The following is a 72,089-nucleotide window of genomic DNA, read 5'->3' as shown; positions in this document are numbered from 1 at the left end:
CCCTCAGACCATCCTGGTGGGGGATGGAGGTGTAGAGGGATTGGATGTCCATGGTGAAGAGGAGGCAGTTGGGGCCAGGGATTTGGAAATTGTTGATGTGATGTAAGGTGTCAGAGGAATCACGGATGCAGGTGGGAAGAGACTGGACTAGGGGAGAGAGAATGGAGTCAAGATAGCAAGAAATGAGTTCCGTGGGGCAGGAACAGGCTGACACAATCGGTCTGCCTGGACAGTCCTGTTTGTGGATTTTGGGTAGGAGGTAGAAGCGGGCTGTCCGAGGTTGGGGGACTATCAGGTTGGAAGCTGTGGAAGGAAGATCTCCAGAGGAGATGAGGTCAGTAGCAGTCCTGGAAACAATGGCTCTACCTTGCAGAGGCTGAGCATCAGCTCACTGACACTTCCTCTTACCTCCCCCTGGACCATGACCCCACCACTGAACATCAGGCCATTATTTCCAGGACTGTTGAACTCTGAAATACTCCACTAACAGCCGCATGTGTTCAAGCAGAAGCTAGTTAAGCATATGAGGGAGAGGGGAATAGAAGGTTATGCTGATAAAGTTAGATAACGAAGGGTGGGAGAAGGCTCACATGAAGCATATGGAACTGGAATATATTCTATGTAATTCTATGTAATGTTGAGATAGTTGAGACGCTCATGGCCAATGAGTTGCGTGTGCTTGAACCTGTGAGGGCCTGGCTGCAGACTGCTGCCACTTGGCTATTGCTGGGATAATCTGCTCCAGCTGCCTTGCTGGAATCTAGTTGAGGGTGTCATCCTGAGAGACCAACAGGAATCCCTTGCATAGCACCACTGCCATTCCTGTGGGGCTGGGTTTCATCACTTCCACTGACCTTCGGAAGAGTGGACAGCAGAAGCTCAGTCACTTCTTGAAAGCCCCTATCTATTCAGTCCACCAATCTGTCCGAGATGGACAGCTGTCTTTTCAGTGGAACCCAGCAGCTGTTTGACCTTAAGTTAAAGTTGCAAAGACGGGGGACTCCTGTGACTCCAGTTATGAGAGACTGACTACAGCATGTGCCCACCTGTTAAATCCCCTTCCTTCTGTGTCCACTGTTGGAAAAACTCTCACGTAAGACATATACAATGGCACTTTTAAATTTTTAATCATCTAGTTCTGGGACCCCCATTCACCATACCATGTTTCAGCTACCAATCTGCTCAATCATCCCCTCATCTGCACATTTGATGCCCTTGCTCCATTAAAACAATTATTTTCTCTCATCCTGGTCATTCCCCTGGTACAAACTTCATCTATGTTCCCTCAAGCAAAGGTATGTACTTTTGAACAGATATGGAAGACAAATGTTTTAACTTGTTTGATCTCGCTAGATCACATAAATTGCTGGAATTCAAAGGTAACTTTTATCTTCTCTCCTCTATACAAAAACCCCTCTCCACTGCCCTCTCCATCCTTATCCCCAACAACAAATACAAGGAGCTCACAGACTCCTTCATCACTAAGATTCAGACCATCTGATCAACTGCTTCTACTGCTTCCTTCTCTTTCCCTAGCCCACAATCTTCCCCTTTGGCTCCCACTTGTCGGTTTCTCTGCTGTCTTCTCTCACACCCTCTTCAACTTGTCATAGAGTCAGAGAGGTCTACATCACAGATAAAGACCCTTCAGCTCATCGAGTCTGTGCTGGTCAAACAAGTACCTAACTATTCTAATCCCAATTTCCAGCACTAGGGCCATAGCCTTGTATACCATGGCATCGCAAGTGCACATCCAAATACTTCTTAAATGTTATGAGGTTTCTGCCTCTATCACCCTTTCAGGCAGTGAGTTCCAGGTTCTCTGGGTGAAAAAATTCTTCCTCACGTCCCCTCTAAACCTCCTGCCCCTTACCTTCAATCTATGCGCCCTGGTCATTGATCCGTCCACTAAGTGGAAAAGTTCCTTCCTGTCTACCATATTTATGCCCCTCATAATTTTATACACCTCAATCATGTCCCCCCCTCAAAATCCTCTACTCCAGGGAAAATAACCCCAGTCTATCCAATTTCTCCTCAAAACTAAAGGTCTCCAGCCTAGGCAACATCCTGGTAAATCTCCTCTATAAGACCTACTTCATTACCCCTTGACCGTATTCCCATTAAACTGTTCAGCACTAACTTGGCTTACTGACCCCCATGATAGCTAATAATGTTAACAATTCTCTCTCCTCAGGTACAGCCCCCACCCCTGCCCTTCATATCTGCTACCATCATGCCTCTCTTTGAAAGAAGCATCCTTGGCTGCTCAGTTGTTGGAAAATACTGTCCCATCTCCAACCTCCCTTTGCTCTTGAAAAGAGTCATAAAAAGTCATTGGCAACCAGGATTAAGGAAAATCCCAAGGCCTTTTATACATATGTAAAAAGCAAGAGGGTAGCCAGGGAAAGGGTAGGCCCACTCAGGGACAGAGGTGGGAATCTGTGTGTGGAGCCAGAAGAAATGGGAGAGATACTAAATGTGTACTTCTCATCAGCATTCACCAAAGAGAAGGACTTAGTGGTCAATTTGTCTAGGGAAGAGTGTGTAGATAACCTGGATCATGTTGAGATCAAAAAAGAGGAGGTGTTAGGCATCTTGAAGAATATTAAGGTGCATAAGTCCCCAGGGCCAGATGGGATTTACCCCAGAGTACTGAGGGAGGCAAGGGAGGAGATTGCTGGGGCCTTGACAGAAATCTTTGTATCCTCTGGGTGAGATCCCAGAAGACTGGACAATGGCCAATGTTGTTCCATTGCTTAAGAAGGGTAGCAGGGATAATCCAGGAAATTACAGGCCAGTGAGCCTTACGTCAGTGTTAAGGAAATTATTGGAGAAGATTCTTCGTGACAGGACTTACTACCATTTGGAAGCAAATGGGTGTATTAGTGAGAGGCAGAACAAGAACAAAAATAACTGGAAAAACTCAGCAGGAGTTAGTGAGAGGCAGCATGGCTTTGTGAAGGGGAAGTCGTGTCTCACTAACTTGATTGAGTTTTTCGAGGAAGTGGCAAAGATGATCGATGATGGAAGGGCAGTGGATGTTATCTACATGAATTTCAGTTATGCATTTGACAAGGTCCTTCATGGCAGACTGGTACAGAAGGTAAATTTGCATGGGATCAGAGGTGAGCTGGCAAAATGGATACAAAATTGGCTTGGTCATAGAAGACAGAGTGTGGCAGTGGAAGGGTGCTTTTCTGAATGGACAGCTGTGATTAGTGGTGTTCCGCAGGGATCAGTGCTGGGACCTTTGCTGTTTGTAGTATACGTAAATGATTTTGAGGTAAATATAACTGGGCTAATTAGTAAGTTTGCAGATGACACTAAGGTTGAAGGAGTTGCAGATAGTGAAGAGGATTGTCAAAGGATACAACGGGATATAGATCGGTCAGAGACTTGGGCGGAGAAATGGCAGGTGGAGTTTAATCTGGACAAACGTGAGATAATGCATTTTGGAAGGTCAAATACAGGTAGGAATTATACAGTAAATGGTAGAACCCTTAAGTGCATCGACAGGCAGAGGGATCTGGGTGTACAGGTCCACAGGTCACTAAAAGTAGCAATGCAGGTGGAAAAGGTAGTCAGGAAGACATTTGGTATAGAAGAAAAGAGTTGACGTTTCGAGTCCTCATGACCCTTCGACAGAACTTGAGTTCGAGTCCAAGAAAGAGTTGAAATATAAGCTGGTTTAAGGTGTGTGTGTGGGGGGCGGAGAGATAGAGAGACAGAGAGGTGGAGGGGGGGGTGTGGTTGTAGGGACAAACAAGCAATGATAGAAGCAGATCATCAAAAGATGTCAACGACAATAGTACAATAGATCACATAGGTGTTAAAGTTAAAGTTGGTGATATTATCTAAACGAATGTGCTAATTAAGAATGGATGGTAGGGCACTCAAGGTATAGCTCTAGTAGGTTTTTTTTTATAATGGAAATAGTTCCAAAAAAAATAAAAAAATAGTCTTCTTCATAAATAGTTTGTTGTGATGCTATCTGTTTGCGTTGCTCCTTCATTTCTTGCATAGAGCATTATGGCACATCCACAATTCATGCTGAGATCTTTATGATTTAAAGATGTAATTGTGGCAGCAAAGCACATAACAGAAGCACTGCAAAACGTGATCAAATTTGTAGGCTTAATATATAATATCCAGTATTCCATTCTTCCATTGCATGGAAGAGAGTGATTGCAGAAATGGATAGAGTCCAGAAACAGATGCGGCAATCATGCTGAGTTATATAGCTTTGTTAAACAGGGAGCTGCCTACCAGTGGAAGTTATCCACCAATCAGCTGAAAGTAGCTGATTCAATAAGCATTAGTTACTGCAGCAGGAAGCAAAACTAGCTAATGACTCATCAGAGGCTCTGTATAAGCGTAGAGGTTTTTCAAACTGCACAGAGTAAGGGGACACATGGAGAGCAGACAATGCTGGGGTGAGACATAGACAGAGTGTGTAGTTGGGAATTTAGTTTATGTGGGAATTTGATGCAGAGGAACAAAGAAGCATTCATTCTTCTACCTATTTTTCAGCTGCCAGTAGCCTGTAACTGCTAACAGTCTCTTTCATTTGTCTCCAACTGGGGATGCAATTTTCTATTAGTTTATCTGTATAAATTATTAACTAATTGACTAATTAAGTAAATAATGTTAGATAGAAATGTAGGACTGGTGGTGTGCTATGACTGTAGAACGTGGGAATCTGTGGAATGCACTGCAATCCCGACAACCATATCTACAGTAAGTGTCTGCAGCTTAGGCAACTTCGAATCAGAATTGCTGAGCTGGAGTGTGACTTGCAGACATTGCAGGGCATCAGAGAGATTTTATTCAAGGAGGCAGTCATACCCTTTAGGCTAGGCAGAGCTTTAGAGTTGGTCAATAATCAGGGACAAGAGACTGTGATTACGAGTCAGACAGGTAGTGGGGAACCAACATGCAGTGATAAAGGAGCCTCAGCCCCAACTTTGTCCAGCAGATACAAGGTGATTGCTACCTTTTGGAAAGTGATGTGTCCTGTTGTGATGGGTCACAGAATCACAGCATCACACAGTGCAGAAGAGGACCTTTAGCCATCGAGTCTGCACCAACATGTGAGAAACCTTGCCTTGAATGTTATGATGTGCCAAGTGCTCATCCAGGTACTTTTTAAAGTATGTGAGGCAACCCACTTCCACCACCCTCCCAGGCAGTGCATTCCAGACCGTCACCGCCCTCTGGGTTAAAAAAGCTTTTCCTCACATCCTCACACTTTCTGTACTCCACTAATGCCTCTGTTGATTTGCTCCCCTTGTACCTGCTAAAAGCCTCTCTCTTCCTTCTCATCGTATCCTGAATATCTCTGGTCATCCATGGTTCTCTGGGCTTCTTATTCCTTCCTTTCACCCTAGTGGGAACATGTTGAGCCCTAGTAATTGACTCTTCCACCCTGGGAAAAAGCTTCTGACTATCTACTCTGTCCATGCAACTCATAATTTTGTAAACTTCTATCAAGTCGCCCCTCAATCTCCGTTGTTCTAGTGAGAACAATCTGAGTTTCTCCAACCTCCCCTCATAGCTAATAACCTCCAGACCAGACAGCATCCTGGTAAACCTCCTCTGCACCGTTTCCAATGCCTCCATATCCTTCTGGTAATGTGGCGACCAGAATTGCACGCAATATTCCAAGTGTGGACTAACCAAGGTTCTATACAGCTGTAGCATGATTTCCCAGATTTTATACTCAATACCTCTGCCGATGAAGGCAAGCATGCCATATGCCTTCCTGACTACCTTATCCACCTGCGTTGCCACTTTCAGTGACCTGTGGACCTGTACATCCAGATCCCTCTGCCTGTTAAGGGTTCTGCTGACTTGCCTTGTAGATGGTGGACAGGCTTTGGGGAGTCAGGAGGTGAGTTACTCACTATAGGATTCCTAACCTCTGACCTGCTCTTGTAGTTACAGTATTTACATAGCTAGCCCAGCTCAGTTTCTGGTCAATGGTAACCCCCAGGATATTGATAGTAGGGGATTCAGCTATGGTAATGCCATTGAATGTCATGAGGCGATGGTTAGATTCTCTCTTGTTGGAGATAGTCATGGCCTCGCACTTGTGTGGCGCAAATGTTACTGGCCACTTGTCAGCCCAAGCCTGGATACTGTCCAGGTCTTGCTGCATTTGGACATGGACTGCTTTTGCACCTGAGAAGTCGTGAATGGTGCTGAACACTGTGCAATCACCAATGAACATCCCCAATTCTGACATTATGATGAAAGGAAGGTCATTGATGAAGCAGTTGAAGATGGTTGGGCCTAGGACACAACCTTGAGGAATTCCTGCAGTGATATATGGAACTGAGATGACAGCTGATGGCCCACAGCGCCTTACGAATGCCCAGTCTTGAGTTGCTAGACCTGTTTGAAATCTATTCCACTTAGCACGGTGGTAGTGCCACCCAACACGATGAAGGGTATCCTCAATGTGAAGGCGGGTCTTTGTCTCCATAGGGACTTATGGTGGTCACTCCTACTGATACTGTCATGGGCAGATTGGTGAGGATGAGGTCAAATATGTTTTTCCCTCTTACTGGTTCCCTACCAACCTGCCACAGACCCAGTCTAGCAGCTATGCCCTTAATGACTCAGCCAGCTTGGTCAGTGGTGGTGCTACCAAACCACTCTTGATGATGTATCTTGAAGTCCCCCATCCAGAGTACATTCTGGTCCCTTGCCATTCTCAGTGCTTCCTCCAAGAGAGGTTCAACATGGTACTGATTCATTAGCTGAGTGTGTGTGGTACATGGTAATCAGCAGGAGGTTTCCTTGTCCATGTTTGACCTGATGCCATGAGACTTCATAAGGGCCAGAGTAGATGTTGAGGACTCCCAGGACTACTCCCTCCCGACTGTATACCACTGCGCCACTACCTCTGCGGGTCTGCCTTGCCGGTGGAACAGGACATACCCAGGGATGGTGATGTGATGTCTGGGGCATGAGCTGTAAGGTATGATTCCATGAGTATGACTATGTCAGGCTGTTGCTTGACTAGTCTGTGAGATGGCTCTCCCAATTTTGGCACAAGTCCCCAGGCATTAGTAAGGAAGACTGTGCAGGGTCAGCACGGCTGGGTTTGCTGTTGTCATTTCTAATGCCTAGGTCAATGCCGGGTGATCCATCCGGTTTCATTCCTTTCTATTGACATTTTGGTGGTTTCATACAATTGTGTGGCTTGGTAGTCCAATTCAGAGGACATTTAAGAGTCAACTACATTACTACAGATCTGGAGTCACATGTAGGCCTAGCTGAGGATGGCAAATTTCCTTCCCTAAAGGATTAGTGAACCAGATGGGTTTTTATGACAATCGACAATGGTTTCTTGGTCATCATTAGACTTTTAATTCCAGATTATTATTGAACCTGGGTCCCCAGAGCATTACCCTGGGTATCTGGATTACAAGTCCAGTGACAATACCACTACGCCACCAGCTCTAACCACTCCCCCTGGCAATGAGTTTCACAGTGGCATTTTCACACCTGGAGTACTGGGTGCAGTTTTGGTCTCCATATCTAAGGATATACCTGCCTTAGACGGAGCACAGAAAAGATTCACTAAATTGATCCCTAGAATGAGAGGATTGCCCTGAGGAGACATTAGGTAGAAGAGACCTACAGATCCGGGAATTTAGAAAAATGTGGGGTGATCTAATTGAAACGTAAAATTTTTAAGGGGCTTGACAGGGTTCAGTCATTCATTCATCTGTTGTCACCATAGTTGTTGGTGTCGTTTTGCTTCTTCCCTGGGTTTCTCAAAGTTTCCCTCAGTCTATGTCTCAATGTTATCCACTCATCTGATTTTTCTTCTTCCTTCTGTTTTTTACCCTCAATTTCTCCTTCAGTTGTTGCTAGGACAAGGCTATCGAGTCTTCATTTCCAATGTCTGTATTTTATTCTCTTTTTCCCTCTAACTGTACTTAGTAACTCTTTTGATTCCTGAACTTCTACTCTTGATCTAACCCACTCATTTGTCTTTCTGTCCATCCATTTGTTTGGGGCAGCCTCCACTATACCAACATATCAAAAACTGTTATCCTCTTCTCACCTCCTTTCTTCAGTGTCCAGCTCTTGCATCCATAGAGTGCAACACTCCATACCAGTGACTGCATTAGATGTTTTTTCAGCTTCATGCTGATGCTTTTGGACTTCCAGATGCTACTTCATTCACCGGTCATGCCTCTTGCCATAGCTAACCTAACCTGGATTTCACTCTTGGATGTAACTTTAGTGTTTATCATCAAGCCAAGGTATTTGAATTTGTCTCTACCTCAGTTCTTCCAATCTTGACTTTTCCATTGCCATTTAGAACCACGTTCTTTGCCTCATTTATACTTCATCCAAAAGACTCACTGTGTCTTTTGATTAGGCCTGCCATAATCTCGAGCTCTTCCTTTGATCTGGCTATGTGTGTGGTGTCATCTACATACATGAGATTCCATATGCTATGACCTCCTATGATGCAGCCACATCTGATCTTCCTACAACATCCTCATTATCTGCTCTCCCACACAATCGAACAGCATGGGTGACAGAAGATACCGCGGCCTGATTCCATCCTCAAACTGGAATTGGCTAGAATGTCCATCACCTGATAATGCCTGAAACATTTCTGTCTAGCTCTTGTATTAGCCACACAAGATGTTTGGGTGCACCAATGTCTAGAAATAACTTCCATAGAGCATCATGCTGGACAGTGTTGAAAGCTTCGGCATAGTCTATCATCATGAGTCAAAGCTGGGCTTCTTACTTATTTTCACATTTTTTCATGAGATTTCTGAGCCAACACATAATATTGATTGCATCGTTTCCATGAATGAAGCCAAACTGCTCCTCTGCCACTGTACATACAGGGGATGACTCTTTGCCTGATAACATCATGTAGTACTTTAGATACATGACTAATGAGACTTGCATATGATGTTTTGGACAGTCCTATGTCCCTGTCATCTTGGGCATGAAGGTGGATAAATCACCTGGACCAGATGGATTACACCCCAGAGTTCTGAAGGAGATAGCTGAAGAGATAGTGAAGGCATTAGTGGTGATCTTTCAGGAATCACTGGAGTCAGGGAGAGTCCCAGAGGACTAGAAACTCACTAATGTAACCCCCCGTTTAAGAAGGGAGTGAGGCAAAAAATGGGAAATTACAGGCTGTTTAGCCTGACCTCGGTCGTTGGTAAGAATTTAGAGTCCATTAGTAAGGATGAGATTTCAGAATACTTGGAAGTGCATGGTAAAATCGGGCAAAGTCAGCATGGTTTCATCAAGGGGAGGTCATGCCTGACAAATCTGTTAGAATTCTTTGAGGAGGTAACGAGTAGGTTAGACAAAGGAGCGCCGATGGATGTTATCTACTTGGACTTCCAGAAGGCCTTTGACAAGGTGCCGCACAGGAAGCTGCTCAGTAAGATAAGAGCCCATGGTGTTAGAGGCAAGGTACTAGCATGGATAGAAGATTGGCTGTCTGGCAGGAGGCAGAGAGTGGGGATAAGGGGGTCCTTCTCAGGGTGGCAGCCAGTGACTAGTGGAGTTCCACAGGGGTCAGTGTTGGGACCACAACTTTTCACATTATACGTTAATGATCTAGATGAAGGAACTGAGGGCATCCTGGCTACGTTTGCAGATGATACAAAGATAGGTGGAAGGACTGGTAGTAATGAGGAGGCAGGGAGACTGCAGAAGGATTTGGACAGGTTAGGAGAATGGGCAAAGAAGTGGCAGATGGAATACAACGTGGGGAAGTGTGAGGTCATGCACTTTGGTAGGAAGAATAGAGGCATAGACTATTTTCTAATTGGGGAGAGAATTCAGAAATCTGGAGTGCAAAGGGACTTGGAAGTCCTAGTCCAGGATTCTCTTAAGGTTAACTTGAAGGTTGACGCAGTAGTTAGGCAGGCAAATGCAGTATTGGCTTTTATTTCGAGAGGACTAGAATATAAAAGCAGGGATGTGCTGTTGAGGCTTTATAAGGCTCTGGTCAGACCACATTTAGAATATTGTGAGCAATTTTGAACCCCGTATCTCAGGAAGGATGTGCTGGCCCTGGAGAGGGTCCAGAGGACGTTCACGAGAATGATCCCAGGAATGAAAGGCTTAATGTATGAGGAACGTTTGAGGACTCTGGGTCTATACTCGATGGAATTTAGAAGAATGAGGGGGGATCTGATTGAAACTTACAGAATACTGAAAGGTCTGGATAGAGTGGACGTGGGGAAGATGTTTCCATTAGTAGGAGAGACTAGGACCCGAGGGCACAGCCTCAGAGTAAAGGGAAGACCTTTTAGAACAGAGATGAGGAGAAACTTCTTTAGCCAGAGAGTGATGAATCTATGGAATTCATTGCCACAGAAGGCTGTGGAGGCCAGGTCATTGAGTGTATTTAAGACGGAGAAAGATAGGTTCTTGATTGGTAAGGGGATCAAAGGTTACAGGGAGAAGTTGGGAGAATGGGTTTGAGAAAGTTATCAACCATGATTGAATGGTGGAGCAGACTCGATGGGCTGAATGGCCTAATTTCTGCTCCTATGTCTTATGGTCTTATGGCATTGTGACCACCTCAGATATAGTCCACTCTAAGGCCATTCAACCCTTGACAGAGGCAGAGAACCTAGAACCTGGGGTCGCAGTCTGAGAAATAGGTGTTGGCCATTTCGGACTGGGATGAGGAAAAGTTTCTTCACTCAAAGTTGGGAATTGGGAATCTTTGAAATTCTCCATACCAGAGAGATAAAGATGTTCAATCATTAAGTATATTCAAGACAGAATAGATTATTGATAGATTATTGGGTACTAAGGGAATTTAGGGATATGGGGATAGTACAGGGAGGTGGAGTGATAAAAGATCAGCTAAGATCCTATGGAATGGTGGACCATGCTTGAAGGGCCAAGTGGTCTGCCCCAGTTCTTATTTCTAATGTTCTTATGTTCAGTATGAGAAATCGCAAGAACACAATGTCAATGACAAGCCGATTCCCGAAACCACATTGCAGCACAGGTAACCAAGGATACTGTAGCCATGGAGAATGAGATCCACATTTCTAAAAATAGGAAGGCTGTGTAATTCTGCTTGTGACAATTATAAAAACAAAATATAATTTTTGCATTTGGAAAAAATATTGCAACTTAATTCATTGGACCTATCAAATTAAAACTTTGGAAATACTGGATCAATTATTATTTTCCTAAGCAGTAACTCCTACATGTACCTAATAGATTTAAGTTTAGGAACACAGTGAAAAAGAAATTATATGTTAATGAAATTTTCATTGCTTAATTTAAATAATTAGATTATTTAACATTAACTTGTTCTGAAAATTGAAATACACATTTACAGAGGATATATAAATATATTTCTACTCAATAAAATTGGGAGGCTTTAAGAAGCTCTCAGTAAATTCATTTTAGGCAGTCCTGTCACATCCATTCATGAATGGTGGTGGAGGACTAAACAACTAAGAGGAGACTCCATGAATAACCCATTCTCAATGATGGCAGAGCCAAGCACAAGAATGCAAAAGACAAGGTTGAGGCCATTGGCACATATCTTGAGCCAAAAGTGTTGGGATGATCCATCTCAACCTTCTCCTGAGATTCCCACCAACACAGATCCTAGTATTCAGCCAATTAGATGAACTCTAATGTCAAGAAACAGAGTATTAGTTACAGCAAAGGTTATGGAGCCTGGCAATGGTTCATTGTAGTAGTGAAGACTCATCTCCCAGAACTAGCTGTGCCCTTAGCCAAGCTATTCCAATATAGCTACAACACAGGTATCTCCTCAACAATGTGGAAATTTACCCAGGTATGTCCCATCCACAAAGAACAGGAAAAATTCAATATGACTAATTTTTACCCCATCAGTGTACTCTCAAAATCATCAGCAAAGTGACAGAAAGTATCATCAACTGTGCTAACAAGTGGCACTTACTCAGAAAATGCTTGCTCATCAATGTTCATTTTAGGTTCCACCAGGACCACACAGTTCTGGACCTCATTCCAACCTTGTTCAAAACATGGACAAAGTGCAGAAGAGGTGGGGTGACAGTAACTGTCCTTGACATCAAGACAGTATTTGACTGAGGATGGCATCAAGGAATCCTAGCAAAATTGAAGTCAATGGGAATTGGGGGAAACTCTCCATTAGTTGGAGTCATATCCAGCAAAAAAGAAAATTATTCTGGTTGTTGGAAGCCAAACATCCTCCAGGACATTCAAGAGTTCATCAGAGTAGTATCCTAGACTCAAACATGTTTAATTGCTTCATCAGTGACCTTCCTTCCATTGTAAGATCAGAAGTTGGGATGTTTGCTGATGATTGCATATACTGCTCAGTACCATTTTCAACTCCTCTGATACTGACGCGATCCCAATTTAAACAGGATGAGGTGAATTCCAATTTGTTATGAAAGACAATTTGAATGCTTGGCTGGATGAAGCTTTCTTCATAGACTTGGATATTAAAAACACGTGCAGGCACTGAAGAAAATGGAGATCAGGAGTTAGAACCTGAACAAATTGATTCAGAGTCGGTTTTAAAAAGTGAAAACATTGATGACAATTTAGTGTCTAGCTTTAAAGGAAAACAAAGGAAATTACTGAGCCTGGAAAGTAAGAAATTATATGACAGGGGATTTATCTTTGGATTCCAATTCACAGCCACTGGTACCCAGAAGCCAAATGGCTCACCAGCAATCAGCAATGTTGTTCTTGACAAAATTAACTGGACCAAACAAATTTAAAACATTGGGGCCCATCAAAAATACTATCCCAAGGTACAGATTGTGTACAATTCAATACAGATTTTAAAAAGCAACATGAAGAATGTAAAACTGCGATATGTCTTTTAACCAAAGACGTGGAAACACCCTGCAGACGATGGAAAATTAAAAAGGACATCTTTTGCAGAGATTGAAAAAGGGAGAATTGAACACTAGTAAAAGAAACTCTCCTTTGTAAGAGAGTTGGAAATCGAAGAACTCACACAAGCTATACTTTGAATCCAAATTGTCACATTTGGTTGGTTTTGTTATGGATTAAACCTTATGATGTTGCTAATGTGAGATAGTTAATGGTGAAACATGACAAAAGAAGGGGAATTTTACCTGTAATAAGTTTATTGTAAAAAAGCATTTGTAATATTCTAATTTGTTGCATTTTGATAATGTTATGGAAAAAAATCATTACTACGTTAATGTTTTTATTTTTAGGGGAGGTGTCATGAATGCTGAACTTTACAAGATAGTTATGTTTTGAAATCTAGTTTTAATACAAAATAAAGCATAGAATTCTGGATGAACAGCTCTGATCGGATCTGGTTTCCACGGGGAGAGAAATTCAAACAGAAACTCATTGAAGTGTCAGGTGCCAGTTTTCACAGTATCATATAGAAGAAGGACAGCTACTGTTTGAGACACAGAGAAACAGGGAAGCAGGTGGATTGTTTTGTGCTACTGATTAAGCAGGATACTGTTGAGAATTTGGATTCTGTTCAGAATAAAGGACAAGACTCTTGAAGGTTTTGTGAAAGGGGAGCAACTAAGGTGTGTCTTGATAGGATAATTGGATCCAGAAAACTCAGATGGGAAGTGAAACAATTATCGAATGAGACAGGAAGTCTCAAACTGGCATGGTGGGGAGAAGTGATCCTGTTAGGTTGCTAGGAGTGACAATGGGGCAGTCCTGAAATGCTACAAATCTGTCAGAAGAGCAGTGCATGGTGAAAGAATTTTGTAAGACATATTTCAGATGTGTTAGTTAATGCAAAAGTACCTTTCCTTTAGTTTGAGATATTAGTAGCCTGTTAAGTAATGTTGATCTAGGTTGATTTTAGTTTGCTTGTTACATTGAAAGCCTTAAAACGTATAATCTTGCCCTTCGGTTTTTCTGTCAGTTGTGAGGAAATTTAGATCTTTTTTAAACCTATTAGTCTCTACAGGGATGCTAACACCAACTCCAAAAAAAGAGATTCTAAGCATCTCCCCCTGATATTCAATGGTATTACCATTGTTAAATCCCTCCAGCATTTTTGGAATTACCTTTGTTGAGAAACTGAGCTGGACTAGTCACAGAAATACTGTGGCTACAAGAGCAGGTCAGAGGCTAAGAATTCTGCAGCGAGTAACTCACCTCCTGACTCCTCAATGCCTATCCACTATCTGCAAGACACATGTCAGGAGGGTGGTGGAATACTCTCCACTTGCCTGGGCCAGTGCAGCTCCAACAACAATCAAAAAGCTCAACACCATCCAGGACAAAGAAGCCCACTTGATTGCCACCCCATCCACTACCTTAAACATTCATTCCCTCCAGCATTGGCACATGGTGGCAGCAGTGTGTACCATCTACAAGATTCACTGCAGCAACTCACCAAAAATTCTTTGACAGCATCTTCCACAGCTGCATCATTTATTACCTGGAACGGCCAGGGCAGCAGATGCAAGGAAGCACTGTCACTTTCAAGTTTCCCTCCAAGTCACACCCTGATTTGGAAATATATCCCTGTTTTTTCACTGTTGCTGGATGAAAATCCTGAAACTCCCTCCCTAACAGCACTGTAAGTTCACCTATGCCGCACAGGCTGCAATGGTCCAAGAAGGCTGCTCACCACCAGCTTCTCAACAGTAAATAGGGTGAACAGCAAATGCCGGTGATGCTCTCATCCCATGAATAGATCAACAAAAACATAAGTAAATGGTTAAACAACTAATTAGAGAAGAAGCGCTCAATATGTGGGACTCTACTTAAATGCATCCCTCCCATAATTACAGGAGAGGTTCAGGATGGGGTGGAGGTTAAGTCATCAAATACTCAGGATGTGAACCTAACCCTCCAGCTACATATTACACCTATCAGAAGGGGGTGGCTATGAAACAGCTGACTGTGAGGAGAATCATAATCCCAAAATCCAGCAGTTTTGGGTTGGGCGCGATGTTAAAATGTTAGAAATATGAATCCCAACTGCAACCTGCCTCAAACTGCCCACTTATAGAGCAGAATTTTCCCAGAGTTGTACTAAGTGCAGTAGCGGGTGGATGAAATGGAGTCCTACCCACCGATGAAAATGGCAGTATCTATCTCATCCCGAGCCCATCTCATTACTTATTCACTCCCGCAAAACATGCCATTTCCATGGCAGGTGGGCTCTCATTCGCCTGCTCACCATTACCCTGCTGTTGCATCACGCCAGCCGTCATCTTTAAAAGGCAACTGCCAGCCAAGCGCTCATCACCTACCACTGCCCGGGAGACATGGCTAGCAAAGAAGGAAAGACTGCAGCCCCCCTCTTCTATGAAGGGTCCCTCAAGCGACTGCTAGATACTGCCGGAGGCCCACCGGGATGTGCTCTACCCCAACACTGGCCGCAGGATGGGCAACGAAGTCATCAACCCAGCTTGGGAGGTGGTGGCAGTGGTGGTCAGTGCAAACACCCTGCAGAAGACGACAGCCACCCAGTGCCACAAAAGGAGGAATGATCTCCTCCGTTCCGCCAAGGTAAGTCACTCTTCATCACTCCCAACTCATACAATCACAAGCCCATCACACACCCACAGGGCCCACGCTCACCATCAGTGCAAGGGTCATCACCATTCACTCTCTCACACACACACCGTCATTGTCCCCATCCTATCCATGGGACTACTCACCTACACAGACCAGGCACATTTATCATCTGGCCTGGCAGGTGTCCTGATACACTCTCCCCATCTTTATCCATGCAGGACAAACGGGCTCACAACAGGAGGTCCCTGACAGGTGGAAGGATGCAGGAGATGAAAGTTCTGACAGAGTTCAAAAACAGAGCCATCCAGCTGGCCGGTGATGACTGGGACCAGTCCTGTGCTGAAGGTGAGGTCGGTGCTGCTGTACCAAGCGAGGACCCAGCAGTGCAACATCCATCAGACAGCCATGCCATGTGTGATGTGTCCTCTTTCACAGACCACTGCCACGAACTAGTTATCTCCCCTTGCTTTGCATATCTGCCAAACAGCCGACTGAGTCCTTCAATCAAGCCCCAAAGAAACCTCTGAAGAGGAATCAGAAGGCACCCTCCCTGAAATCCTGTCACAGCGCTCACCCACACCCTCCATCAGTGCAGAGACACACACTTCGGTGGGACCTATCTTGAGAGTAGCCTCGGGATCACAAACTGACGGGCACACCACACTTTCTGATCCACAGCAGGGAGAGGCAGGGACTTCCCAGATCCCCAGCACTCAGAGGACTGCTGGAGACCAGAACATTGCTGAATCTGAGTCAGATGATGAGCCTCTGGGCTTGGTCATGTCACCTTTGCTGGAGCTGCAAAGGCAAGCTCGGAAACAACAGGAAGGGATGTCCCCTGCACTCCTCAGATTGCAAATCATGATGGAGGCATCCATCCATCTTCAGGCTGAGGTCATAACACTGGTATTGCCACGCACTGGGGTCAACACTGGCAGGATGGCAGCTGCCATGGAGACCTTGGTCTAGGACATCAATCCTGCACTGCTGCGTGAGCTTAACTCCATTGCTGATGCCATAGTTGGCCTCCAACAGTATGTATGCGAGAGGGGTGCTGGGCAACTCGATCTCACTCCAGCTGCCCCTTCCACTCACAGAGTTAGCCAGGGGCCCTCAGGCACCCTTAGCGAGGAGGATCAGCAGGTGCACACCCTGGACCATCCACCCAGGTGACTATGGGAGTGACCGACCCCTCCGAATCCCCTCTTCCTGTGACCTCCACAGATCCAGTTTCACAGGCTGAGGGGGGTGCCACTGCCACACAGCAGGACCCTGAAAGCAGGCCGGGGCCCACCAAGTCTTCGTCCCCCAGAGGAGACCCACCAAATTCATCACAGACAAGGCATCACAGTCAGCAGGCTGCCTCCACCTCTACTGTGGATGTCCAGGGAGCTACAAGACATAGTGGCAGGGTTAGGAAAGTTAGGTAAAATTGTTGCACAGCCTGGCCACGGGTGTTGATCACTTGTACATACTGTTCACTATTGTCCATAAACTCCTAAGAATGTCTCCCTGCCTATGGCTCCTTGTTCTGATGAGCAGTGTTCTTGTCATTCAGATGTGAAACCTTTCTGCACAAGACAAAAGGCAGGTGTCTCAGTCCAGGACCTCTTCCCTGTGTTTTTTGCAGTCTTCAGACCACAGTGATGGTCTGGCCTCACACTTCATGGAAACATTACTGATGCCTGCACCTCGGCGGTGCTAGTCATTACTGCCAGAATGTAGTGAGCAGGGCCACGGAGTTCTCTCATTCTGTGTGTGTGCTCTCCGCACCTTTAAGGTGGGGCTGGCCCCCATCACACCAGCATCTGCAACCAGCAATGCTGTGCACCAGCTCCTGAAGGGCTGAGGTGCTGAAGGCAGACACAGCATCAGTTGCTTCTAAAGTTTCATGGCTGCGTCTCTGAGATGGCCCTGATCACAGAGTGCAAGCAAGCTGCCCTTGGCCAGACAGGAGACAGACATTCTCAGGGGCTATGTGAAGATCTATGGTGTCTCCTCACTGCATATTGTCATCATCCTCCACAAATGTGGCAGCTATGAGGGCCTCCCAAGTGCACTTGCCTCATCTAGCCAGTGCGAGAGCCTCATCCCCGTTATTGTCACCACCGAGGACCCCTCACCCTCATCCTCCTCATCCAAGGAGAACTCCAGCTCCTCCATCACCTCCTCAGCCAGCTCCTCTCCCCATTGGAGTGCCAGGTTGTAAAGGGTGCAGCAGATGATGACAATACATGACACCCTCTACGGACTATATCGCAGGACTCCACCAAGCTGGCCCAGGCACCAGAACCCTATTTTCAGCATCCCAATGGTCTGCTCCACTAAGTTGCGAGCTGCTGCATAAGCTTCATTATTGTATCGCTCTGCTGCAGTCCGAGGCTGCCACACAGGTATCATCAGGCCGGCCTCTGCAGGTAGCCCTTGTCCTCAAGGAGCCAACCCTGCAGACTCTGTGGACACTGGAAGACTGTAGGAATCTGCAAGTGACTCAGGATGTAGGCATAGTGCACACTCCCTGGAAACTGTGCTCGTACCAGCAGGATGCATTTCTTGTGGTCCTGTACCACCTGCACGTTCAGTGAGTGGAAGCCCTTGTGGTTGATGAAGTCCACCAAGGGTAGCAATGGAGACCTGAGCACCACAAGAGTGCACTCAATCACACCCTGCACCTGTGGGAATCCCAAGATCAGGGTGAATCCAATGGCCTTTGCATCCTGGCTGTCCCAGTCCCAGGCAAAATGCAAAAAGTTGTGTGCCATGGAGAAGATGGCATCCGTAACCTCATGGATGCATTTGTAGGTGGTGGATTGTGAAAGCCCTGTGGCTTATTGTAGAGCCCTGAAAGAAGCCACTGGTATAGAAATTGAGTGCCACGGTCACTTTCACAGCCACTGGCAGTGGATGCCCTCCATGTCCCCTGTCAATCCTGCAGTAAGTGGCAGATGTAAGCCACCAGGTCCACTAGAAATGCGCAGTCATCAGCAACACATGTTCTCAGTCATCTGCAGCAATGGCATGCGGCATCTATAGAGCCTGTGTGTCACTAGGCACTGACCAGCCATGGCTCACTGTCGCTCCTGGGCAGTGTGCGCAGAAGCCCCTCCTTCATGAGGTTGCTGCTTCTGCCTTGTGCAGCCAGGAGCCTCAGGTGCTCTCTCCTCTGTCTTCTACTGTCGCAAGAGGAGTCAGGAGTTGAAGAGAAGTGCGAGAGGAGCCGGGAGTTGAAGAGAAGCACGCGAGGAATCAGGAATTGAAAAGGAGCACGAAAGGAGTTGGAAGTTGAAAAGGAGTGCAAGAAAAGCTGGGAGTTGAAAAGGAGCTGGGAGAGCAGAGGTGACTGACGGAGTTCAGTGAGGAGGGAACGAGGTGATCCTTTGAATACTGTGAGTACCTTCGGGTAAGTACTTACTACTTTTATCGCTGATAGTTTTTAAGGTCCTATTTTCCTATTTTGTGGTTCATTGTTTGTAAGGGCTACATTCTGTAACAATGAGGAGCCGGGAAGAGGGGCCCTAGAGTAATTGATATTATTTGATATTAACTATCTTCCAAAAGGTTTAATTTAATTTAAAGGGATAAATCATGGCAGGAGTGCTCAAAGCCGTGATGTGCTTCCCCTGCTCTATGTGGGAAGTCGGGAACATTTCCAATGCCCAGGGCCAGCATGTATACAGGAAGTGTCTCCAGCTGCAGATCCTGGAAGCCCGGGTTTCAAAGCTGGAGCAGCATCTGGGGACACTTTGGAGCATCTGTGAGGCAGAGAGTATTGTGGATAGCATGTATAGAGAGGTGGTCACACCGCAGACTAAGAGTCCACAGGCAGGAGGGAATGGATGACCACCAGACAGAGCAAGAGGAGCAGGCAGTGCAGGAATTTCCTGTGGCTATTCCCATGCAAAACAGATATACCACTTTGGAGACTGTTGGGGGGTGTGGCCTCTCAGGGGAAAGCAGCAACAGCCAAATTTGTTTCACCATGGTTGACTCTGCTGCACAGGGGAAGAGTAAAAAGTGTGGGAATGCAATAGTTATAGGGGATTCATTTGTAAGGGGAATAGATAGGCGTTCCTGTGGCCGCAAATGAGACTCCAGGATGTTATGTTGCCTCCCTGGTGCTAGGGTCAATGGTGTCTCAGAGCGGCTACAGGACATTCTGAATGAGGAGGGTGAACAGCCAGTGGCCATGGTACACATCGGTACAAATAACATAGGTAAAAAAAGGGATGAGGTCCTAAAAGCATAATATAGGAAGTTAGGAAGTAAGTTGAAAAGTAGGAGCTCAAAGGTAGCGATCTCAGGATTACTACCAGTGCCCCATGCCAGAGTAGAAATAGCAGGATATATCAGATGAATATGTAGCTGAAGTGATGGTGTGAAGGGGAGGGAACATTGGGACCGGTTCTGGGGGAGGTGGGACCAGTACAAACTGGACGGGTTACACCTGGGCAGGACTGATGTCCTAGGGGGAATATTTGCTAGAGTGGTTGGGAAGGGTTTAAACTAAAATGGCAGGGGGATGGGAACCTATGCAAGAAGTCAGAGGAAGGGGAATCAAGGACAAGAACAAAAGACAGAAAGAGGAATAAGAAAAGTGATAGGCAGAGAAATCAAGGGCAAAAATCAAACAGGGCCTCAGTGAAAAATAATGGGAACAGGACAAGTAACGTTAAAAAGACAAGCTTTAAGTCCTTGTGCCTTAGCGTGAGGAGCATTCACAATAAAGTGGATGAATTAACCGCACAATAGATGTAAACAGGTATGATATAGTCTGGATTACGGAGACATGGCTGCAGGGTGACCAGAGATGGGAACTGAACATCCGGGGGTATTCAGTGTTTAGGAAGGACAGACAAAAAGGAAAAGGTGGTGGAGCTAAAGAGGAAATTAACGCAATAATGAGGAAAGATATCAGCTCCGATGGAGCTCCGATGTGGAGTCTGTATGGGTAGAGCTGAGAAACACTAAGGAGCAAAAAATGTTAGTGGTGATGTTGGGAATGGCATTACACAGGAAATTAGAGATGCATGCAATAAAGGAACATTTGTAATTATGGGTGACTTTAATCTGCATATAGATTGGGCAAATCAAATTCTTAATACCATAGGAGGAATTCCTGCAATGTATACGGGATGGTTTTTCTGGACCAAAACGTTGAGGAACCAACTAGAGAACAAGCCATCCTAGACGGGATATTGTGTCATGAGAAAGGAATAATTGGCAATCTCGTTGTACCCTTGGGGATGAGCGACCATAATATGATAGAATTCTTCATCAAGTTGGAGAGTGACGTGGTTAATTCTGAGACTAGGGTCCTGAATCTTAATTAAGGAAACTATGATGATATGAGGCACAAGTTGGCAATGATGGATTGGGAGATGTTACTGAAAGGGATGGAGGTAGATAGGCAAAGGTAAACATTCAAAGAGTGCATAGGTGAACTGCAACAATTATTTATTCCTGCAGGAAGGGTAGACAAACCATGGCTAACAAGGAAAATTAGAGATCGTATTAGATCCCAGGAAGAGGCATACAAATTGGCCAGAAAAAAACAACAGACCTGAGGATTGGGAGCAGTTTAGAATTCAACAAAGGAGGAACAGGGGATTGATTAAGAAATGGAAAATAGAGTACGAGAGTAAGCTTGCGGGGAACATAAAAACTGACTGTAAAATTATCCATAGGTATGTGAAGAGAAAAAGATTGGTGAAGACAAATGTAGGTCCCTTACAGTCAGAAACAGGGGAATTTATAATGGCGAACAGAGAAATGGCTAAACAACTAAACACATATTTTGGTTCTGTCTTCACAAAGGAGGCACAAATAACATACCAGAAATGTTGGGGAACACAGGGTTCAGTGAGAGGGAGGAACTGAAAGAAATTAGTATTAGTAGGGAAATGGTGTTGAAGAAATTGATGGGATTGAAGGCCAGTAAATCCCCAAGGCCTGATAATCTATATCCCAGAGTACTTAAGGAAGTGGCCCAAGAAATAGTGGATGCATTGGTGGTCATCTTCTGAGATTCTATAGACTCTGGAACAGTTCCTACAGATTGGAGGGTAGCGAATGTAACCCCATTATTTAAAAAGGGAGACAGAGAGAAAACAGGGAATTATAGATCAGTCAGCCTGATGTCAGAAGTGGGGAAAATTCTAGAGCTCATTATAAAAGATTTAACAGCTGAGCACTTGGAAAACAGTGGCAGAATTGGACAGAATCAACATGGATTTATGAAAGGGAAATCATGCTTGACAAATCTACTGGAATTTTTCGAGGATGTAAGTAGTAGAGTTGTTGAGGGGGAGCCAGTGGATGTGGTTTATTTGGACTTTCAGAAAGCTTTTGACAAAGTCCCACATAAGAGATTATCATGTAAAATTAAAGCACATGGGATTGGGGGTAGTATATTGAGATGGGTTGAAAACTGGTTGGCAGACAGAAAACAAAGAGTAGGAATAAACGGGTCTTTTTTCAAATGGCAGGCAGTGACTAGTGGGGTACCGCAGGGATCGGTGCTGGGACCCAAGCTATTCACAATATATATTAATGATTTAGATGAGGGAACTAAATGTAATATCTCCAAATTTGCAGATGACACAAGCTGGGTGGGAGGATGAGCTGTGAAGAGGATGCAGCGATGCTTCAGTGTGATTTGGACAAGCTGAGTGAGTGGGCAAATGCATGGCAGATGCAGTATAATGTGGATAAATGTGAAGTTTTCCACTTTGGTAGCAAAAACAGGAAGGCAGATTATTATCTGAATGGCTATAAATTGAGAGAGGGGAACATGTAACGAGACCTGGATGTCCTCGTACACCAGTAGCTGAAGGTAAGCATGCAGGTGCAGCAGGTATTAAAGAAGGCAAATGGTATGTTAGCCTTCATCGCAAGAGGATTCAAGCAGGGATGTCTTGCTGAAATTGTACAGGGCCTTGGTGAGACCACACTTGGAATATTGTATGCAGTTTTGGTCTCCTTATCTGAGGAAGGATGTACTTGCTATAGAGGGAGTGCAGCAAAGGTTTACCAGACTGATTCCTGGGATGGCGGGACTGACATATGAGGAGAGATTGAGTCAGTTTGCATTATATTCCCTGTGTTCAGAAGAATGAGGGGGGGTCTCATAGAAACCTATAAAATTCTAACAGGACTAGACAGGATAGATGCAGGAAGGATGTTCCCGATGGTGGGGGAGTCCAGAACCAGGGGTCACAGTCTGAGGATACGGGATAGACCATTTAGGACTGAGATGAGGAGAACTTTCTTCACCCAGAGAATGGTGAACCTGTGGAATTCATTACCACAGAAAGTAGTTGAGGCCAAAACTTTGTATGCTTTCAAGAAGGAGTTAGATTTAGCTCTTGGGGTGAAAGGGATCAAAGGTTATGGGGAGAAAGCGGGAGCAGGCTACTGAGTTGGATAATCAGCCATGATCATAATGAATGGCGGATCAGGCTCGAAGGGCCGAATGGCCTTCTCCTCTCCTATTTACTATGTATGTTTCTATGTATGTCTATGTAGACTATCAGGCATACAGCTAGGTTACCAGGATCCATGATCCTGATGTGGTCCTGCTGCAGCATGAATGAGAGAGAGAGAGACGTGAGTATCATGGCTGTACTTAGCACCTTTCCTGGCCTGTGTGATCACCCGTTAATACTTCCCGGAGAGTGCTGGTCACCCCTCGGATGGCCAGAGATGAGTGCGCTGCATGGTTGCTCTGTCAACCTGAGACATGTGGGGCACTGGTCCAAACCGGGATGCTGAGATTGCAAGGGGTTCTGTGAGTACCTCCAGCAGTGACTGCTACGCAGCCAGTGTTGGCAAGGAGATTGTACAACATGTATAGTCCAACTGCTCTGCAGTCCACTAAAGTGGTGGCAGACTCGAAGTCTGTGCTTGGGTTGGGGGGGTTGTGAGGCGGTGGGGGAGGTAAGATATGGAGTGCTTGGTGGCCCTTTGGTGTCTCTGTGTTGCTTGCATGGACGGGCAGGCTAGGAGCCAAACTCAATCATATCACTGTGGTTGTGCCTGATCTATCTCAGTGCAGAGGCATGATCAGTTTATACGGGTGTCCCTGATGCATGGACACTTCCCTCACTTACCCCGACCCCCATCTCGATTGCTTGTGTACAGGATGCAGCGCCAGGGAGCACTTGAACCCCCCACTGACAACAGTCGCTTTTGAGACTGGTCAACGCTTGCCCCTGGACACCCCCCTTCAGCAGTTGCCTCTGAGGCCGGCCAGCACTTGCCCCCGGACACCACCCCCACCGCCCTAAGCAGTCAACTCCGCGGCCAGGCATCAGTTGCCCCCGCCCCCAGGCACCCCTGACGCCTGTAAACAACGGGCGAGCTATGGTGAATGCTGCTGCTCACTCACTTCAGTTCCCCCAAAGTGAAGCCCACCAAGTGCACGTTGCCTGCATGCTGTTGTGAAACACGTCGACATGCTTTCCCATTGGCATGGACAGACGATACAGCAGGGTTCCAAAAGCCTGGGATGGCCTTTTAATTAAATGCTAATGTATTACAATTGGGTCCCCGCCAACTGATGGCAGGAAATGCGGCCCGCTGTCAGCGGGCAGAGTAGAAGATCACGACCTGCCTTCACGCCATCATGAAGTGGGTCCTGCCATATTTTCCGTGCACATCACCTATCACACACGCTGCCAGTGGGCTCGGAAAATTCTGTTCGTAGTTTTAATATACCATATATACTCTTGTAAAAGTCAAGTTTCTAAGGCTAAATTTTTAGCCAAAAAATAGGGTGTCAACTTTTACATGAGTAATAGTTTCGAGAGATTGAAATCCACCCTCTCCAGTGGCCTCGCTCTCACAGTGTTGCCAGACCAGTGACTATTCCCACTGACCCTGCCACCTAAAAGCAGCGCAAAAGAAGCCAAAAAGTATTTTTATTACTGAAATTTTACTTGTAAATAAATAATAACTTCCATGGAGACAGACATTAATTTGAGTACATTAAATTCATCATATTTATCAAATTCATCTAGAGCAAAAGCCATGTATACAAATTTATACAATTTCATTCAGCTTTTTTCACAGTACAGAAAACAATACTGGTTAGTATAGAACATGCACCAAACATGTATTAAAATCTATAAAATTCACCCTCTTCCTTGTCTTCAGAACCAAATAGAGTGTTCCAATCTGCTTCTTGAATAGCATCATCATGTCCAGTGGATCATTAAATTCATCATCATCAGCAATCATGTCATCATCATCCATATTATTCCACAAATAATCATCTTCTGTGCCATTGACTGTTTAAGGTGATGGATAGGGTGCCAATCAAGCAGGCTGCTTCATCCAAATGCATTGGATATCCCACATTTCTTGAATGATTTGACGACAATCTCCATTCTGAATTAATTGCAGGCCTTTATAACCTATAACAGGATTGCTAACATCGGAGCCTGTATGCTGCCACCCTTGGTGAATGTCTTCTCTCCTCCGATCATCCAGTCATTCCATTTTTTCTCATGTTATCCTCAAGGGGCTTGATTAGAGAGACATCCAATGGTTGAACAAGGCTGGTTGGACTAGCGAGAATCACTGCAATATCACTGTTTTGTGATCTAACTTCAGCAACAACATCATTGACAAGATGTGACCTGAACATGTACCAGATGAGAAGATTTTTTTCTTTATGTTAATCATACTGGTCGGAAACTCCAAACTTTCCTCACCATATGGTCAAGCCACCTTCATCCATCCATCCTTTATCATGAATGTAGGTAACCATTTCTTTTGGGAATTGCTGTTTTGGGAGGGTTTCTCTCTTGAATGTCACCATTGGCTTAAGCTTTGGCCTGTCAGACATACACAGCAGCATAACAGTGAATCTATTCTTTTCATGGTCTTCACTAAGACTGCTGAAATGCAATAAGCCTGTCATTACATTCTAGTGAGAGAAGCCTTGAAATCTTGGTCTCCTGTCTCAGCACAAAATTGTTTCTCTTTATAAACCTGGTACACCACCTAGGGCTGGCTATGAAATCTACTATGCCTAATTTTCTTGCTTATTCTAGGATGAAGATTTGGATTGATCCTTAAGAGAGACTGAGAGTCCATTCTGGCAATATTCATTGATGTATTTTGCAACTTTGTTTTCCAGCTGTGGCCTCGTGCTAGGCATTCTTGTTTGTCCATTTATTCTTAGGCATCTGCCTAAGCTGTATAGACAGTTTCCTCCAACATCTAAAGATCTTCTCCAATATCTTGAATTCTTTAGCTTCTGCACAATTATTTGCCTGCTCTGCAATTTTAATGATTTTAAGTTTGAACTGAGTTGTGTATCTGCCGTTCCTTCTTGATACCATGTTGCCATATTAGAAGGCGGGATTTGTGGGAATGCAGGATGCACCAGTGAGGTGATAGCCTTGATCTTATGTTGACGTGTGCAGACATGAGGAGCTGAACAGTCACCTTCAATGGCATGTTTTTCTAAAATTCCATCAATTAGTATGTTTGCACTAGGGCGAGTTTGACTTTAGTGGTAAGCAGGTGGTAAGTGCAAAGAGTTTGGATCTTTTGGCTAAACATCCGGGGTCAACTAATACACAAGATATATGAAAAATGAATAATTTATTGGCCAAAATTCAGCTGTTGTCTTGACTCTAGATCAACCATTACTCAAGTATATATGGTAAGAAGGGTAGGGAATAGGCAGCCAGTCCACTTGCAGGATTTAGATTGGCTTACAATTTAGCTATTCTCATGATACTGCATGCCTCATATTTAACAACCATTTTAAATCTTAACCCTGGCTGACTATATTTTCTGGGCCTCCTGGAACCCACTGGTTAAATAGAGCGCTGGTTCAAAGAGGTAAGTGCTTTTCCACTTACCTGCTGGATCCAGTTTACCTGATTCACCACTCCCACCCCACACAATTGGATATCCCCTCCCCCTGACCCTTTTGGGTCTCTTCCTTGAGACCACTGATGTCCCCCACCTAAACCACTCAATTGCCCCTCACCTAGTCTCCAATCTGTCTCTGGCATCTGATTACTCCACCACCACACTACTGTTCTAAATGTTGCCTGGCTTCATACCCTGACCAAACCTCACTACAGCTTCTCCAATCTTCCCCAGCTCCAGAGTCCAATCTTCATCCAAGCACCCTCTCCCATCCCCCTGCCCCAGCCTCCTCTATCTTCTCCAACTCCAAACTCGCTGACTATCCACCCTCCTTTGGCCTCCTTGATCACCCTGCTCCTCTCTGCTCTTGCCTTTAGCTTGGTGCTTGTAGTATAAAGGTCTGGCACATAGAGGGTTAATGTGGGACTGAGTGCAGTACTACCCACACACTGATGTAACAAGGCACATGGGTCAGTGTGGTGTTGAGCAGAGACAGGTTAAGACTTGAGCATGGAAATAGCTCCTACCTTTGCTGTATATGTGTAAATAGCTCTACTTGTTAATAAAGACTTACAGCTAACTTACTGAAGAATATGAAGACTTCTTTAAGAGATACTGTTCTATAACCAACGCCCTCCCAACTGCCAGACACCCAATTGCTCAAAAACAAACCAAACTCTTAAGCTGGCTGACTGCAGCTAAGAAAGGGACAAAATTGTCAATCATGTCCTGTCATTACATTCGTCAGAACCTTTGGGAACCCAGTCTTTGAGGTTCCCAACCCCAAACCAGCAGCCTCTTGCTCTCTCGCCATCTACGAGTTAATATCCAGCCCTGGGGCTCAGTCAAATTCATTCCCATTGGCACTGCTGCAGTTTCAGTTCCTGAATGTGTTGTCCCAAGTCTGATTAAGAGGCACATAAATATGCTTTCCCATCAAGTGTTCCAACAACATGCATAATATTTTCATGGCAGCTGCTGCAAGTATTAAGAATTTAAACCTGCATCTGTGTTGAGGAAGCAGTTTCTAAATTCTGCAGAAATGGGAATAGCTTACTTTGACCTACATTAACTTTTCTCTACTATGACAGTTAAAGCTAAAGTAAATGTTTTGCTAATTAGATTACAGAAAATAGCCTTCTGAATGAAAATGTTTAGAAGTTGTATTTCAGCGGTGAAAGGTGGCCTTTTTACCATATCCTGGCAAGCAAAATTATTCTTGTTGAAATTTCTCTTTGATCTGTCTCAGAAGCATGTGTGATGTTACACAGGAGATTTGCAAACATATATCACATGTCAGCCAAGCTTACCTTTTCCTTCATTATTTTATGCCACCTTCTGTCAGACGCGCTGCATTGCTGTTCTGTGTGTCAGCTGCCCTAGAGGTGAAACCGGGCAATATTTCTGGCTTTCAGTTTATGCCGAAGCAACTCTACTAAGGAAATTCAAATATTGTTAAACTCCAGGTGTTGATTTGGTTTACAGACATCGGGGTCACGGTTCATGATTAACCCAGGCCTATCCACTGCAATAGATTTATGCTGCCTGCAGTTTTACATGATTTCTGCATGCAGCCAGCTACCTACACCATGCAGCTCGTGTACTGGGATTACAAGAAATAGTGGGTGTTTTTTGAAAAGTGAATCTGTGCTGTGATACTTTGTGGGGTGATTGAACACCCAAGAGAGCTTGCACCACATTTTCTGACAATACTCTGGGCATCTTGGTGCATAGAGATCCTGTATCCACAGAGAGGCAAGAACCCTCGAGACGTAATCTCAGATGTAGTAGGAGGAAGCAGCAGTGAGGGTTTAAATCCCTCAAAAGGTAGTTGGAAAATAGCCAGATGTCTGCAACACTCACGCTCAACCTGTTTAGATCCCAACCCCTCCTATCTCCAAAGAAAAGCTTTTGTTTGCTCTGAAGATTCAATTTTTTTTATAAAAGGCACTCTAATTAGGATGAGGAAAGACTCTGGGCATGAAATTCAGATCCGTAGTGCAACCAGAGATGTTACTTTGCAAGTCAAAGGCTCTCTGAACAGGGTGCACAGCAATTCCAACTGCTTTTGCCATGGCCTGTGCATTACCCCATGAAGGGCACTTGTGGGGGCAAACCTGCATGCACCAGAAGACTTTGAACTGGTGCTATTATGATGTCACTCAGCCTTACTGGCTAATCTGATTCTCCATTTGCAAACTTGGACCACACAGTTCTATTACACATATTCATGTATCACTCACCAAAGAACATATGACTTCAAGAGGAGCCCAGCACTAGTGTTAATTAAAGAGCCAGAAAACTACTTTCAGGTGAGATAATTTTGCTTAGGCTAAGTTTGTGGAAGTTCTGTTCTTGTTTTTGAGGAGCTGGTGCTTAAAATCAGGGAGGACACAAGAATTGCTGCCTGAATTTTAGGTATGGTTGCAGTACCTCTTGATCATGGATACAGAAAGGAAATTTTGCAAAGAGGGAGGATAGGAGGGCTCTGCACAGAAGGTCGTACCCACCAAGGGATTTTCATTAGCACTTCTACTTCTATATGACTCAGCAGTAGTGCCTCAGGTAACTCAGACTGAACCAGATCTCTGAAGTGTATCACCTCCTACAACCTGATCTGGAGCATCACACCAAAGTGGGAATGCTCCAGGTCAGTGGCCATGAAGGTCATTATCACCTTAAATTTTCATGCATCTTGGTCCTTACAGGCAGATACGGGAGTCCTCTCCAACATAACCCGGTATGCCGGTTTGTCGGGGCACCTGGGACATACTCCAGATGAGGACAGTATATCAACAGAAAAGCGAAATACTACAATACTGGAAATCTGAAATAAAACAGAAAATGCTGGAAATACTCAGCAGTTCAGGCACACCTGTGAAGATTTAGAGTTAACATTTCAGGTTGATGACCTTTCATTAGAACTGGGAAATGTTAGAAATAGGTTTTAATTAGGGCAAATAGAGGACGGTGGAAAAAGAACAAAAGGGAAGGTCTGCGTTAAAGCATAATGTGGGAAACATTAAACGACAAAACGGTTGGTGCAGCAGAGCCAAAAGGAATAGTAATGGGAGTAACAAAACAAAAGATTTGCCCAGAAGAGGTGTGAATGACAACAAAATAAACATCTGCTGCCTGAAAGTACAACCAACAGAAAAATAAGATTAAAACTGACACATGCAAAGAATAGAAAATAAAATGGGGACAGAGATTATGGTCAGAAATTGTTAAACTCAATGTTGAGTCCCGAAGGTTGTAAATGTCATATCAAATGATGAGGTTCTGTTCCTCGAGATTGTATTGCGTTTTATTGGAACATTGCTCGAGACCGAGCATAAGAGCGAGGTGGAGAATTAACATGACAGTCCATCAGATGCCCAGGGTCATGCTTGCAGAAGTGATCCACAAAGTGGCCACACAATCTGCATTTGGCCTCCTTAATGTAGAGCAGGTCACATTGTGAGCAGCGTATACGGTATACTAAATTGAAAGAAGTACAGGTAAATTGCTATTTCACCTGATAAGAGTGTTGGGGGGTCTTGGATGGTGAGGAGAGAGGAGGTGAAACGGCAGGTGTTGCAGCTCCTGCAGGTGCAGTGGGAAGAGGGGTGGTTGTTGCGGGTCACTGAGTAGTGGACCAAGGTTTTGAGGGGGAAATGGTCCATCTGGAATGCTGAAAGTGCAGGGCAGAGGAAAGGTGTGGCAGAGGTAGTAGAAATGGTGGAGGATGATCTGTATTTGAATGTTGAGGCTGGTGGGCTGGATGATGAGGACAAGGGTAATGTTATCATGGTTTCCAGGAGAGAGGAAGAGGTGAAAGCAGAGGTGAAGGAAATGGGTCAGACATAGTTGAGGGCCCTGAAACTATGGAGAGTATCTTGTTGTTTTGTTCAGAAGAGACAAGCAGGATGAAAGTGCACATGGCTTTGCCAAGATTGCAGGATTTCCAATGGTGCAAGACAGCATTGACTGCACACACGTTGCTATGTAAGGCCCCATAACAAGAAGTAGAGGGACAGAAACTACAAGAGTTTCCACTCTATAAATGCATAGTTGGTGTGCAACCATGTCAACAGTATCATTTCAGTGAATGCCCATTATCCTGGCAACAGCCAAGATGCATTCACCTTGTGCCGGTTGATCCTACCCACCATTTTCTGATTTCCTCGAAGAACCCAAGAACTGGCTGCTCAGGGACAAGGACTAGCCCATTTGTGTGTGTCTGATGACGCACTCACCCTATGCCTTGCCATCCTACCAACAGAACAGAGTGCACACACAATGAAAGGCACAGAGCCACATGAAATATCATCAAACAGGCAATCAGCCTGCTGAATCATTAGATTCACTGTTTTGACTGCTCAGGAGGAGGCCTCCATTACAGGCCAGAGTGCGTGTCAAAGCTCACAATGGTCCGCTGCCTTCTCCACAACATCGTCATTAGGAGGGCGCAGCTTTAGCCAGGAAACCGGAGGCTGTCTCAGGAGCAGGAGGAGTAGCAGGAGCATGAGGACATATCCTTGACCCCTTCTAACTGGATGGGCAGTCAGAGAGTGCATTATCAGACTCTGTTTTCATTAAAACTGCTTCTGCTGACCACTAAGATATTGGGTAGCTTCCTCCTGTATTTGAGTGGAAACTGGAACAACAGTTGAGTCTGCTGGGGCTAACATGAGATTGGCCACCACTTCTACAGTGAAAAGGATGGGTTCCAAGCTCTGCGTGATGCTCTGTGCCACATTGGAGCCAGACTTCTCCATGCTCCTTGACAGTGGCAGCAGGCTCTCTGGCACATCTATCAATTCACCCAGCACTTTGGTGTGCATGCTCATCAGTGTTCTCCTGGATGCTTTTTCACTGAGGTCCTCATCTGAGTCTCTGTAGCAGAACTCATCTGTGACCTGACTTCCAGGGAGCTGGTATATGAGCTATCCTTTCCCACTAGCCTGGCTGCAGCCCACTCATGCCCAATGACTCACCATTTGCAGATCCCAATTCTATACTATCCTCTAAGGTAGGTGCAGTGCCAGTTTCTAAGGTGGTGACAGGTTTGAGATCATTTGATGGCCTTTCCTCATTACTGGTTTGAGGCTGCTCTCCCTCTTTCTACTGTGTGTGCTACAGCTGGGTACTTGAAAGCATAAAAGCAGCAGGGGAGAATTGGGGTGAGGGAGCATAGGTGTTGAGGAGGAACGCAGAAGGTCCATGGTCACACCATCTGCAACTTTCGCTTCATGCCAGATACCAGGATGAGGGCAAGGAGGAAGTTGAGAAGGAACAACAAGACAATAACTTACCATCATTCTCAATGGCCTCAACATCATAGCCAGACCAATGATTCACAGCATCACCTCCTCCATTAGGTTAAATGAATGAAATCCTGCATGTCCACAATTGATTGTCTGGTGCCTCTCCTGTTCTAGACAACCTTGTCCTACAAGAGGAGGACAGAATGTCAATGATTTGGAAGTTCTGCCTCGAGAGCTTCCTGAACCACCCACCTCCTGAGGAAACATGGGCTGGGATTTATAAGGGTCTCCAGGGAGCTGGAAGATGCGTAAAAAAGGATGGCGCTCCCATTGCATTCATGTCGTTGCTGCTGCGTGGGCACTTCACCATGTCGGGAGACTGCTAGTTGTAACCTGCCTGCAGCCCTGTGTGCTCACAGGGGGCCCTCATATTGGGCTTCCTATAGGTCATGGAGGGGCCCTCCAGCAGCAAGGCTCACTCCCACTGAAATATCCCCGTGTCCTGCCTGCCTGATTGGCCTCGCTAAGCCCATCCCGATTTATCTCTATTCTAGGGCCTTCTCCATCATGGCTGGTCCAGTTCCAGCAGTGGCCATTCTGCCAGTGGTGCTGCTGGGACTGAACAGCTACCAGCTCTGATACAGCTCTGATTGTCTGGCAACCCTTGGGGTAGAACCTTGCCTCTAAATGGACAGAAGCCTTGAATGCAAGCATTTAACTGCCTTGTAAACATAAAATGCACTGGGGCTTCCTTGACCGGCCAAGGCGGCGTTCTGTCTAACTTTCAGACCAGTGAATAGAGCCACCACTGTCCCATAAAATCCCAGCCATGGCCTATCTTCTTTTTTCCACTTTGGTCACTACAATCTCTGTGAACGTGGGAGCCTGTACCTGGCCTGGTATTCCATTTCCTTTTATTCCTTATTACAATTTACTCCAATATCAATCCACAATAGCCTTCTGCTATCCACTGCAGCTTCCCTTTCAGAGAAACAGACTGCCTTTAAGAGCCAAAGGCTGGATGGTAGACGTGTTGGCCTCATACATTCTAAGGCCCTCTGTTACAATGTGCATACTGCTTACTCCACAGCAACTGGCGCAGGCAGGTCAGGAATCATGACCACCCAATCCAAAAAATGGTGCAGGATAATTCCAAGCCCATTGTCTCAATCCTCATGTAATGCAGACATAAGTAATTTGAATGTTTACATATTTAATTATAGAACAAAAGGTGATTAGCGGCTATTTGCTACAAATTCCAACTTTTACTTTTGTAAAAAATACAGAACTTAAATACTCTCAATTGGAATGCTTTATAATGTTTTTAGAATGCGACAAATGCCCAAGCAGGAAGGGATACAATTTTTCCTTCTGGGTTTTTAAACTGAACAGGAAGGTGTGGGTTTACAAACATTAATTTCTGTCTGTTGGCTAATTCATAGAAGTCATAGAATCATAGAAATTCACAGGACAGAAGGAGGCAATTCAGTCCATCTTGTCTGTACCAGCTGACAAGTAGCCACCCAGCCTAATTCCACTTTCCAGCCCTTGGTCTGGAGTCTTGTAGGTTATGGCACTTCAGGTGCATATCCAAGCACTTTTTAAATGTACTGAGGTTCCTGCCTCTACCACTTTCCAGATCCCCATCAACCTCTGGGTGAAAAATTTTCCCCGTGAATCCCTTCTAAATCTCCTACCTCTTACCCTAAATCCATGCTCCTGGCAATAGATCCCTCAACCAAGGGGAAAAGGGCCCTCCTATCCACACTATCAAAACCTCTCATAATTCTATATACTTCAAATTGATTTCCCCTCAGCCTCCTCTGTTCCAAAGAAAACAACCATGGCCTGTCCAATCTTACCTCATAACTAAAATTCTCCAGTCCAGGAGACATCCTCATAAATCTCTCTATACCCATTCTATTGCAATCACACCTTTCCCGTATTGCAATGATCTCCGGAGTGAGACGGAGACAGTGTGAGTAGCGAATTAGGTTCATGTGGTAAATTCAGGTAAGTCCTTATCAAGTCTTACTAGAGATTAAGAATCAATATCTGACATAATACTAACCTTCAAGTAAATTAGGTTAGCTTGTTAACTAGAGAACTGCCTGGAGTGGCACTTAACTGTCAATCACCTGAAAGCAGTTGGTTCAAGTGGTATTAATTACTGTAGCAAGAAGCTAAACCAGCTAGTGACTCATCCAAGGGTCGATAAAAGAAACAAGCTTTTGAAACCACATGATCAGTAACAGTCGCACAAGGAGACTGGCGACTATGTTGGAGTGAGATGGAGACCAAGTGAGTAGTGAATTATGTTCACGTGGGAATTCGGTGCACGGTGGAAAGGGGTGTAGTATATATTGGAATTATTCTAAGGTTGTGTTTGACAAATTTGATTGAATTTTTTGAGGAGGTAATCAGGAGTGTTGATGAGGGTAACGCATTTGATGTGGTCTACAAGGACATTAGCAAGACTTTTGATAAGGTCCCTCATGGCAAACTGGTTAAGAAAGTAAGAGCCCATGGGATCCAAGGCAAAGTGACACGTTGGATCCAAAATTGTCTGAGAGGCAGAAAGCAGAGGACGATGGCAGAGGAATGTTTCTGTGACTGGAAGTCTGTTTCCAGTGGGGATCCACAGGGCTCGGTGATGGGGCCCTTGGTGTTTGTGGTGTACATAAATGATTTGGACTTAAAAGTAAGGGGTCTGATTGAGAAGTTCGTGGATGACACAAAAATTGTTAGGGTGGTAAATAGTGAGGAGGATGGCTGTAAACTTCAGGAGGATAGCAATGGACTGGTCAGGTGGACAGATCAGTGGCAAATGGAATTCAACCTGGAAAAGTGTGAGGTAATACACTTGCAGAGGGCTAACAAGGCAAGGGATTATACTATGTATGGTGGGACCCTGGAAAGTACTGAAGATCAGTATGGTGTGCATATCCAAAGATCCCTGAAGGTAGCTGGGCAGGTAAATGAGATGGTTAAGAAGGCATAAGGGATACTTGCCTTCATTAGCCAAGGCATAGATTACAAGAGCAGGAAGGTTGTGCTGGAACTGTATAAAATACCAGTTGGGCCACAACTGGAGTACTGTGTGCAGATCTGGTTGCCACATTACAGGAAGAATGTAATTATACTGGAGAGGGTGCAGAGGAGATTCACCAATATGCTGCCTGGGCTGGAGGGTCTGAGCTATGAGGAAATATTGGATAGGCTGGGGTTGTTTTCCTTGGAGCAACAAAGGTTGATAAAGGTGTATAAGATTATGAGGGGCATAGATAGGGTCGATAGGAAGGCACTTTTTTCACTAGTCGAGGGGTCAATAACCAGGGGGCATAGACTTAAGGTAAGAGGTAGAAAGATAAAAGGGGAGTTGAGGAGAAATTTTTTCACCCAAAAGATGGTGGGAGTCTGGAACTCACTGCCTGAAAGGGTGGTTGAGCCAAAAATTCTCATGACATTTAAGAAGTATTTAGATATTCACTTGCATTGCCATGATCTCCATGGCTATGGGCAAAGCACTGGAAAATGGGATTAGTGTAGTCAGATTTTTGTTGACCAGTGTGTGCACACAGGGCCAAACGGCCTCCTTCTGTACTGTAAATATCTTTGAATATATGAGTTAATTAAGTAAGTAATTAAATTAACTAAATAATGTAAGTAACAATGGCAAAGCAGGTGTTATGTTGCAGCTGTGGAATGTGGGGTTTTGGATGCCAAGCCGATCCATGAAAAACACATCTGCAGAAAGTGCAAGCAGCATGAGGAATTCTGGATCAGGACTATTGATCTGGAAGCTGAACTACACACTCTGCAAACATAAGGGAGGGGGAGAAATGCATGGTCACTTTGTTCCAGAGGGTGGTCTGGCCCCTTAGAATAGGATCATCTGTTTTGGTCAACGGGGATGGATAGGAGGATGTGACCATGAGTGAGGCAGTAATGGAACCGAATAGACATTGGTGGAGAAGCCTCAGACTTTGCAGCTGTAAAATAGGTTTGAGGTGCTCCCAACCTGCGTGGACAAAAGCAAGGTCTGTAAGATGATTGAGCAGGCTGGCCATGGCACCATGATACAGGAAGCCGTTCAAGTGGGGGCAAGTAAACAGTAACATAGTGGTAATAGGGGACAGTATAGTGAGAGGCATTGACATTGTTCTCTACAGCAAAAAGCGAGAGGCCAGAAACTTGTGTTGCCTGCCTGGTGCCAGGGTTTGGAACATCTGCTCAGGGCTGGAGAGGAACTTGCAGTGGGAAGGGGAGGATCCAGTTGTTGTGGTCCACGTAGGTACCAACAACATAGGCAGGGCAAGGAAGGAGGTTTGGCATAGTCAGTATGAGAAGCAAGGTACCAAACTAAGAAGCAGAACCTGAAAGGTAATAACCTTTGTATTATTATGCACATAGCGTTTGTAACAAAGTAAATTAAATGATAGTGCACATTGAAGTAAATAAATATTTGATAGTAGTCTGGAATGCGCTGCTGGGAGGTTGGTGGAGGTGGGTTGCCACACATCCTTTAAAAAGTACCTGGATAAGCACTTGGCATGTCATAACATTCAAGGCTATGGGCCAAGTGCTGGTAAATGGGATTAGGTAGGTAGGTCAGGTGTTTCTCACATGTCGGCTCAGACTCTATGGGCCGAAGGGCCTCTTCTGCACTGTGTGAATCTGTGATTCAGGGATGTGGCTGCAGTTTACAAGGATTGGGTTCTGAATATTGAGGGGTGTATGACCTTCAAGAGGAATAGGAATCTAGGTAAAAGTGGAGGGGTAGCACTGTTAATCAAGGATGGCATTGGTGCAATAGTTAAAGATGATCTTGGCTCAGATCAGAATGTGGAATTGTTTTGGGTGGGGATGAGGAATAGTAGGGGAAAGAAGTCATCAGTAGGAGTGGTCTACAGGCCACCTAACAATAACCACAATGTAGGACAAAGTATACAAAAAGAAATATTGGGTGCGTATGATAAAGGGTGAGTAATAATCATGGGCGATTTTATTCTACACACAAACTGAAAAAATCTAACCTGTCTCTCTCTGAACTTGCTGCACTCCATTCTCTCAGGTCCAACCTTGACATTGTCATCAAACCTGCTGACAAAGGGTGGTGCTGTTGTTGTCTGGCACACTGACCTCTACCTTGCAGAGGCTGAGCATCAACTCGCAGACAATTCCTCATACATCTCCCTGGACCATGACCCCACCACTGAACGTAAGCCATTGTTTTCAGGATTGTTACTGACCTCATCTCCTCTGGAGATCTTCCTTCCACAGCTTCCAACCTCATAGTCTTCTAATCTCAGATGGCCCGCTTCTACCTCCTACCCAAAATCAACAAACAGGACTATCCCAGCAGACCGATCATGTCAGCCTGTTCCTGCCCCACGGAACTCATTTCTTGCTATCTTGACTCCATTCTCTCTCCCCTTGTCCAGTCTCTTCCCACCTACATCCGTGATTCCTCTGACACCCACATCATATCAAAAATTTCCAGTTCCCTGGCCTCAACCGCCTCCTCTTTATCATGGACGTCCAATCGCTCTAAACCTCTATCCCCCACCGGGATGGTCTGAGGGCTCTCTGCTTCTTCGTCGAACAGAGGCCCGGAACAATCCCCATCCACCACTACTCTCCTCCATCTGGCTGAACTTGTTCTCTCACTGAACAATTTCTCCTTAAACTCCTCTCACTTCCTCCAAATAAAAGGTGTGGCTATGGGTACCCACATGAGCCCCAGTTCTGCCTGTCTCTTTATGGGATAAGTGGAACATTCCTTGTTCCAGTTCTGCTCCGGCCCCCTCCCACAACTCTTTCTCTGGTACATCAATGATTACTTCGGTGCTGCTTCATGCTCTCGTCTGGACCTGGAAAAATTTATTAATTTTGCGTCCAATTTCCACCCCTCCATCATTTTCACATGGTGCATCTCTGACACTTCCCTTCCCTTCCTTGACCTCTCTGTCTCAATTTCTGGTGATAGACTGTCCACCAATATTCATTACAAGCCTACCGGCTCCTACAGCTACCTTGACTACAGCTCCTCACATCCCACTTCCTGCAAGGACTCCATCCCATTCTCTCAGTTCCTTCACCTCCGTCGCATCTGTTCTGATTATGTCACTTTCAAAAACAGTTCCTCTGACATGTCTTCCTTCTTCCTTAACTGTAGTTTTCCACCAATGATGGTTGACAGGTCCCTCAACCGTGTCCAGCCCACCTCCCGTGCATCTGCCCTCACACCTTCCTCTCCCTCCCAAAACCATGCTAGGGTCCCCCTTGTCCTCACTTATCACCCCACCAACCCTCCGCATTCAAAGGATCATCCTCCGTCATTTCCGCCAACTCCAGCATGATGCAACCACAAACACATTTCTCCTTCACCCCCCGGCGGCATTCCGCAGGGATCATTCCGCAGAAGGTGCAACACCTACCCCTTTACTTCTCCTCTTCTCACCATCCAAGGGCCCAAACACTCCTTTCAAGTGAAGCGGCATTTCATTTGTAGTTCCCTCAACTTAGTCTACCGCATTTGTTGCTCCCAATGCGGTTTCCTCTACATTGGAGAGACCAAATGCAGACTGGGTGATCGCTTTGCAGAACATCTTCGGTCTGTCCACAAGTATTACCCAGACCTCCCTGTCACTTGCCATTTCAACACTCCACCCTGCTCTCATACCCATATGTCTGTCCTTGGCCTGCTGTAATTGTGCCAGTGAAGCTCAACGCAAACTGGAGGAACAGCACCTCATCTTCCGAGTAGGCACTTTACTGCCTTCCGGATTGAATAATGAGTTCAACAATTTTAGATCATGAACTCTCTCCTCCATCCCCAACCCCTTTCCGATTTTCCCCCACCTTTTTGTTTTTTTCCAATAAGTTATATAGATTTTTCTTTTCCCACCTACTTCCATTATTTTTAAGTGTATCTCCATCCATTGCTTTCTCTCTACCTTTTAGCCTATTTCGATCCCTTACCCCCACCCCACCCACACTAGGGCTATCTGTAACTCTTTCGAGTACAAACCCGTTTCCATCTGTCTCAGATGAAGTTACATTGTTTCATAGTTTTGCCATTGTGAGATTTGAACTCTTGATCTTAGGGTTACAAACCCAGTACCATAACCACTTGGCTATTTAGGCCAAGCAGGGCTATCTGTACCTTGCTCGTCCTGCTTTCTACGCTTAATTAGCACATTCCTCAGATAATATCACCACATTCAACATCTCTTTGTCCTTTTGTCTGTGACATCTTTTGGTTATCTCCACCTATCACTGGCCGTCTATCCAGCTCTTCTTGTTGCACCACCCCCCCCGCCTCTGCCCCACCCCCCTTAAACCAGCTTATATTTCACCTCTCTTCTATCTTTACTTAGTTCTGTTGAAGGGTCATTCGGACTCAAAACATTAACTGTGCTCCTATCCCCAGATGTTGCCAGACTTGCTGAGTTTTTCCAGGTATTTTGTTTTTGTAAAAGCAAGCATATTGTGCTGCGATTATACAGGGCATTGGTGAGACCACATCTCGAGTGTTATGCACAGTTTTAGTCTCCTTATTTAAAGACAGATTGGAGGCAGTTCAGAGGAGGTTTACTAGATTGATACTGGAATGAGTGAGTTGTCATATGAGGAAAGGTTGGATAGACCGGGCTTTTTTCCATTGGACTTTAGAAGATTGAGGGGTGACTTGATTGAAGTATGCAAGATTCTGAATGGTATTGACAAGGTGGACGTGGTAAAGGATGTTTCCTCTTGTGGGTGAGTCCAGAACAAGAGGGCACATTTTTAAAATTAGGGGTTTCCCTTTTAGGACAGAGATGAGGAGAATTTTTTTCTTTCAAAGGGTTGTGTGACTTTGGAGCTCTGCCTCTGAAGGCAGTGGAGGCGGGGTCATTGAATATTTTTAAGGTGGAAGTAGACTCTTGTTAGGCAAGGAAATCAAAGGTTATTGAGGGTAGATGGGAATGTGGAATTCGAAGCACAAACAGATCAGCCATGATCTCATTGAATGGCGGAGAGGCTCGAGGGCCTGAATGGCCTACTTCTGCTCCTATTTGGTATGTTTGTATGTATGCATGCAGTACTCCAGCTGTGGCCTCATTCATGCTTTGTACAGTTCCAATGTAACTTGCCAACTCTTGTTTTCTATACCTTGGCTAATAAAAGCAAATATTTTGTATGCCTTTTTGACCACATTATCTACCGATCCGGCCACCTTCAGAGATCTGTGGACATGCATTCTGCCCCCCCTGCACCATTTTTTGTATATTCTCCTGTTAGCCTTACCCAAATGGATTACCACATGCTGTCAGTCATTTGAAACCTAAAATTATCAAAGAGTAGAAAAATTAAAAGCTTTCAAATCCTTGGATCTTAAAATCTAAGCTTTATATTTTCAGGCTTTTATCGACAAACCGCACACCCCTCTCCACTCAAAAAAATCAATGAGCTGACACATTTCTGAGTTTTTCTGCTTAACTGAGTGGGTCATAATTTGCATGGTAAAATGCACTGGCATTATTCATTGGAATCAAGAGATAATATCAGTTTGACTATTGTTGGAGTCAAAATGAAAACGATAAGGGCTTGCCATGATTCACATGAACAGTGACTATTCAGGAAGAACCAAGGCATTTAAAGGAAAACTAGTTCCTAATCCAAACATCAAATTTGTCATCCAGCTGTGAAAAAAACAAATTAAACCTTGAGCAAAGGCAGATTTTACTTTGCCAATAAGAAGACTAAACAGTGGCCCAATTATTCCGATTAGCCTCTGAACAGTTCTGACTGACAATAATCACGGAGAAAAAACACACTTTTCCTGCCCAAGTTTCTAAGGCCCTGAAGCCTCCATTTGGAAAACCAGGTAGACCTTGATGCAGAACAGGAGGCCAAGCCGATCCCCCCTTTTTAAATCACTGGTGACCGTATTTGAACAGCTAAGAGTTTACATGTCCCACAATTTGTGTTAATTTTGCTATTTTCACCTCTGTTTCTCAGTAGAAAACGTGATTTCTGTACCTACGATTAATAAATATCCGATGGTCAACTTTTCTCAATCAAATTACTTGCAATTCTTTGAATAGACGGACTAAGCCTGAGGGAAAAACCTGTTGGTTAATGATTGCCTGGAGCTGTCAATCTCCGAAACAGCATAACTTCACCGTCCTCCCCTCCCCCGCCACTGACAGTGCTAAACCCCCCCAGACAGTGCTAAAATCCCTCACCCCATCAACAGTGCTAAACACCCACCTTCTCGACAGTGCTAACCTCCCTCAACCCCCGCACCCCGACAGTGCTAAACCCCCTCTCTCCCACTCAACAGTGCTAAACCCTCCTCACCACCCCCCCAACAGTGCTAAACCCCCTCATCCCCTGACAGTGCTAAACCCCCTTGGTCCCCCTGACAGTGCTAAACCCCCTCGGTCCCCCTGCTGACAGTGAAAAATCCCCCTCACACCCCCGACAGTGCTAAACCCCCCTCACACCCCCGACAGTGCTAAACCCCTCACTCCCCCCGACAGTGCTAAACCCCCCTCACACCCCCGACAGTGTTAAACCCCCTCGGTCCCCCTAACAGTGCTAAGCCCCCTCACGCCCCTGACAGTGCTAAACCCCTCACTCCCCCCGCTGACAGTGCTAAACCCCCCTCACATCCCCGACGGTGCTAAATGCCCACAGTCCCCCCAACAGTGCTAAACCCCCTCATCCTCTGACAGTGCTAAACCCCCTTGGTCCCCCTGACAGTGCCAAACTCCCTCGGTCCCCCTGCTGACAGTGAAAAATCCCCCTCACACCCCCGACAGTGCTAAACCCCCCTCACACCCCCGACAGTGCTAAACCCCTCACTCCCCCCGACAGTGCTAAACCCCCCTCACACCCCCGACAGTGTTAAACCCCCTCAGTCCCCCTAACAGTGCTAAGCCCCCTCACGCCCCTGACAGTGCTAAACCCCTCACTCCCCCCGCTGACAGTGCTAAACCCCCCTCACATCCCCGACGGTGCTAAATGCCCACAGTCCCCACAACAGTGCTAAACCCCCTCATCCTCTGACAGTGCTAAACCCCCTTGGTCCCCCTGACAGTGCTAAACTCCCTCGGTCCCCCTGCTGACAGTGAAAAATCCCCCTCACACCCCCGACAGTGCTAAACCCCCCTCACACCCCCGACAGTGCTAAACCCCTCACTCCCCCCGACAGTGCTAAACCCCCCTCACACCCCCGACAGTGTTAAACCCCCTCAGTCCCCCTAACAGTGCTAAGCCCCCTCACGCCCCTGACAGTGCTAAACCCCTCACTCCCCCCGCTGACAGTGCTAAACCCCCCTCACATCCCCGACGGTGCTAAATGCCCACAGTCCCCCCAACAGTGCTAAACCCCCTCATCCTCTGACAGTGCTAAACCCCCTTGGTCCCCCTGACAGTGCTAAACTCCCTCGGTCCCCCTGCTGACAGTGAAAAATCCCCCTCACACCCCCGACAGTGCTAAACCCCCCTCACACCCCCGACAGTGCTAAACCCCTCACTCCCCCCGACAGTGCTAAACCCCCCTCACACCCCCGACAGTGCTAAACCCCCTCGGTCCCCCTCACAGTGCTAAGCCCCCTCACGCCCCTGACAGTGCTAAACACCTCACTTCCCCCGCTGACAGTGCTAAACTCCCCTCACATCCCCGACGGTGCTAAACCCCCACGGTCCCCCCAACAGTGCTAAACCCCCTCATCCTCTGACAGTGCTAAACCCCCTCGGTCCCCCTGCTGACAGTGAAAAATCCCCCTCACACCCCCGACAGTGCTAAACCTCCTCGGTCCCCCTGACAATGCTAAGCCCCCTCATGTCCCTGACAGTGCTAAACCCCTCACTCCCCCCGCTGACAGTGCTAAACCCCCCTCACACCCCCGAAAGTGCTAAACCCCCTCGGTCCCCCTGACAGTGCTAAGCCCCCTCATGCCCCTGACAGTGCTAAACCCCTCACTCTCCCCGCTGACAGTGCTAAACCCCCCTCACACCCCCGACAGTGCTAAACCCCCTCGGTCCCCCTGACAGTGCTAAACCCCCTCACACTCCCGACAGTGCTAAACACCCTCGGTCCCCCTGACAGTGCTAAACCCCCCTCACACCCCCTACAGTTCTAAACCCCCTCGGTCCCCCTGACAGTGCTAAGCCCCCTCACTCTCCCCGCTGACAGTGCTAAGCCCCCTCACACCCCCGACAGTGCTAAACCCCCTCGGTCCCCCTGACAGTGCTAAGCCCCCTCACGCCCCTGACAGTGCTAAATTCCCTCGGTCCCCCTGACAGTGCTAAGCCCCCTCACGCCCCGACAGTGCTAAACCCCTCACGCCCCCCGCCGCAAGTGCTAAACCCCCTCTCCCCAACTCTGACAGTACTAAACCCCCCTCACCCCCACCACCCCCCTGACAATGTTCACCCTTCCCTTACCCCTCCGAGAGCGCTAGCATCTATCTGTCGTTGTAACGATGGAGTCGAGTGCAGCTGAAAATCCCAGGTGGCAGCTCGGGTGGGCACTCCGCCCCCAGCTTTCCTGATGAGTGCCTCACTGTCCTTCTGGAAGAGGTGGCTGCCAGGAGGGATAATTTTGTCCCCAGAGATGGGAGGAGGAGGCCACAGCACCTCACAAAGAGGGCATGGGAGGAGGTGGCAGCCCTGGTGAGCAGCTGTGATGTGGGGCGGCGCACATGGGTACAGTGCCAGAAACGCTTCAATGGTCTTCTGCCCTCAGAAAGGGTGAGTGCTGTGTTGGCATGGTCCAGTGTGAAGAAGTGTTAGGTTGTGTCCGTCCCCCCTGTGAAACTCAAGGATGTTAGAGTCTGAGTGCCAACCATCAAACACGCTGGAGCTGGCCAAGGGGGTGAGCCCTAGCTGCTTGGACTGAGTACCTTGCAGCTTGAGGACCACAACTTGGACGTGCCCCTGCAAGGTGTTCCTCAGCTGGGGTTGGCCAGGTTGCAATGGGGCTGCAGGTAGAGAATGAACTAATCAATGCTCCTCTGTCTTTTCAGGAGAAGATGAGCTATTACCAAGCCGATAGGGCATGTACAGGCAAAGTATAGGCACATATCGGTTCGAGCAGGACACTGTAGAGCTTGAGAGTTGACATGCTTCCCATGAAACCAAGCGTGGAGAGCCGGGGTGCCAGACAAAGAAAAATCTATTTTTCCCCCTCCTTTTTGTTTCTTCCAATAATTTATATAGATTTTTCTTTTCCCACCTACTTCCACTATTTGTAATTGTATTTCCATCCATTGTTTTATCTCTACTTTTTAGCCTATTTCGATCCCTTACCTCCACCCCTCCCCCACTAGGGCTATCTGTACCTTGCTCGTCCTGTTTTCTAGCCTTAATTAGCACATTGCTTTAGATAATATCACCACCTTCAACACCTCTTTGTCCTTTTGTCTGTGACATCTTTTGGTTATCTCCACCTATCACTGGCCCTCTATCCAGCTCTTCTTGTCCCACTGCCACCGCCTCCCCCCCCAACCAACTTATATTTCACCTCTTTTCTATTTTTGCTTAGTTCTGTTGAAGGGTCATTCGGACTCGAAACATTAACTGTGCTCCTCTCCACAGATGTTGCCAGACCTGCTGAGTTTTTCCAGGTATTTTTGTTTTTGTTGTAGATGAGGTAGTCATTTGAGGCATTTGACATAGTCTACTTGGACTTCAGCAAGGCTTTTGATAAGGTCCCACATGGGAGACTGATAACGAGGGTAACAGCCCATGGGATCCAAGGCATTTTGGCAAATTGGATCCAGAATTGGCCGAGTGGCAGGAAGCAGAGGCTGATGGTCGAGTGGTGTTTTTGTGACTGGATGCCTGTGTCCAGTGGGGTTCCATAGGGATCGGTTTTAGGTCCTTTGCTGTTTGTGGTGTATGTAAATGATTTAGCCTTTATTGTTGGAGGGTTGATCAGTAAGTTCGCAGATAACACAAAAATTGATGGGGTGGTAAATAGTGAGGAGGATAGCCTTAGATTACAGGAGGATATAGACGGGCTGGTCAGATGGGTTGATCCGTGGCAAATGGAATTTAATCCAGATAAGTGTGAGGTGATGCACTTGGGCAGGACAAACAAGGCATGGGGATACACAATGAATGGTAGGACTCTGGGACCTTGTGTGCATGTCCACTGGTCCCGTAAGGTAGTGGAACAGGTAGATAAGGTGGTTAAGAAGGCATATGGGATACTTGCCTTTATTAGCCGAGGCATAGAATATAAGAGCAGGGAGGTTTTGCTGGAACTTTATAAAATGCTGGTTAGACCACAGTTAGAGTATTGTGTGCAGTTCTGGAATCCGCATTATAGGAAGGATGTGATTGCACCAGAGAGAGTACAGAGGAGATTTATCAGGATGTTGCCGGGCTGGAGAGTTTTAGTTATGAGGAGAGATTGGATAGACTGGGGTTATTTTCCGTGGAACAGAGGAGATTGAGGGGGGACATGATTGAGGTGTATAAAATTATGAGGGGCATAGATAGGGTAGACAGGAAAGAACTTTTCCCCTCGGTGGAGGGATCAATAACCAGGGGGCATAGATTTAAGGGAAGGGGGAGGAGGTTTAGAGGGGATGTGAGGAGGAATTTTTTCATCCAGAGGTGTTGGGAATCTGGAACTCCCTGTCTGAAAGGGTGGTAGAGGCAGAAACCTCATAACATTTACGAAATATTTGGATGTGCACTTGCGATGCCATGGCATACAAGGCTTTGGGCCTAGTGCCGGAAAATGGGATTAGAATAGTTAGGTACTTGTTTGACCTGTGCAGACTCGATGGGCCGAAGGGCCTTTTTCTGTGCTGCAGAGCTCTATGGCTCTATACCATAGGCTCAACCGCCAATAATTAAATCAACAGTAGGCGCACCAGAGATCCCATTGATACATATGCCTGCACATATACCTTTGCTTAAGTCAATGATCATTCTTTACGATTCTGGGAAAAAACTGATTGGTATTTTTTAAGCTTTTGTAGGCTCAGCTATAACAATAAATGGTGCCTCTCACATTCCTGTAGCCAATGGTGGTAAATCTGGAAAAATCTGTGCTATTTCTTCAGTTTCTCTCTCCTTCACTTCTCTCCATCTCTTTTTCTCTTTCTCTATCTTTCTCTATCTTCTCTGTTCTTTACTCTCTCAACTGTTTCTCTCTCCATGTTTCTATCATTCTCCTTCACTTCTGTTTCTCTCTATGTCCTCCATCACTTTTTTCTCTTTCTTTTTGCTCATGTGTGTTTGACTCTCTTTGCTCCAGTTTAGTTTTGTTCTCTTGCTCACTTTCCAATTTTCCCCTCTTTAACTAGAATTGTTTTCCACCATTCTCACTTCCAATTTGTTCCTCTTTCTCCTTTCTTTTTGGTAATAGGTTATAATTTTATCCCATTTGCTGCAGTATGGAGCTTGTGGAGAGACTGAGTGTAACATTGGGAAAATCAAGGGATTAGTCAGCTTCCTCAATCAGATTTGGACTGTAAAAAAGCTATGAAGCATGAGCTTAAAGGAACTGAGAAAATAAAGATTAAAGGAAGTGGATACAGAAGTTTAAAGGAGCTGTGATGCAAGAATTTATGCAGGAGATGCTGGCATAGTGATCATGTAACTGGACTAATAATCCAGAGGTCCAGACAAATGCTCTGGGGTAATGGGTTCAAATCGAACCATCATAGCTGGTGGAATTTAAATTCAATTAATAAATCTGGAATATAAAGCTCGTCTCAGTAATGGCAACCATGACAACTATCACTGATTGTTGTAAAAACCCATCTGTTTCACTAATATCCTTTAGGGAAGGAAATCTGCCATCCTTACCTGGTCTGGCTTACGCGTGACTCCAGAATTTGATGTGGTTGGCTCTTAACTGCCCTTTGAAATGCCTTATAACAAGCCACTCAGTTCCAAGGCAACACTGGCCTTGCCTGTGATGCCCACATCCCATGAAAGAATGAAGAAAAAAAATTAAAAGGAGCCTAAGAATGAGAGTTTATGAAAGAGATATGTAATGAAGATATATTGATAAAATATTAAATTCTGTCAGTGCTTTGCCGGCAGACCTAGTTTGTGGTGATGACTATTTTAAACCATAACGGGGTGAAATCAGACAGAGGAATTTCCCTCATGTGCATTAGCCCAGCCTTGTCCAGCCTTTTTGCTTGAGGGGCCACGTTTCCATTTTTTTCTCACTCAAGGGGCCAATGATCAAATTTCAGAAAGATAATGTTTGGCACAACATTAAACATGAATTTGAAAAAAAAGGCAGGCATATGAAAAAAAACTGGCTGAGCAAAAGCAATAAATAGATTATTTTTTTTTAAAAAATGAGTAATAAATAAAGATGATGACTGGAGTGTGGAAGGGTGAAGTGTGTGTGTGGCTGGCTCACTCCCAGTCTCAGGGTGCTGACTCATCACCAACTGTGAGGGTGGGTGAGAGTGCATGTTGTTGTGTAGGGGTAAGGTGAATGAGATTCCAGAGACTGGGAGTGAGCCAGACACACACACACACACACACACGCGCCCTCCCCTCTCAAACACACAGAATCTCCCCTCTCACACTCTCCCCTGACTCACACACCAGTGAGACCTGCTGTCGCTCCAGGGCTCTCTCGCCTGCTTGCTCTTGCTCTGGGGCCCATGCCCGCTCTACCCCTCACTCCGCAGTTTGCTCACCTCATTGCTCTGAGGCCCACTCTCACTCTCCCTCTCACTCCGAGGCCTACTCCTGCTCTCCCCCTCACTCCGAGGCCTGGTCTCGCCCTTGCTCTCTTTCTTGCTACGAGGCTTGCTCTCCCTCTCAGTACCTGCTCTCCCTCTCCCGCTCGCTCTGAGGCCTGACCTCCCTCTGCCTTTCCCTCTCTCCCTCTCGGGGCCCACCTTCCCTTTCAAGGCCTGAACTGGCTCTCCCTCTCACACCGAGGCCTGCTCTCGCTCTTGCTCTGAGGTCCAGTCTCACTCTCCCTCTTGCTCCAGGGCCTGATCTCCCTTTCCCCCTCACTTCAGGGCCTGCTCTCCCCTCGCTCCAGGACCCGGCCCCTCCCCTCTCTCACCTACCCCTCTTTCCCCCACCCTCTCTCCCCAACCCCCCTTCCCACTCCCCCTCTCCCCTCTCAGCCCTCCCCTTCTTCCTCCCTCATCCCCGTCCCTCTCTCCTCCCTCCCCCTCTCCCTTTCACTGCCTCCCCTTTCCCCTCTCCCTCCCTCCCTCTCCCCCTCCCCTCTCTACCCTGCCCCCTCCCATCCACTTCTCCTCCTCTCCTCCCTCCCCCTCCACTTCTCCCCCTCCCCTCTCCCTCTCTCTACCCTCCCCCTCTCCAACTCCCCCTCCCCCAGTTCCACTCCCCCTCCCTCTTCTCCCCCTCCCCACTCGCTCCCTCTTCTCCCTGTCTCCCCTTCTCCCCCACCCCCTCTTCCCTTCCCTTGCCCCGCTTCCCCTCTCCCCTGCCCCCTCCCCCCCATCCCCTCCTCCCATTCTCCCCCTCCCTCTCTCCCCCTCTCTCCCTCTCCCCCCAGCAGTCTCCCTCCTCCCCCTCTCCCCCTTGCCCTCCCCCTCACTCCAGGGCCCGCTCTCACTCTGCCCCAGCTCGCTCTGGGGCCTGCTCTCTCCTGCCACTTTCGCTCTGGATCCTGAATCTTACCTTGAAATCTTACCTTCCCACTGTTTTCTGCTCATCCAAACACAGACTGGTTTCTCCCTGCATTTGCTTTTCAAATGTAAATTGGTTTAATGTCCAATAAGTTTGGTGAGCCGAGTCCAGATGGCTTGGGGCCTGCCAGTTGGACAAGCCTGCGTTAGTCATGCATGGCACACAGTATAATTTCACCACACAAAAATTTCTCTTAAATTTGCTTTAACAAATGATCATGTTAAAAAAAGGGCAGAAATGGTCCAACAAGCTTGTCTGATCCCAGCACATGCAGCCTAGACACTTGCACAATCAACCCAACTCAATCCCTTTACAGTCACGCAACAGTTCAGGCAAGTAAAAGCAAAAAACAAACTGAAACCAAGTTACAAATAAACTCTGGGAAATTCCAACCCAAAAATCAATGAAACTAATTATAGGAAAGCATAGTGACTGGTCTCATGCATCACCATTAACTCATCTGCCTCCTACACCACCAGAAACAGTCTTAATAAGAAAGCTTTCTTTTTTGTTATGCAAAGCTAAATATTTTCACATGGGACTAAATGTTTTTTTGAAAGTGAATTCTGTGTGTAGATACTGCCATCTGTTCCATTTTACATCTGTTTTTTATCATTCCATCACATTCCTGACTTGTGCCTTATAGATGATGGACAAGCTTTGGTGAGTCAGGAGGTGAGTTACTCTTTACATGATTCCTAGCCTTTGACCTGCTCTTGTAGCCATTGTATTTATATGGCTAGTCCATTTCAGTTTCTGGTCAATGGTAACCCCCAGGATGTTGATAGTGGGGGATTCAGTGATGGTAATGCCATTGACCGTCAAGGGGTTCTCTCTTGTTGGAGATGGTCAATGCCTGGCACTTGTGTGGCGCGAATGTTACTTGCTACTTGTCAGCCCAAGCCTGGATATTGTCCAGATCTTCCTGCATTTGGACATGGACTACTTCAGTACCTGAGGAGTCACGAAAGTTGCTGAGCATTGTGCAAGAGTCACAGGATCAATGGAAGCCAAATATTTGACCAACCTAGAAGAGGTTTTAAGAGTTTGGGAAGCTGGTATATGATTGAAGAAAGAGAACTACTTTCCAAGCGATTGAAGTCACTTAACTTGGATCACCGAATGGATGCCCAAGGATTGCATCCAGTAGAGGAGAAAGTCAGGGAAATCCTACCAACATCACTGAACTCAAGTCTTTTTTGGGTATGATAAATTATTACAGTCACTTCTTGCCAAACTTGTCAACAGTGTTAGCCCCTTTACACTTATTATTGAAAAAAAAGCATTGATGGTCATGAAAGGTACAACAAGAGGAAGCCTTCATAAAAATCAAGACCCTATTACACTCATCATGTCTGCTGGTACATTGTGACCCATCAAAAAAATTAATATTAACCTGTGATGCATCTCCCTACAGTGCGGGAGCAATGTTGTCACACAGGATGGAAGATGGTTCCGAAAGGCCAAAGGCTATGTCTCCAGAACCCTCTCTGCAGCTGAGAAGGGTTATTCACAAATTGAAAAAGGAGGTTTATCAGTAATATTTACAGTAAAGCCATTCCATCAATATCTGCATGATTGACATTTCCCCATAGTGTCATATCATAAGCCACTAATGGATTTGTTTAGTGAAGTAAAGAATTCTGCCAATAGCCTCAGCCAGAATTCAACGATGGGTGTTGATTTTGTCAGTGTATGAGTACACTCTTATGCATTGTCCTGATGTGCAGATTGCAAATGCAGATCCATTCAGTGGTCTTCTATTACCAGATAACATTGTACATGCTCCAGTGCCGCAAGAAGTTGTACTTATGTTGAATTTCCTGGACTCTTTGCCTGTCTTGTGAAGCAAATAAAGAATTGGGCAAACTGGGGTCCAGGTTTATCAAAAGTCCGAGACCAGGTATTGCAAGGATGGTCAAATGCCCAAGTGTCTGATGAGATAAGACCATTCTATGCCTGTAAAACAGAGCTAAGTTGTCAGATGGAATCTTGTTATGGGGATCAAGAGTTGTCATCCCTTCACAAAGAAGAGAACCACTCTTGACAGAGCTTTATAGTCTGCATCCAGGCATTTTGAAGATGAAGATGCTTGTGCAATGTTTTGTCTGGTGGCGAGGTATAGACAGTGATATAGAAAAAATTCTTAAACATTGTCTCCAGTTTCAACAACAACAGAAGCTGCCTGTTTCAGCTCCACTGCATTCATGGGATTGGCCTGGTCGACCTTGGGTTAGACTATGTAAAGTTCATTTTTAGGCACTATGTTTTTATTGATCATCAATGTGTATTCTAAGTGGATGTGTATGAAGTTAGATCACCAACATCGTGGTCAACAATTGAAAAGTTGTGCCAATGTTTTAGTATACATGGTCTATTAGAAGTCATTGCTTTGGATAACGGTACTGGCTTCACTAGTACAGAAATCCAGAGATTCATGTGTTGAAATTGAATTAAACATTTTAAAACACCACCATATTATCCCTCATCCAATGGGTTAGCAGAAAGAGCAGTGCAAACTTTCAAATCAGAAATGAAGTTATCCGAAGGAGTGTTAGAAACTTGAATTTCACATTTTCTTCTCAATGACTCCTCATGAAACTATAGGTTCAACACCGTTTGAGTTACTGATGAAACCTTCGTACAAGGTTGAGCCTGATGTTTCCAAACTTAGAGAGGAAGTTAGAGAAGAACCAGAGTAGTCAGAAAATGAATCATGATCTTCATAGCAAAGCTTGAAAATTTACTATGGGAGATACAGTTTTCATGCGAAATTTTGGAAATAGACCTCATTGGGTTCCTGGCTTAGTTCTCTCTGAAATTGGACCTTTCTCATACCAGGTGGAAGTGGAAGACCAGATTGTTCGAAAATATGTGGATCATCTAAGGAGTAAAGAGACATTCCAACAACCAATCATTCCACCTGTAATTGATGTCGAACTTTTAATCCCTGAGGTGGTAGATTGACCTAGAAGACATGCTTGATGTCTCTGTTGAATTAAATAATTCTGAACTGCCATTATCTAAGGATGTCTCTAATGCTGCAGTTCCTGATCATATCAGTCCAGTGAGAGAATCTCAAGTTGTAGAGCTACGTTGCTCTAACCAAATTAGAAAACCACCTCAGAGAGTTAATCTATAATCGCATGACCTGTGTATATGTTGAGGATTAAGATATCCTTGGAAATAAGAAATGTAAAAAAATTAAAGGAGGAGAAATATAGTGATTGTGGGCAAAGCCTTTCCTACTGCTTTTAGAGGTCACATGATTATACTGACGAATCAGCCTTAAGCGCCGGTTATCTTTGGGGTGGAGCTTTCTAGTCATGGACCTGATTCAAGCATGTAGCTTCTACAAGAGCTCTGTAAATAAATTTATCTGTTTCAAGTAAGAAACCTGCCTGGTATATCATGTTTATTACTTCCTTTACAATTCATAATGATGGATAAATTAATTCTGAAAATTTATTTTTACACTTTTGTATTTTAATTATCAAGGCAAGGTTAAGAACCTGTAAGGGATTTCTTTTTGTTAAAGTAAGAGTTGTGAGTCAGCAAAATCACCAGAAGGTCGACTGCAATTGAAGGATTTATGAGACAATAACAATGTGCATTTATATAGCCCCTTTAATGTCATAGAACATCTCAAGTTACCTCACAGGAGCACTAAGAACAACACCGACTTGTATTTATGCAACATTTTTTGGCCTGAATCTTCAGCTCGGTGAGTGGGGGTGGGGCTCGCTCGCTGAGGCATAAAATGACACGTGGTGACGTTGGGCGGATGTCCCGACATCACCACGCGCCATTTAGATTTTCAGTTCAGAGGGTGTGCAGCTGAGTCAGCTGCGCACCCGCCGAAGTGTCAAAGGCCTATTGAGGCTATTTAAATATCAACCAGAGTAGTCAAAAAGTGAATCATGATATTCACTGCAAATCTCAAAAATTTACTGTGTGAGATACAGTCTTCATGCAAGATTTTGGAAATGGACCTAATTGAGTTCCTGGTATAGACATTCCAACAACCAATCATTCCACCTGTAATTGATGTCGAACTTTTAATCCCTGAGGTGCTAGATCGATCTAGAATAGACATACCTGATGTCTCTGTTGAATTAAATAATTCTGAACTGCCATTGTCTAAGGGTGTCCCTGATGCTGCAGTTCCTGATCATGTCAATCCAGTGGGAGAATCTTAAGTTGCAGAGCTATGTCGGTCCAACTGAATTAGTAACCAAACTAATAACCTGAACTGCCCGTCCAACTTTAAGGTTGGCGGGCAGGCGAAGAGCCCAGGCGGCCTTCGCATTTTTCATGGAACCTCATTCACAGGCAGAATGAGATTTCATGAAGTGTTTATAAATCGAATAAAAAATTTTATAAAAATTCATTGACATGTCCCAGCTCATGTGACATTGTCACATGAGGGGACATATCTTAAAATTTTTTCTTTTCTTTATTAAAATTTTGGGAACTTAAACTAATCTCCCTGAGGCAGCTGTGCACCTCAGGAAGATTTCTGTGCTCCTTCGCGTGCATGTGCAAAAGAGCGCAGGCCCTGCCTCAGGAAACCCCCCACCGCCTGCACAAAGAACACTCAGTGCTTCGGGGCGCACTTCATTATCTGGGCAGGCCTTAATTGGCCCATGTAAATTGGCGGCACGAACCCAATCAGGTCTGCACCCACCCCCACTTACCCCTGTACAACTCACCCGAGGGGGGGAAATTTCTCCCCTTAATGTAGTAAAACATCCCAAGGCGCTTCATAGGAGTATTATAATGAAAAATTTACATCCAGTCATGGAGAGAGTTATTAGGGCAGATATTCAAAAGCTCAATCAAAGGGATAGGTTTAAGGAATGTTTTAAAGGAGGGAAGTGAATGCAGAGGTCGAGAGGTTTAGGGAGGGAATTTCAGAGCTTAGAGCCTAGGCAGCTGAAGGCACAGTCACCAATGGTGGTGCAATTAATATTGAGGATGCTGAAGAGATAGAATTAGACAAGCACAGATAATGTATCTCAAAGGGTTAGAAATCTGCAGGCTATTCAAGGTAAGGAGGGATGAGACCATGGAGGGATTTGAAAAGAAGAATGTAAATTCTAAAACTGAGGCATTGCTTGACTGCAAGCTGATGTAGGTCAGTGAGTAGAGGGGTGTTAAGTGAATAGAACTTGGTGCAATTGAGGACATGGACAGCTGAGTCTTAGATGACCTCAAGTCTGCAGAGGTGGAATGTATGAGGGTGGACAGCCGAGTATTGGAAAGTCAAGTCTAGAAGTAACAAAGGCATGGATGAGAATTTCAATAGCAGATGAGTTGAGGCAGGGGCAGAGTTCGGTGATGTAATGGAGATGGAAATCTTAGTGCGAATGTGGTGATGTGTACCACTGTGCTCTGGCAGTGGTGATGTTCCCAAGGGCAGCATGCTGATGAGAAATAGGAGTGGCCAAGTTTAGACCTTTCAGGGACACCAGAAGAAATGGTGCAGGAGCAAGAAGAGAAAACTTTGCAAGTGATATCCTGGCTACAATTAGATGAATAAGAATGGAACCGAGCTAGATGACAGTGGAGGGGTGTTGGAGGAGGATGGTGTGGTCAACAACTGCAAAGGGACAATGGGGGATAACTTACCTCTGTTGCAGTCACAAAGAATGTCATTTGTGACTTTGGCAAGAGCTGTTTCAAGTCTGTGGCAGGGGCAGAAACCTGATTTCAGGGACTCAAATATTGAGTTTCAGGAAGGAGGGACACAGATTTGGGAGGCTATTAGAGAGGAAAAGGAAGTTGGAGACTTGCCCAGTAATTCATAAGGATGGTGCGCTCAAGAAGTGCTTTTTTGCAGAGAGCGGTGATGCCAATAAATTTAAAGGATCTTTAACAAACTAAATTTGACACTAAACCACAGAAGGAGATATTAGGACAGATCAAAAATCTTTGTCAAAGAGGTGGGTGTTAAGAATGGTATTAAAGAAAGAAGGGGAGGTAGACAGGCAAAAACATTTAGGGAGGGAATCCCAGAGCTTCAGGTTTCCACAACTTAAGGCATGTTTGACAACAGTCAGGCGAAGGAAACTGGGACGTATAAAGTGAGAAAAATTGGAGGAACATAGAAATCACACTGGGAGAGGAAATGTCAGTACTTAGATTACATAGAAACTGGGAGCAGGAGTAGGCCATTCAGCCCTTCATGCCTGCTCCACCATTCAATATGGTCAATATCCTCTGTCTCAATGCCATATTCCCCCTTTCTCTCCATACCCATTGATGCCCCTAATATCCAAAAATTTATCAATTTCTTACTTGAATATACTCAGTGACCTGACCTCCACAGCCTTCTGTGGTAGAGAATTCCACAGGGTGACCACCCTCTGAGTGAAGAAATTTTTCCTTATCTCAATCCTAAGTGGCCTGCCCCATATCCTGAGACTGTGGCCCCAGGTTCCAGACTCCACAACCATCCTGCCTGCATCTAGTCTGTCTAGCCCTATTACAATTTTATACGTTTCAATCAGATCCCCTCTCATTTTTCTAAACTCCAGTGAATACAGGCCCAGTCAAACCAATCTCTTCTCATATGACAGTCCTGCCATCCCCAGTATCAGCCTCGCAAACCTTTGCTCCACTCCCTCTGTGGCAAGTATATCCTTTCTTAGGTACGGAGACCAAAACTGCTTGCAATACTCCAGGTGTGGTCTCACCAAGGCCTTGTATAACTGCAGTAAGACATCCCTACTTCTGAACTCGAATCCTCTTGCAATGAAGGCCAACATACCATTTGCCTTCCTGATTGCTTGCTGCACCGTCCTGTTTACTTTCATTGACTGGCAGACCAAGGACACATTTGTAAATCCACATTTCCCAATATATCACCATTTAAATAATACTCTGCCTTTCTGTTTTTCACACGGATGTGTATAACTTCACATTTATTCACTTTATACTGCATCTGCCATGTGTTTGCCCACATACATAACTTGTCTAAATCACCCTGAAGCCTCCTTGCATCCTCCTCACAACTCAAACCCCGCCCAGTTTTGTGGTGTCAGCAAATTTGGAAATATTACATTTGGCTTCCTCACCCAAGTCATTTATATATATCGTGAATAGCTGGAGCCCAAGCACTGATCCCTGTGGCACAACACTGGTCACTGCCTACCATCTGGAGAAAGACCCATTTATTCCCATTCTCTATTTCCGGCCTGTCAACCAATTCTCAATCCATGCTGGTATATTACCCCCAATCCCAATGCTTTAATTTTGTCCACTAGCATCTTATGTGGGACCTTGTCAAAAGCCTTCTTGAAATCCAAATACACTACATCCACTGGTTCTCCCTTATCTATTCTACTAGTTACATCCTCAACAAACTCCAGTGGATTAGTTAAGCATGATTTCCCTTTCATAAACCCATGCTGACTTTGTCTAATCCCGTTATGCTTTCCAAGTGTTCTGTTACAACATCTTTTATAATAGACTCTAGCATTTTACCCACTACCGACGTTAGGCTAACTAGCCTGTAATTCTCTGAATTCACTTAAAACTGAGTGTACAGACAAAGAGAGTTAGACATTGTAGCCAGACAGACAAGTTCAAAGGACATGGGGAAATAGATCAAGGTAGTAACACAAAGTTCATTTTAGAATGCCCTTACACAGCTAAACAAACACTCCTGTGTTATTATGTGGGCACCTTGCACAAAGATTCGAGCCATTCAAATGGACGACGCCACTCTGAGCAGAACAACAACTTCTGACACTTTAGGCAGAGTTTTCCGGCTGACGCACAGGTGGCATAGTTAGTAATTCTCATTGATGTCCAAGAGATTTTTGTGTAATTTGAAACCAGTCTGCAGACAGTAATCTTTTTCGGCCTTGCAGCTTTCCAGAGGCCTCCATTTAGCCTGGGGCTATGGGTTCTGACCTCTCCAGTGGAAGCAGCTGCACTGAGGAGAAAGGGAGGGATAGAATAAGGAGGCCAGGACTGAACAATCAGCCTACAGGGGAGCCACCTTTGGGTGTCCAAGTGCAGGCACAAGGGACACAAGGCCAAGAGGTTGTCCAAAGTGCAAGGGGCCGCAGATGATGCCACTATCCTGCTGTCCGGGTATACAGGCGGCGAAACAGCTATTTCAATATGACTGAGGTGCAATGCCAAAGGAGGCTCCGACTCACAAGGGAGACAGTCAGCTATATCTGTCAGATGATTGGCCATGAGATCTCAACTAACTGCATGGGAGGACACCCCATGCCAGTGGCTCTGAAGCTCACAGTTCTCCTCCACTTCTATGCCTCTGGTTCCTTCCAGGGCTCGGTGATCTTTGCGGTGTCTCCCAGTCAGCTGTCCACACTTGTGTCAATCAGGTCACAGATGCTTGTTCAGACGGGTATCCACCTTCATCCATTTCCGCTGTGACCAGGCAAGTCAGATACAGTGAGCCAGAGGCTTCGCAGCCAAGGCTGGCTTCCCCCGCATCCAGTGTGCAATAGACATGTGGCCATCAAGGCGCCAGCAGGTGAGCCTGGTGCCTTCGTGAACAGGAAGGGCTTCCATTCCATGAACGTGCAGATAGTGTGTGATCACAGGATGAAGATTCTACAAGTCTGTGCAAGGTTCCCAGCTAGCTTCCACGACACCTACATCCTCTGACACTCCCAGGAGCCAGGGCTCTTCAGTGCTAGCCGGTTTGGCTGGATGGATGGTTGCTAGATGACAAGGGCTATCCCCCGCGAAGGTGGCTCATGACCCTACTAGGCGTTCCAAGAACAGAAGCTGAGCAGCGGTACAATAGGAGCCATGACACCACAAGGGCTGTGGTGGGGAGACCCATCGGTCTTCTCAAGATGCGCTTCCGTTGCCTTGACCGCTCAGGGGGCGCATTCCAATACCCCCCAGATCTTGTCTCTCTAATCGTGATAGTCTGATGCACCCTGCACAATCTTGCACTGGAAAGGGGGGATGGAATTGACGATGAAGACCTTGACACGCTGGATGAGGCTGCACATGATGAATCCAGCAGTGGCTCAGAGGATGAGGAAGCACAGGGTGATGATGAGGGGCACAACGACGACCCCCGTTTACACCAAGGAGGCAGGGACACCTGAGATAATTTAATCCACAGAACCTTCAGCTAGCTCCACACACATGGATCAGCAGGAGCAGCATTGCCTGGCACTTCCACACATGGCACTTAAGTGCTACATCTTCCACCTGTTCAGCTGCAAATAAGGCCTTAGTACAGAAACATCAATCTCCACTCTAACACTCATGATAACTATGTGAAAAAGAAAAAAGCACCACAATGAAAAGACCCTCAGCCATGGTAACAAATGTGGACGTAATTGTGTCCAAAATTAAAGCACACATGATTATTTCACAATGACAGAAAAATGGGTCCCTATTCTAAGGCCAACACAAAATCATCAGTGACATATCCAGGGAGTACCTAATGTGCCTTATGTTTTCATTTCTGGGTGCTATGTGTACGTGCCGCCCCATCGCTCAGAGTGTCTTGTGAATCTCAGAGTGTCTGCTGTCCTATTGGCCTAGATGACCTTGGCGGGCATCCTCTGGCCCGTGGAGCCTATGATGGCCCCGCCTGGGAGGGAGTGGCCAGTTCCAGAACTGGCACCTCCCCAGTTGTCACAGCCTCAACAGATGCAACAGTCACTGGCAGAGGGGTAGAGGAGTTGGTGCCCTCATCCGGAGCGCCCTGAGAGGAGCTCACAGCAATGACAGGCAGCTGCTGTGCCGAAGTGAGGTCCATTTCGACCTCCCTGCTCACCGCAGATGCATGGGCACCGAGTGCCGGCGCTTGGTGTCCACAACATCTCCCACAATGGGAAAGACCATCTGTGGCCAGAACCGCTGTGAGGGCTTGCAGGTCAGAGCGTAACCCAATCATACCTTGATCCATTTGGTGGAAGCCTCTCTCTGTGAGAGTCGCCAACCTCTCATTGAAGGAATCCTGATGCTCTGCCCTGAGGGCGGATTCTTCGTGTGCACTGAGCCTAGACTCCTCTGTCGCAGAGAGCAAGCGAACCATTCCCTCATGAAACCCTGCCAGATGCAAATGCACTTCCTGCCGCCTGTCCTGCAGCTGCTGCAATGGGGACGTCATCAGTGCCGAACTCAGCATGTGCCTCATCCCCTGCAGCCCTCTGGCTGCTGGCACCATAGGCACTCTCTGACCCTACCATCTCCTCCAGCAATCGTGATGTGCCCTCTCCACTGTGATCCGGGGCACTAGCTGATGGTAAAGTCCCCACCGAGGTGTGTGTGTCTACGCTGGTGCCTGGCTGGCTGAAATGATGTGCTGCAAGTTGCACATTTTAGCCCTCAGGTGTGGAGGGGGGGCCGCGGGGTTGAGGTACAGCTCGCTCTGGTAGTGATGCTGAAATTAACAACAAGGACAGTGCATCAGTTAGCGTACATTCACTTCAACCTTTCCCCCCACCCCAGCCTCATAAATCGCTCACCCTTCAAGACCCTAAGGAGAGGAACATTGGTGAGGTGGAAATGAGTCAAGATGAGCCCCAACCATTAAACGCACATGCAGACAGGCTGGTCAGATAGCCTCATGAATGCCACATGGCTTGTTATGAACCATAGGATTGGGGAGAGTGCAGAGGTACCTGACCTGGATACATTGTGGCCTGGATAGTTGCAGGGCTGAGGAAACATCTCAAACAGTTGTGACATTTTCTGCCGAACACAGGAGATTGAGAAGTCACATTATTGGCCTTCATTCCGTAAGGAGGGGCATAGACCGGGTAGCCAGAAGGCAACGTTTCCCCTTGGCGCAGGAATGAGTAACGTGGTGGCATTCATCTAAGTTGAGTGTCATGAGGTTCACAGCTGAGGTGCTGAGGAGCTTTTGGACAGAGTAATGTGGGGCGCACTGGATGAAAGGGAGGTGGAGGTTCCAAACCCCCTCAGAGGAAATAAGTCTTTGGCTGTGCAGCAGCAATCCAATGGCATGTTAGACCATGGTGATAGTGGTCACAAATGGGATAAGGTGACTTTGGAAGGTGGTGGAAACGCGATTCCTCAAGGGGACGAGGTTCCCTCCTGTATGACCCAAACGTCAGAATGTCTCAGTCTGTGAATGAGCATTGTTCCAGCGTTAATGATTGCAGCAACCATCAGTGGTTTGGATGGTGGGCAGACAGGGTGGATGGGACTGTGGACCTCAAATACCTGCCCGCTGGACCCCAGCCTCACCGCCCCTGGCCACCCTGGCCTCCTGCCTCCTGCCCAGCTCCATGGCCTGCTCCTTGAAGGGCATGAGATGCTGGATGAGGGCGCGCTAACCTCCAGTCCTCAGGCGCTCCTGGGCATTGTAGTTACTTATTGCCTGCAAAACAGAGAAGAGGGTTTATTGGGGCAGCTTTCTCATGTACTTTGCACCGGCATGCCGCACCCCAACCACAGTGGCCCATCTGAGGCCTCCAGCGGCTCCTATCCACACTTATAGTGATGAGTCCCCAGAAGATAGTACGGCTGGTCCCAACCCCCACCCCCAATGGTCCCCTTGGACACATTCGGCATACATCACTTTGAATAGCACATGGGTCCTAGCGTCCATGGCAAGGAGGAACAAATAGGTGCAGCGCCGATGCCAGCAGATGGCACTTGCCCAAAACACCTTGAGGCACCCCTTGGACCATCTCATTACCATCAATATGACATTTGTTGGAGTTCTGAGTATGTGTCTACCGGCGTCCCATGCAGCTTGTCCCCAACTTACTCAAATGCCACAGAAGCCAACATATGCTGCAGGGAGAACCCATCTTCTCCTCAACCACTAAGGCTGGTGTAAGCATGGTCAGTACCCATTTGCCAACCAACGTGCGCCAGATTCCTTGTGCAGTAACGACAGCAATACATGGTGGGGGGGGTGGTCAAAGGCTAAGGCTGCCTTCTGGGTCAAATGGCCAAGACAGACATGGTACTCACCCGTCCGGAGTGCAGCAAATCATTGAATCATTTTCTGCACTGTGTGCCAGTGCGCCAGACATCATCATGGGCACTTACAGCCTCACCCACCTCCTCCCACGCTTGGTTGGTAACATGGGGGGCCCTCCTCCTCCTATCCTCAGGAAACAGAATCTGATGCCAGTCTCCAACCTCTTGCAGGAGGACAGCAAGACATGTATCCGAAAATCTGAGGAAAAATCTGGCCTCTCCTACAGCCTGCCCCCCTCCTCCTCCACCTCCTCCTCTGCCCTCCATGCAACATTTCTTGATTTCTGAGTGGCCATTGTGCACTGCTTCAAGCAGCCTACCTGGCCACTCTTTAAACAGACTGTCGGCTCCCCATTGGAACCAGCAGTCTGAGGCCGCCCACCCCCATGACTATTTTCCCGTTCTCCACGGGAGTTGCAAAGCCGCGGTGCGGCCCTTAATTGGCCCGCCCGCAGAAAATAGCGGTGTGGCCCGTTTCACCAGCGGTAATCAGCCGCCCGCCCACCGCCGAGTCAGTCAGGCCCACCTGACCAACGAACGTAAAATTCTGGCCTTTGTCACCAACTTCACCATTTCTGCATTGCCACCATCCCAGAGACACCTACTCAAGAAGAAGTAGTTAGTAAGTCTTAGCTGTCTTTGATGTGGGGCTATGAATACAAATGTTTGTTTTTATAACTGATTAAGTACTTGAAGGGGTTTAAGTATATTGAATGGGCTTTTATCAATGAGAGTATTTCTTTACATAAAGTGAAGTCTGCAATATATACTCAGATATTTATTTTATTTCATCTCAGCATGATGCCTGAGGTCTGCCCATGATGAATGCCGGGTAAGTTGATATGGAGGGTGTTAAGGCAAAGGGTGATGGGCAGGGAGAGGGGCATCAGTTGGATGGTATGAGAGGCCAAGGAGTGTGGGTAGAGGGGCATAGGTTAACATGGAGGGTGTGAGGGGCCATGAGTTGGAATGGATAGGTTATGTGGTGTGGGTGGAGGTCAGGGGTTGTGGGAGGTGAGGGCTAGATGGCCCAACTACTTTAATTACAACTGGGACAAAGTTGCAGAACACTGAGGCAGACCCTTTAACCAGCCTGCCTTGGCACTCAGCAGCCCCTCCAGCTGCTTCTGCACTATTTCTAGGGGCGGTGGGCCCGACTCTAGCCATTCTTATCCAACTTCATTCCCAGAAGAGTCATATGAGGCTGGAAATACTAACTCTGTTTTTCTCTCTCCACAAATGCTGCCAGACCTGCTGAGTTTTCCAGCACTTGCTGTTTATATTTAGCATCCTACTGAATCTGTGCTATATGCTATTGCTTCAACATCCTTCCTATAATGTGCAGCCCAGCACAATACTCCATCTGTGGTTTTCCTAAAATTTCCTATGCATCTTGGCTTTTAGATTCTAAACTGCTGCTATAGAACCCATCATTTTATTATTATTAATTTGTCATGGCCTTACCCATTTGAGATGCTGCTCTTAATGTCTTGGGACCCCAAAAGCAAATTGGTCTTCTCTTTCAAATCCCACATTCAAAATATAATTAATCAAAATGTACCATCTCACATATGCCACTTTTTGTCCATTCTTATTAATATCCCTTTATAGCTTACCACACTGCTCAAAATTATTTATGATGCCCCTATTTTAGCATTGTTTTTAAACTTAGACACCACACCCTCTAACCCTGTATCTTTTATTGTAAACAATGAACAGGTCCTAGAATCCTGTGCAGCTCTGCTACCTTCTTCTAACCATTCTGAGAAACTGCCCTTAACTCTTACTATCTGCTCACTCCTTTCTCATCATTTTTGATTCTATTTGCCAACCTTTCTTCTGATTTCCTATTCCTTAATCTTCTCCATTCTTCTCCAATAGTCACCTAAGTGGTATCTTGTCCAAGTCTTTCTGAAAGAACAAGTACTGCATTTTCCCATTTCCATATCTGTCATCCACTCAAAGATTAAAGATCAGGTTTTTCAAAAACAATCTTCTTACCTGAAATCTCTCTTGTCCGGTCTTAATTATTTCCTATTAAGAGCAAAGCAATGTTCCTGATGACCTGGCCACTGTTTATCTCTGAGCCAACATCACTAAAACAGATTATCTGTGCAGTTATTGCTCTTTTTGGGAGCTCGCTGTGCATAAATTGGCTGAGCAGAATTTTATGTCCCAACCTGATCGGACGTAAGATCATGTGAGAAGATGCCGGGTGAGCATCCCAATGTCATCACGCACTCGCGCAATATTTCACTTGGCGGGCGCGCGCAAAAGTCGGAAGCACCGACAATTAAGAGGGCAATTGAGCCCATTAACGGCGCTATTGTCTCCAATTTTTTGTGGCCCGTCCAACCTTACAGTTGGCAGATGTGCGAATCAGCCAGGCAGCTTTTGCATCTTTCATCAAACGTCATCCAAGGGTGGGATGAAATTTCGGCTATGAATTCAAATTAAAATGAATATCTGTGGACAGCATTTTTATCAGCTATATTTTCAGGCGATTGATTATGATGCATGGACTCTCTTTTGCAGCTTTTTACACCTTTATTTTAGCATTTTCAGGTCTGGAGCTCCCTGAGGCAGCTGTCTGCCTTCACGGAGCTTTCTTGCAGTGCTCACCCACGCCTGGGGAAACATCATCACCCGCCCTATTCCTGCCCCCATCCCGGTAGCGCTGAGCTTTTCAGCACATGTTTCATGCTGGCTGGTCGTTAATTGTCCAGCCAGCGTGAAATCTCGGTTGGGGGGCATTTGTGGTCGAGGGCCGTTTTCCAACCACTCTTGGGCCCACTTTTTGCACGCACCTGCCAAAGGTAAAATTCAGGCTACTGCATATTTCACACATCACAACAGTGGCAACCCTTCAAAAATACTTGATTTCCTGTAAAGTACTATTGGACTTCCTGAGATAGTGATAGGTGCGATATAATTGCCAGGTCTTTTTCTTTCTCCATCCTTCTCTCTCTCCCTTCTTCTCTCACTTTCCTGGAGATAGCGAAACATTGCAGCTGCATTCAATTAAAAGCAATTTTCATTGGAGGGAGTTCTAGAACACGACTTCTGGGCCTTACACTTTTGATGAAAAGGTCTACATCTGCCAGAGTGCTTTGTCGAGGTCAGGTACTCACTTTGGACAGCTCAGATACCTTTTTGGAAACCTGTAACATTTTTAATCAAGTGTCACAGACCTGCATGAAAATCAAACACAGGTGTGTGCCTGACACCTAGGGGAGTTGGAGAGTTGGGCCTGTGACTTTGCAAGGGCAGATATTTTAACTCCTCATGACCCAGGCAGCCATGTAGGAGGAAGGAGAGTGTGTCTTCAGCTACACTTCCACGTTACCCATCCACCACCGGCATCCCTGACACCACCAGTGTCAGGAGTGTGTGACTTCTGTAACATGCAATACTGCCAAACACCTCAGCTCCCTGTGAACCCACAGCCTCATTATGGAGTCAGTGTTGGTGTTTTTTATTACAGAGTGAGATCACTTCAAATGTAGTTGGGAAACCACACAAGTATGTTTCTTTGAAGCATATATGGCATCTTGGCACGTGGGAAATAAATTTAAGTTACTCTGTAACAATCACGTGTGAATGACTGCCTTCAACAGAGCACTCATGCTTGAAGTCCACATGATAAAGTGGATTTGATATCGAATCTGATCATAGGTCCTCCCTTTAAGACAATCATTGATGGACAAGAAATGCTGCAAGGAGCATCTCAATCCGCAACCCTTGGTGTACTACACCTTATCTGAAGACGTCGATAAGGAAACAGCCTCCTGCTGCTGGACATACATGATCACACCTTTGATCCTGATAGCATCACCGAATGATGGACTTCAACATGCAGTCTTCAGTGTCAATGGTAAGAATCTCAATCATTCTGAAAGCATTCTCATTTGAGGGTATTATGCACAAAAGCAGACCCAGGCATTTTTGGTTAAAGCGATGTGTATTTACAATGTGCTTAATTGTGAAATTAACAAAGTGATTTGAAATAAAACCACAGTTTGCACATAAAAGGATCAAGAACGAGAGTGCACAGATTTAAAGTGATTTACAAAAGAAGCAAATGTGAGGTGAGAAAAAACTTTTTCACACAAGTGGTTCGGGTCTGGAATGCATTGCCTAGAAGTGTGGTGGAGGTAGGTTCAATTGAGGCATTCAAGGGGGCCATCAAGAGGGCATTAAATGATTATTTAAATAGAAACAACGTGCAGGGTATGGGGAAAAGGCGGGGCAATGGCACTCGGTCATAATGCTCATTTGGAGAGCAGTGCAGACATGATGGGCCGAAATGGCCTCCTTCTGTGTTGTTAAAATTCTGTGATTCTGTGAAGCCGTCAGTGATCAGGGTGACACAGCGCCCTGTGCTCACAAGCACTCCGATGCAGTATCTCCCCATCACTGTGTTGCCTCAGAGGAGGTGAAGGCAGGTTGCTTACCTCTTGTGCTACATGACATTGAGGACCTGAGCCAGCCTTGTTATGCAAGGGGCCTATTGGCGATCTATCTCAGACTGCCACCTCTGCATTTCTGCAGGGGCAGCCTTTGTAACTAGGACAAGTAGCGCAGACAAGGGGCTGGGAAGTTAGAAGAAGATGAGGGCGCTGAGATGCTCTCAGAAACTTCACCCTCCTCAGCAACCTGCACAGCCCTGGTTTGGCCTGCAGGTGGGTTAGCTGCGACTGGCTGCTGGGGCACAGCAATCATCCATTTTAGCAAGCCAGTGCCACCAGTGTGAACACAGCTCCTCATGTATTCTGTGAATGTCAGTGCTCATATTCTGGGCAAACTGCTCCAGGCAACTGATTGAGCTTTGCACTCCTACAGGGAGTTATGCTGCTCTTGCATCCACTCCAGCTGATGCTGAATGTGTTTCTCCATGAGATTGGCCAATCTCTCATGATTGGAGCTTATGTGGTCAAGTCCACGAGACACAGTAGAGTTCATCACTGTGATGGACTCCTCCGCTTGCAGTGCATGAGCTCACATTGCCTCAGGGAACTCTGTCAAATGTCCACACATTTGCCTCAGATTATCCAAATACTGTACCCATAAGATGACCCCTGAGGCTCTACCTCCCTGCCTACTGGACATCATGTGACTGTCCTCCCTCCGAGCACAACGTCTCTGACACCTCCTCCTGTACTCTGGCACTGTGCTCTTCAACCCATACTACTGACTCTACAAGCACTAGTGGCGGGGACTTCAGTTTAAAAATGATGTGCAGAGCAGTGGGGATTTCAGTTTATCTTTGGGAGACAGAGGTTAAAACAATGAGACTTCGGAAGAAAGAGGTTAAACAGCGAGACTCAAGTAGGAGTAAGAGTAAAATAAAAGTAAGGGTTCATATTCTATTTAGTTAAGACATGTCTGGGTTGCTCAGTCCCATGATTTGTACATCCTGCACTATGTGAGAAATCCTAGACGCTCCTGATGGTCTGGATGACCACGTGTGCAGGAGGTGCCTCTGACTGGAGCAACTCGAGCTCCAGGTTATGGAGCTTGAGCAGCAGCTGAGGGCACTACAGTGCATTCACAAGGCTGGAAGGTTCGTGGAGAGCATGTTTTAGGACATGGTCACCCCGCAGCTTAAGGAAGTGCAATCAGGGAGGGAATGGGTGAGCACCAGACAGAAGAAGGGGACCCAGCAGATAGTGAGGGAATCCCCCAATTGCATCTTGCTCGCAAACCGTTTTTCAGCCTTGGAAAATGATGAGAGTGATGGTTCCCCTGTGGAGGCCAACCAGAGTCAAGGCCATGGCACTGTGGGTGGTCCAACTTCTCACAGGAGAAGGAAGAAGTGTGGAAGGCCAATAGTGGTAGGGGATTTGTTAGTGAGGGGAGTAGCTTCTGCAGCCGTAGACGTGACTCCAGGATGGTATGTAGCCTCCTGGGTGCCAGGGTCAAGGATGTCACGAAACGGCTGCAGAGCATTCTGAAGGGGGAGAGTGAACAACCAGAGGTCGTGGTTCATGTTGGGACCAATGACATAGAATGAAAGAGAAATTAGGTCCTGAAAGCAGACTTTAGGGAGTTAAGTAGAAAATTGAAAAGGTAGTAATCTCTGGATTGCTCCTGGTGAGTATAGGTACAGAAGTAGAAAGCAGATGAATGCTTGGCTGGAGAGATGGTGCAGGAAGGGGGGCTTTAGGTTCCTGGGGCATTGGGACTATTTCTGGGGGAGGTGGGACCCGTACAAGTTGGACAAGTTATATCTGAACAGGATCGGGACCAATGACCTCACGGGGAGGTTTGTGAATGCTGTTGGGGTGGATTTAAACTAAACTGGCAGGGAGGGGTAAGATCCTGAAAAGTAGTTCAGAGGGAAGAGAAGCTGAGATGGAATTAGAAGTTAAAACGCTAGTAAGTGAGCCTGGAGGGCAGAGGAAACATAGGCTAGATAAGAAAGAAGTGAGTTTAGCAAGTCTAAATGGAATATATTTTAATGCAAGGAACCTGAGGAATAAGACAGACAAGCTGAGGGCATAAATAGGCACGTGGGAGTATGATATCATAGCTATGACACAGACTTGGCTAAAAGAAGGGCAGGATTGGCAGCTCAACATTCCTGGTTATAGGGTATTCAGACAAGATAGAGAGGGGCAATAGAAGAGAAGGGGTGTTGCAATATTGATCAAGGAATCAATTATAGCAGTGAGGAGGGATGATATCTTGGAATGATCATCAAATGAGTCCATATGAGTAGAAGTAAAAAACACAAAAGGGTCAAACACACTGTTGGGTATAGGCCCCCAAAGAGTCAGGGAGAGATAGAGGATCAAATATGTAATCAAATTTCAGAGAAGTATAAGAATAATAAGACAGTAATAGTGGGGGATTTTAACTACCCAAATATTGGCTGGGATGGTTTTAGTGTGCAAGGTAGGGAGGGAGCAAAATTCTTATGTTGCATCCTGGAGAACTTTTTTAGCCAGTATGTAGAAGCCCAACAAGGGAGGGGCAGTTCTGGACTTAATATTTGGAAATGAGCCTGGGCAGGTGGAAGGCATATCAGTAGGGGAGCATTTTGGAGATAGTGACCATAACTCAGATGAGATATAATTTGGCCCAAGTGGACTGGGAGCAACCACTTGCAGATAAAACTGTGTTAGAGCAGTGGGAGGCATTCAAGGAGGTAATAGCGAGAGTACAGGGCAAACATGTTCCCATGAAGACAAAGTGGGGGATCAAGTCCAGAGAACCCTGGATGTCAAGGAACATGAAGGTTAGGATTAAGAGAAAGAGAGAAGCTGATGGCAGATACCGAGGGCTCAATACGACACAGTCCCTAGAGGAGTGTGAAAAGTGTAGGGGGGAACTTAAAAAGGAAACTAGGAAAGCTAAGAGAGTACATGAAAAAGCATTGATGAGTAGAATAAAGGAAAAACAAAGAGGTTGTTTAAACATACAAACAGCAAGAGAATGACTAGAGAAAGAGTAGGGCCAATTAGGGACAATAGAGATAATCTGTGTCTGGACCCGGAAGATGCGGGCACAGTCCTCAATGAATACTTTGCGTCGGTCTTCACAATGGAAAAGGACGATGCAGGTGTAGACATCAGGATGGAGGACTATGAAATATTAGAGGAAATTAACATAGAGAGAGAGGAGGTACAAGCGGGTTCAGCAGCCTTAAAAATTGATAAATCCGCAGGCCCAGGTGCGATGTATCGCAGGCTATTGAGAGAGGCAAGAGAAGAGACATCAGAGGCCCTGGCAGTAATTTTCAACACCTCTCTGGCCACAGGTGAGGTGCCAGAGGACTGGAGGACTGTTAAAGTTGTCCCATTATTAAAAAAGGAAGGGATAGACCAGGGAATTACAGACCAGTCAGTCTAACCTCAGTGGTGGGGAAGTTACTAGAAAGATTTCTGAGGGGCAGAATATATCTGCACTTGGAGAGACAAGGATTAATCAGGGATCATCAGCATAGATTTGGTGAGGGAAGGTCATGCTTGACAAATTTGATCAAATTTTTTGAGGAGGTAACCAGGAGTGTTGATGAGGGTAATGCATTTGATGTGGTCTATATGGACTTTAGCAAGGCTTTTCATAAGGTTCCTCATGACAGACTGGTCAAGAAAGTAAGAGCCATGGGATCCAAGGCACAGTGGCATGTTGGATCCAAAATTGGCTGAGAGGCAGGAAGCAGAGGGTGATGGTAGAGGAATGTTTCTGAGAGTGGAAGTCTGTTTCCAGTGGGTTCCACAGGGCTCAGTGATGGGGCCTTTGCTGTTTGTAATGTACATAAATGATTTGGACTTAAGTGTAGGGGGTAATATCAAGAAGTTTGCAGATGACACAAAAATTGGTAGGGTGGTAAATAGTGAGGAGGGTAGCCATAAACTGCAGGAGGATAGCAATGGACTGGTCAGGTGGGCAGAGCAGTGGCAAATGGAATTCAACCCAGAAAAGTATGAGTAATGCACTTGGGGAGGGCTAACAAGGCAAGGGATTACACTATGTATGGTTGGACCCTGGAAAGTACTGAAGATCAGAGGGACCTTAATGTGAATATCTAAAGATCCCTGAAGGTAGCAGGGCAGATAGGTAAGGTGATCGAGGCATATGGGATTCTTGCCTTTATTAGCTGAGGCATTGAATACAAAAGCAGGGAGGTTATGCTGGAGCTGTGTAACACTCTGGTTAGGCCACAACTGGAGTATTGCATGCAGTTCTGGTCACCACATTATAGGAAGGATATGATTGCACTGGAGAGGATGCAGAGGAGATTTATCAGGATGCTGCCTGGGCTGGAGGGTCTGAGCTATGGGGAAAGGTTGGATAGGCTGGGGTTGTTTTCCTTGGAGCAACAAAGGTTGAGAGGGGACCTGATATGTGTATAAGATTATGAGGGGTATAGGTAGGGTCGATAGGAATGCACTTTTTCCATTAGGAGAGGGATCAATAACTAGGGGACATAGATTTAAGGTAAGAGACAAAAAGATAAGGGGGGAGGTGAGGAGAAATCTATTCACCCAGAGGGTGGTGGCGGTCTGGAACTCAGTGCCTGAAAGGATGGTTGAGTCAGAAACTCTCGTAACATTTAAGAAGCATTTAGATATTCACTTGCATTGCCATAGCCTCCAAGGCTATGGGCCAAGCACAGGAAAAAGGAGCTAGTGTCGTCACATCTTTGTTGACCGGCATGGACATGATGGGCTGAATGGCTTCCTTCTGTACTGTAAACATCTATCAGTCTATGAATCTATGAGCTGCATCCCCACTGATGTGCTCGTATCTGTTTTGGCAGACTAAGATGTCCGAGGGATGAGGTGGCCCAGGAGAAGGCGAACGAGCTGCACTGGGACCTGTATGAAACACAAAATGAGGTAATGTGATATAGCCCTATGCATTTTGAGAGCACAATCTGATAAACACCATTGACTTTAGCTCCAACCAAACTAGCAACGCCCTTATCATGTGACCCAACCTTCACACACCCCTCATATCAACGTCCCCTTGTGCTCAGTGAACTACAGGATCACCTCCACCATGTTCAAAGTGTCTCTACAGGCCATCCCAACAACCAGCCAGGTAGGCATCCTGGCAACCTCCATTGCTGCCTCCTCCACCGATTGCCCATAGCCTGCGACAAAGCCCAAAATGAGCCATCCCCCTGGCATTTTGTGTCCTCTTGACTTGCAGATACAAGATAGTATCTAATATAAAGGGCCACCAGGGACAAATATTGATTCTGGTAATGCAGCACAGTGTACATAAATCTCTACTGTGTGCACCTACAGGAGCAGCTTGGACGTACAAGCCACCAGGCCACAGGAGAGGTATGTGCCAGGTCCCCCACCACAAATGCAGCAATGTGAACCATCACTTGATCCTCTGTCTGCTTGTGCTGAACTACTCACCTTGCCGGAGCACAGCAGTTCATGGAGCCTCTTCCTAATCCATGTCCATGGTCCCTTCTGTGCTAAGTGTGGTGGCTATCTCCTGCCATGTCCCCTTTGTTTTACTTGTTGGGGGGGCGGGGTGGGGGGGGGGGGGGGGGGGGGGGGGGGGGGGGGCGGCGGCGGTGGTGGGGCAGGGTGGTGGGGTGCAGTCCCTGCCAAGGCAGTATAAAATGGAGCGTTGTCTCTGTACTTCCTTTACCGGGACCTGGAGGTCTTGGTTGCTGAATCTGGCCACAGCCCTGCTTGCTCGTTCCCCACTTTCTCTTCTTTGAGATATTCCAGTATGAGAATTGGAAAAAGCAAAGACCCAATTGGTCTCACGTACATATGTCTGCTTACATACACTAACTACATTCTCTATCTCATCAATGCCTAATGTTGACGGTTAGTAGGGGGGAGGGGAATGAGGTTGGATGAATGTATGCTGGCCTAGCTTTTGTTCTAGTCACTCTCAGATGGCATGTTGTGCTCATGACGACAAACTACCCTGCTGGCCTGGTCCCTCTTTAGTCAGGCTGCTCCACCATGAAAGTGTGCAGCTGTGAGGGTCCTGGGCAAGGCTCAATTGCAAAATTGCACCCTGAAGGATGGTAGGAAAGAAGGTAGATGGCAGCTAAGGCTCCTGGCAAATTTGATGTGTATTAGTCATCCCCTGAGGCATTATACTAATATAGAATATCATTAGCAGCTGATAGTTCCAAGATGCTGCCATTTTCATGGCTGTGTCTTGTGTAACTTTTCCAGTTTTAGTACAGTGACCTCCTTCTTTAGGCAGCAGCAATATATTTTCGTAGGGAGAGCCATGACGGGCCATATCTTGCAGTGTTAGCAAGAGTGGGACAACTATTACAGTTATCACTCACCACTATTTTCTTATATTCTCACATTCTCTTTTGTTTAAATTATATCTAGGGACTCTTTTCTTTAATTTTAATTAATTTCAAACCTAAACATATCATCCCGAAATTTAAAGTGCTATTGTAGTGTGGCCAAGTCACCCATTTGTAATCAAGTTGATCTGCAGTCAACTTTCTAAGTGGAAACTTTAGTTTTATTTACAATACAGCCAGCAGCACAGCAGCAATAGCACGTCTGCTTTCAACTCCATCTTGACCTCTACATTGACTATGGAGGTAGCCTGCGCTGCTAACACATTGGTTTACACAGATCATGTGACCTTACATTGCAGGATTATTCTTAAAAGTACAGCCCAACATTTAACAAAATTATAATTATTATATTCCTCCCCCTTTAACTTTGCTGCACATATTGTATTTACAAGAATATTTATCTCATGACATTATAATATTTACACAGGTCATGAAGGTTACAAGTTCAGTCTTTCAGGTGGTTTCCTGATGCGTGTGGAACGTCGCAGCTCCACAACTTCAGATTCTTTTTCAGGAACCACATTCTCTGGAGCTGCATGAACATCAGGTACCTCAGTGGGCACTTGCAGTTCAGTGTCTTCCACTCTGATAGAGACATCAGACATGTCTGTTCTTGGTTGAGCATCTTCAACAGGAAACACAGTTTCAGTAATGGTTACAGTTGGAACCATATCTTGTTGTGGTATCTCTCTTTTTCTTAAATGGTCCACATGCTTATGGGTGATCCGGCCTTCCACTTCCACGTGGTATGATAATGGTCCAGTCACTGAACTTACTTTACCCAGTAACTACTTTGGTCCGCTAATTCTTTACAATATACTGCTTCTCCAACAATAAATTGTCTCTTGTGGCTGTGCAAGTCATGTGCAGTTTTTTGGTTTCCTTGACTTCTCCACCTTCCCCTCCAAATTTGGAAATATTAAGCTCAGTCTTGTCCTAAGACTGCATCTCATCAACAATTCTGCAGGTGTTGCTCCTATCATCATGTGGGG

This window comes from Carcharodon carcharias, chromosome 2 (assembly GCF_017639515.1).
Source record: "Carcharodon carcharias isolate sCarCar2 chromosome 2, sCarCar2.pri, whole genome shotgun sequence".
Taxonomy (NCBI): Eukaryota; Metazoa; Chordata; class Chondrichthyes; order Lamniformes; family Lamnidae; genus Carcharodon; species Carcharodon carcharias.
Note: the sequence above shows the minus strand (reverse complement) of the source record.